We start from the raw sequence: 68,676 nt of genomic DNA, 5'->3' as shown, positions 1-68,676 counted from the left end.
TGGGCTTCCTTCACTCAATGTCATGTTTCCGAGAACCACTCCCATTGAAGCCGGTGTTGGTGCCTCACTGCTTTCTGTGGGCGAATAACACACAGTCCAGGGGGTGGGTTACATTGGTTCCTTTCATCAGTTCCTGTGTAGCACAAGTCCAGTTTGTACCTTTTATTTTTATCTTATTTTATATTATTTTATTTTTGGGATGGAGTCTCGCTCTGTCTCCCAGGCTGGAGTGCAGTGGCATGATCTTGACTCACTGCAAGCTCTGCCTCCTGGGTTCAAGCAACTCTCCTACCTCAGCCTCCCTAGTAGCTGGGATTACAGGTGAGCACCACCACATCTGGCTAATTTTTGTATTTTTAGTACAGACGGGGTTTCACCATGCTGGCCAGGCTGGTCTCAAACTCCTGAGGTCAGGTGATCCGTCTGTCTTGGCCTCCCAGAGTGCTGGGATTACAGGTGTGAGCCACTGCGCCTGGCCTGCACTTTTTATTTATCTGTGTGTTTGTTTTTATTTTTATTTTAATAATAATAAAAAAAAATTTGCTGTGTGCAGTGGCTCATGCTTATAATCCCCAAACTTTGGGAGGCCAAGGAGGGAGAATCACTGAGCCCAGGAGTTCAAGACTAGCCTTGGCAACATAGCAAGACCCCGTCTCTACAACCAAGAAACAGATTAGCTGGACGTGGTGGCACACGCCTGTGGCCCAGCTACTTGGGAGGCTGAGGTGGGAGGATGGTTTAAGCTGAGGAGGTCGAGACTGCAGTGAGCTGTGATTGTGCCACTGCACCCCAGCCTGGGTGACAGAGCTAGACCTTGCCTCAAAGAAAATAAATAAATAAACAGAAAAGAAGATGAGTGAAAATCCTAACCGCCTTTGTCTCTAAAAAACTTTTTTTAGAGACAGTCTCACTCTGCGGCGTGGCTGGAGCTGCCATGTCCACAGCTCACTGCAGCCTCAAACCACGGGTGCTCCTTGTGCGTGGGTGTGTGGGGAGGGTCTGAGCTCGGCACTACCTCCTTGCAGGGGTGTGTGGTGCCGTCCGCTGCATGTTTGCACTCCCCGACCCAGGACAGACTGGTGGTGCCCTCTTGCCGGCCCCTCCATGCAGGGAGATTTGTACCCCAGGAACAGCTCCCAGCCATGGCCAGGGACCACCGGGAGTGGGGAGAACACCCTGCTTCCCCACCTCCCCGATACCTCCGAGGCTTGTTCTATGTGGTCTCCCAGAGGTCTCCATGGGGCCTAGCCCTGCTGCCACTGCCGAAAATCCCTGTAATTTGGCTTCTCCCCTCCCCTGCACCCCTTCCCTCCTTCCCTCCCCGTCTTCCCAGGCTCTCTACCCAAACACACTACTTGTGCTCAAATCCTTGTCTCAGCGGGAGAGTCCAGGGCCCCGGCCTAAGACCTGGCAAGGCCCCAGCTTCCACCCCACTGGCTGTCCTCCCAGCCAGGCCTGACTGGCCCCGGCTTCTCCCAGGGCTTCACCTCGGGGGCCCCTCCCAGCCTTCTCCCCTCTCTGTACCCCCGACCCCCTCTCCCGGGGCTTTACCCCAGGGGCCCCTCCCAGCCTTCTCCCCTCTCTGTATCCCCGACCCCCTCCCTCTCCCAGTGCTTCACCCCAGGGGCCCCTCCCAGCCTTCTCCCCTCTCTGTACCCCCGACCCCCTCCTTCTCCCGGGGCTTCACCCCAGGGGCCCCTCCCAGCCTTCTCCCCTCTCTGTACCCCCGACCCCACAGGCCTCTGGGCTCGGACTTCAGCCCTCACTTTCCCGACGCCACCCTGGTGACTCTCGTCCCCCACGGCCCCATCCTTGGCTGCCACCACAGGCTGTTTGGTTCCCAACATAGCAAATGGCCCGGGTCTCCCCAAATTCCTGTTGCTTGTGTCATATGCAAGAGAACTCAAAATAGCACGTGCAGCGCGCCCTGGCCTGGGAAGTATCTGGTTTTCCCAGGGGTTGGTCCCCAGGGCAGGACAAGGGATTTGCTCACCAACGCCCCGTTTTTGGACCCTGTGCCCGGCTCACACGCTCTCCTTCCCCTCCTGGGCCAGGCTTGGCATTCACTGTGCCCCTCACTTACTGTGTGACCTCAGACAAAGCACACAGCCTCTCTGAGTCTTCATTTTCCAGTGTGCCACAGAGGGGTAAACCCTGGGCTGCTCTGGGCAGTAGTTTCAAGATTGAAGTGTGACAAGGGATGGGAGAATAGTTCGTGAGCTTTTTTTTTTTTTTTAGACAAGATCTCTCTCTGTCACCCAGGCTGGAGTGCAGTGGGCAGTGGTGGGATCATAGCTCACTGCAGCCTCCACCTCCCCAGCCTAAGCGATTCTCCCACCTCAGCCTCCCAAGTAGCTGGGACTACAGGCTTGTGTCGTCACAACCAGCTAATTTTTCTTTTCTTTTTTTTTTTTTTGAGACAGAGTCTCGCTCTGTCACCCAGGCTGGAGTGCAGTGGTGCCATCTTGGCTCACTGCACCTCCCGGGTTCACGCCATTCTCCTGCCTCAGCTTCCTGAGTAGCTAGGGACTACAGGCGCCCGCAACCACGTCTGGCTAAATTTGTATTTTTAGTAGAAATGGGGTTTCACCGTGTTAGTGAGGATGGTCTCCATTTCCTGACCTTGTGATCTGCCCACCTCAGCCTCCCAAAGTGCTGGGATTACAGGCGTGAGCCACGTGTCAGGCCACATCCAGCTAATTTAAAAAATTTTTTGTAGCAATGGGGTCTCCCTATGCTGTTCAGGCTGAGTTTGAACTCCTGGGCACAAGTGATCCTCCTGCCTTGGCCTCCCAAGGGATTGGAGAATACCTGGTGATTTTTAAATAGCATTTTTTTTTTTTTTTTCAGGTCGGGTGCTGTGGCTCACGCCTGTAATCCCAGCACTTTGGGAGGCCAAGGCAGGCGGATCACAAGGTCAGGAGATCGAGACCATCCTGGCTAACAAGGTGAAACCTTGTCTCTACTAAAGATACAAAAAAAATTAGCTGGGCGTGGTGGCGGGCGCCTGTAGTCTCAGCTACTTGGGAGGCTGAGGCAGAAGAATGGCGTGAGCCCGCGAGGCGAAGCTTGCAGTGAGCCGAGATTGTGCCAATGTACTCCAGTCTGGGTGACAGAGCGAGACTCTGCCTCAAAATACATAAATAAATAAATAAATAAATAAATAAATAAATAAAATAGCATTTTTTTTTTTTTTTTGAGACAGAGTCTGGCTCTGTCGCCCAGGCTGGAGTGCAGTGGCCAGATCTCAGCTCACTGCAAGCTCCGCCTCCCGGGTTCACGCCATTCTCCTGCCTCAGCCTCCTGAGTAGCAGGGACTACAGGCGCCTGCCACCTTGCCCGGCTAGTTTTTTGTATTTTTTTAGTAGAGACGGGGTTTCACCGTGTTAGCCAGGATGGTCTCGATCTCCTGACCTAGTGATCCGCCCGTCTCAGCCTCCCAAAGTGCTGGGATTACAGGCTTGAGCCACTGTGCCTGGCCCATTTTTTTTTTCTCCCGGAAAATGGGCATGAAGGGAAGGGGTGGGAGGGCAGAAACCTGGCCTGGGGCCCTACTGCATGTCCCTTCTGTCTGCAGACCTGGGCCCTCACCATCATTATCCCCATTCTACAGATACAGAAACCGAGGTTCGGCGAGATCCTGGGGTTGCCAGAGCTCACGGAGCTGGTGGTGGGTGGGTCAGGGCACAGGCTTTGCTCACATGACCACAGGCTTTGCTCACATGATCACCCGAGGTCAGGAGTTCGAGACCAGCCTGACCAACATGGTGAAACTCTGTCTCTACTAAAAACAAAAATTAGCCAGGAGTGGTGCCAGGTGCCAGGCTGAGACAGGAGAATTGCTTGAACCTGGGAGGCAGAAGTTGCAGTGAGCCAAGATTGTGCCACTGCACTCCATGAGGCTGATGGTTTTTGCTTTCTTCCATGTGATCTTAGCAATCATCAGAGACTGTTACAATGAGCACATTTGGTGTTATTCTGTAGTGCCTAGGACAGTTCATGATTTGTAGTAGGTGCTCAGTAGATGTGTGGGTGAATGACTGAATGAATGAATCAAAACCACAGAGCTCCCCTTAGAAAGACCGATACGGGCACATGCCCCCTGCCGATGCAGCTAAACAGAGGAAATCCAGGTACACGTGGGCAGTTGGCCTGACGCATCCGAGTGGGGGAAGTAAATATGGCCAAAAACATCTGGAGCAGGCCCAGGGTGCTAAACCTCAGACGACGGCCAGTTTCCAGGCTGCGGGGACGCTCCAGTCCCTCTTGGGAGGTTCCTGCAGGGGAGCGGACTTCCTGCCTCCCCAGGCATTCTCCATCTTGGGAGCCATTGATTTCAGTGCAGTGCTGGTGCCTCCACTCATTGCTGGACCTCACAGAAGCCCTGTTAGCCTCCCTGGAAGATACCATTTTTTCCTCCTATAAAATTAAGGGGGAGAGATGATGGGCACTTTGGCGAAAGTAACACAACTGGGGCAGTTTTTGGAAGCCCAGGGAGGTATTTCTGACATTCAAGCCACGTTAGGTGCAACCTCTGGGTGCCTTGGGAGAAAAAGCTCCCAGTTGATGGCACCAGCCATTGGCCCTGGCAGGACATAAGGGACCTCAGGCTGAGCCAACATCACTGCCCCCACCAAGAAGACATCTTTCTCCACTGCTGGTTCCAAAAGACATGCGTGGCAGGCAACAAAAGCCACATTGGAGAGTGCAGCTGTGCTGTGAGGGTCGTTCTTGGTTCATTTATGGGTCAGCAGGGTGGGGGGAAGAGGAGAACAGAGTCCTCTTATGACTCTCCTGGGTTGTTTTCTAGCCTAGGGGGAGGGCAGGGAATGGGGTTTCTGTGCCAGGGACCCCCTTTCTCATCGACCTCACACAACATGGGCTCACACAGCTGGGCTGGTCTCCTTCGCAAGAGGAAGCTGCTGTGTTGGGGACTTGGACGGCAATCCTATTCCTGGAAAAGGGGTCTTTTCCCAGACCCCAAGGGCAGGTTCTTGGATCTCTTGTGGGAAAAAATTCAGGGTGAGTCGCAGAGTATATTAAAGTTGAAACAGTTTATCAGAAACCACTTGGCCGGGCACGGTGGCTCGTGCCTGGGATTCCAGCACTTTGGGAGACTGAGGCGGGCGGATAATGACGTCAGGAGATCGAGACCATCCTGGCTAACATGGTGAAATCCTATCTCTACTAAAAATACAAAAAATTAGCCGGGCGTGGTGGTGGGTGCTTGTAGTCCCAGCTACTCCAGAGGCTGAACCAGGAGAATGCTGTGAACCCGGGAGGCGGAGCTTGCAGTGAGCCAAGATTGCACCACTGCACTCCAGCCTGGGGGACAGAGCAAGACTCCATCTCAGAAAAAAAAAAAAAAAAAAAAAAGGAACCACTCATTGCAGAGTAGGGTGTCCTCAGGAAGCAAGAGGAGGAATGCTTCTACTTTAAACATAGTGCTTGCTTATTCAGGCTGTTAAAAACAGTGTGCTTTATTACAAAGGCTTGTGATCAGCTTGTGACAGACTGTTGGCATTATTTTCCTATGTTACTACTGATTTTAATAAGAATTTGCCAGTGTACTATTATCTTTAAGAAAAACCTCTTCTGGCCAGGCGTGGTGGTTCACGCCTATAATCCCAGCACTTCGGGAGGCCGAGGCAGGTGCATCATGAGTTCAGGAGTTTAAGACCAGCCTGGCCAAGATGGTGAAATCCCTTCTCTACAAAAATTAGCCAGGTGCGGTGCCAGGCGCCTGTTATCCCAGCTACTTGGGAGGCTGAGGCAGGAGAATCGGTTGAACCTGGGTGGCAGAGGTTGCAGCGAGCCGAGATTGAGCCACTGCACTCCATCCTGGGTGATAGGGTGAGACTCTGTCTCAAAAAAAAAAAAAAAAAAGAAAAACCTCTTCTTCTTCTTTTTTTTTTTTTAGACAAATGGTCTCTCTGTAGCCCAGGCTGGAGTGCAGTGGTGCAATATCAGCTCACTGCAACCTCCATCTCCTGGGCTCAAGCAGTCCTCCCAGCTCAGTATCCTGAGTAACTGCAAATATCGGCATGCACCACCACGCCTGGCTAATTTTTAATTTTTTTGCAGAGACAGGGTTTGTCTATGTTCCCCAGGCTGGGCTCGAACTCCTGGGCTCAAGCAATCCACCTGTCTTGGCCTCCCAAAGTGTTGGGATTACAGGAGCAAGCCACATGCCTGGCAAGAAAAACTTATTCTCAACCCAAGAATGCTTTTTGTTCTTGAAAGATTGGGACATTTCCATCAGTTCTGGGTCTTTAGTTAGTTAGCGTCATCAACTCAGTCTCTCAACCTCAACCATAAAAATCATTTTGTGGGCAAGAGAGCCCAACCCCCTGGAATGTAACCCAGTAGGTTTGGCCTTATCTGGCCTTTATTCAAGATGGAGTCACTCTGATTAGGATGCTCTGACAATCCCAGTGAGCTGCTGTGGGTTGACCAGTGTATTAGTCCATGCTCACGTTGCTAATAAAGACATACGTGAGACTGGGTAATTTCTAAAGGAAAGAGGTTTAATTGACTCACAGTTCAGCATGGCCTGGGAGGCCTCAGGAAACTTACAATCATGGTGGAAGGGGAAGCACATATGTCCTTTTTCAGGTGGCAGCAGCAAGGAGAAGTGCCAAGTAAAAGGGGGGAAAAGCCCCTTATAAAGCCATCAGATCTCTTGAGAACTTACAATCACAAGAACAGCAGCATGGGGGTAACTGCCCCCGTGATTCAATTACCTTTCACTGGGTCCCTCCCACAACGTAGGGTTTATGGGAACTATAATTCAAGATGCGATTTGGTTGGGGACACAGCCAGACTATATCAACCGGCCTGGGTCAGCCTCACCGTCCCGACATCATCCTACCCTGGGTGGGTCCTGGCCTCGTGTGAAACAGTGGATGACGTACCAGGGCTGCGTCCAGACACTGTGCCACCAGCCCTCTGGGCGATGCAACATCACAGAGTCTCTCTAGCCTTGACTTTCTCATCTGCCAACTAAGAAGAGTGACAGTGTCCTCGGTTCACAGGCTGGCTGTGAGAACCAGATGGGAAGTGGGGTGTGGGATCTTAGGAGGTATAGGAGCAGGCATGTACCCACAGTCTCGCTTACCACTGTAAACTTCCACACTACATATTGTGGTAGGCAGCCTTCTAAGATGACTCCCAAGGACTCCCACCTCTTGGTGGTCACGGCTTCACTGTTCCCTCCCCTTGCGGGTGGGCTGGACCTGGTGACTTGCTTCTACCTGATAGAATACAGCAAGAGTGATGAGATGTCACTTCCGAGGTTAGGTTGGAAGGACTGTGACTTCCATCTTGTTAGTCTTCTCTTGGGCTCTTCTTGTTTGCTTGCTCTGGTGAAGCCAGCCACTGTGTTGTGAGTTGCCCTGTGAAGAGGCCCATATGGCAGGGAGCTGAGGGAGGCCTTTGGGCAACAGCCTCTGAGAAACCGAGGCCCTCAGTTCAGTAGCCGGTGAAGAGCTCAATCTAGCCCACAGCCACTGAGCAAGCTTGGAAGAGGACCCTTCCCTAGGGCAGCTTTGTGCTGTTGTAATGTAATAAAGAGTATATATCTGGTTTTCATCTAGGGTTCCTGGCATAGAGTTTCTGAAAGCACTGGAATTTCCTAAGTGAAATGGGTGAGAGAAGTGTCTTTTGTTACTCATAATAGCCCCCTTCAACCATACTTGAGTTTATTCTAATGAGGTGACTCATGGAGGCTGGGGGCTGGTAGCCAGAGGAACCAATCACGTGATCGAGGGTTGCAACTTTCAGCCTCACCCCCAACCTCCAGGGAGGAGAGAGGGGCCAGAGATTGAGTTCAATCACCAATGGCCACTGATTCAGTCAATCATGCCTGTGTGATGGAACCTCCATAAAAACATCAGATCTCATGAGAACAACAGAATACAGAGAGCTGGTTTGGTGCACGTATGGAGGCTCTGGGAGGGTTGTGGGCTCAGAGAAAGGCATGGAGCCCCTCTCCCATACCTTGACTATGCATCTCTTCGATTTGGCTTTTCCTGAGTTGTATCCATTACAATAAACTGGTAATGGTATGTAGACTGTTTTCCTGAGTTCTATGAGCCATTCTAGCAAATTATTTAACTTGAGGAGCAGACTGTGGGAACCTTCAATTTATAGCTAGTCTGTCATTAGTGCAGAAGACACTGGACTTTCAGTTGACATCTGAAGTGGGGGCAGTCTTGTGGGATCCCTTAACATGTGGGATCTGCATTAACTCCAGGAAGATAGTGTCAGAATGAAATGGAATTGTAGAACACTCACTTGGTGTCCAGAGAGTTGGCTGATGTGTGGGAAAAAAAATCCCAGACACTTGGTGTCAGAGGTGGGAGTAAAAACAGGTTAGAGACCTTGAGATGATGGCAGCCCTGGCTGACACCTTGATTGCAACCTCTTCGGAGACCCAGAGTCTGAGGCACTCAGCCAAGCTGCATTCAGATTCCTGCCTAAGAAAAACTAGGAGATCATCAGCATTGTTTTAAGCCGCTGGGTTTTGGGGTTGTCGTATGGTCATAGATAACTAATATGCATATTTATTTTACCATCTCTTAGAAATATAGAGCTAACACATCAAATTGAGTTTTAGTGTTTATTACTTACAATGAAACTAAGTACAGAAAATGAATCCATATAAATCAATTTGAAGAGAACCGTAAGATAAATGGAGGTACAGATGGGTGTGGGATGGCAAACAGCAAGGGGTGGAAGGACAATGACTGAAGTTTGGTAAGCACTGAGCTAATTGAGCTGACCATAATTCTAAAGCCATAGTATACATGCTCAGTGTTAGGAATAAGGAAGGGTTACGTCTGTCTGGGTGCAGCAGCCTACAGGGTACAGCCAAGTGCTTCTACTTCCCATGGTGAGTTGTGCCCTGCCGAGGGGACTGTGCATCAAAATCATCTGGGTTCCCACTGCCTGCCACCCAGAGCTCCCTCTTGTCCCTAGCTCCTTCTTGCCTTACCCCCAGCCTCTATGCAGGCAGCACGCCCATCAGGGAAGGAATGACTTTGTGACCTGTTTGCTGTAGCCCTGTGTCCAGTGGCCTGAGGGGACTGGAGATCCAGGAACCCTGGTTCTTTTTTTTTTTGAGACGGAGTCTCACTCTGTCGCCCAGGCTGGAGTGCAGTGGCACAATCTTGGCTCACTGCAAGCACCGCCTCCCAGGTTCACAGCATTCTCCTGTTTCAGCCTCCCCAGTAGCTGGGACTACAGGTGCACACAACCACACCAGGCTAATTTTTTATATTTTTAGTAGAGATGGGGCTTTGCTATGTTGGCCAGGCTGGTCTCGAACTCTTGACCTCAGCTGATCTGCCTGTCTTGGCCTCCCAAAGTCCTGGGATTACAGGTGTGAGTCACCGTGTCTGGCCAGCATCCCTGGTTCTAGGACGGCTTCTTCCATCACCTAAACAGGGACTGTGGAAGGGTTATCTCTCTTCTCTGGGTTGAGGAAGAGGAACAGTGGTGGGTAGGGTGGAAGAGAAAGGAGAGAGAAAGATAAGGGTAGGGGATAGGTGGGAGAGGGTCAAAGGATGTCACTGCCCTGCCTCGAGTCCACTGCAGAACTGCCTCCCAGTCTGGGGCACCTGAAAGACCCATGCATGGGGCAGGCAGGAGGACTGGTGGCTTCACCCAACCTCGGCTGCAGATGAGGGGAGATCTTGGCCAAGCCCTTCTTGTCTCCGGGCTCAGTTTCTCCCTCCCTAAAAGGATTTCGGGGGCCTTTCTGGACTGTATAGCCTTGAAGGGGAGGTGGCCAGAGCCACTGAGTCTGTGCCCCTTCTTCTCTGGGTCTGGGAAATGCTGTCATAGCCTCCTCTTTCTGGGTTCAGTCTCCTCTGCTGGACCAGACAGACAAGGAGCTCTGAGGATGGGGCTGGGCACTCAAACTGTGCCTACTGGAAGGGTGCCCCCTTCACAAGTGCTTTCCATTGGCCCTGCTTCTGACACATGTCATCTTGTTTGAATCCTCACAACAGCCATGTGAGGTGCAATTCTCTCCCCATCTTACAGATGGGGAAACTGAGGCTCAGAGAGGGGATGATACTCCCAGCATCTCACAGCTGGGCCAGTGTAGGCGTGGAAGCAGCAGAGCCAGCAGCAGATCCCCATTTTGCTCTCCCATCTATTGTATCCACAGCACCTAGAAGAGCTCACAGCACATACGAGGCGCTCAGCAAATGCTTGGTGGGCAGGGCTGGCTGGGGGGCAGTTCCTGGTCAACCTCGCAGAGCAACTGGTCCCGAAGGAGCAGCTGGAGCCAGGGTCTGGACCTCAGCCATGGCGGTATGTGTGCCTAGGAAGACCCCCTTCACCCCGCACGGGGGGCTTGGGCTTGTTATGCCCCCACCTCACGGAAGAGGCAACTGAGCAGCCAAAAAGTGCTGTGACTTGCCCGAGGTCCTGCAGAGGCTGGGCTGGTGTCGCTCTAGTTTTTTCTTTTTTGAGATGGAGTCTCCCTCTGTTGCCCAGGCTGGAGTGCAGTGGCATGATCTCGGCTCACTGCAACCTCTGCCCCCTGGGTTCAACCAATTCTCCTGCCTCACTCAGCTTCCTAAGTAGCTGGGATGACAGGCGTGGGCCACCATGCCCAGCTAATTTTTGTAATTTTAATAGAGACGGGGTTTTACCATGTTGGCCAGGCTGGTCTTGAACTCCTGACCCCAAGTGATCCGCCCTCCTCGGCCTCCCAAAGTGCTGGGATTACAGGTGTGAGCTACCGTGCCTGGCTGTGTCTCTCTAGTTTTACTCCCAGGCTAGCACTGCTCCCTGGGTGACCGGTCCCTAAGCCAGGGCCCAGAACACCCACAAACAGGGACTGCCAGGCTGCTGTGAGGATGGTGCTCTCCCTCCCGACACCCGTCAGTACGTGGTGACAGACTCACTGAATGCCCGTGAGGGACACAGCCCAGATGCCATCCGTCTGCGCCCCATTCTGGCTGTGCCAGCGGCAGGACATTGCCATCTCAGTCTCAGCGCCCTCTTGTGGGACCTCGCTGGGCCCTGCCCCCATCGTTTTTTTCTGCCCCTTCTGAGCTGCCCTCCTGCATCACGCTCCACATGGTGTAACTGCTTACCGGGAACCACATTCCACTAAGGCCTCTGGGGCTGTGTACCCAAACATCAAGGGAATTCTTTAGTGGCAATAAAGACAATTCATTGGGATGTGCTGTTTTTGCAGAGAGCTGCATGCATTTATTATTTCCTTTCTTTGAAATAAAAATATCTTATACTTCTTTTCACATTTTAAAATGTATGCTCCTTGTTAAAAAAACAAAAAACAAACAAAAAAACAAACAAAAAACAGACAAAGAGCAAAACTCAAACCTGTGGCCACATCCTGGGATCTCTCTCCACTCCACTCTGTTCCCCAGAGCTGTGCCTTTTTTTTTTTGAGATGGAGTCTTGCTCTGTCGCCCAGGCTGGAGTGCAGTGGCACGATCTCGGCTCACTGCAAGCTCCGCCTCCCGGGTTCACGCCATTCTCCTGCCTCAGCCTCCGAGTAGCTGGGACTACAGGCGCCTGCCACCTCGCCCGGCTAATTTTTTTTGTATTTTTAGTAGAGACGGGGTTTCACCGTGTTAGTAGCCAGGATGGTCTCGATCTCCTGACCTCGTGATCAGCCCGCCTCTCTCTCCCAAAGGGCTGGGATTACAGGCGTGAGCCACTGTGCCCGGCTGTGTCATCTTTTAAACATGTGCTGACTTAGGAGTTCAGTGATTTCATTGTTACTTTAGTTTGCATCTCTTTGTAGCCTAATGAGATGGAGCTTTATTTCAGGCATTCCCCATTGATATTTCCTCTTTCTTGGGAACTTCTGGTTCAAGTCTTTTCCCATATGGGGAACTTAAGGCTGAATTTATGGGATTTTAAAGGCTCTGCAGGAAGCAGAATTTTGGCACCCACGATCTTCACTCCTGGTGTCCTGCCCATGGTTGTGTTAGATGAGATGGCAAAAAGGATTTTGTAGACACAACTGAAGTTGCTAATGAGCTGATCGTAAATTAGGGAGATCATCGTGGATTATCTGATGAGCCCAGTGTGACTGTTCCCAGAGAGAAGTCCTGATCTAGATCCCAAGAGAGGGCTCCTGGATCTCCCGCAAGAAAGAATTCAGGGCAAGTCCACGGTGCAAAGCCAAAACAAGTTTATCGAGAAAGTAAAGTAGGCTAGGTGTGGTGGCTTATGCCTGCAATCTCCGCACTTTGGGAGGCCTAGGCAGGTGGATCACCTGAGGTCAGGAGTTCGAGACCAGCCTGACCAACATGGTGAAACCCCGCCTCTACTAAAAACACAAAAATTAGCTGGGTGTGATGGTGTGTGCCTGTAATTCCAGCTACTTGGGAGGCTGAGGCAAGAGAATCGCTTGAATCCAGGAGACAGAGGTTGCAGTGAGCTGAGATTGCGCCACTGCCCTCCAGCCTGGGCAACAAGAGTGAAACTCGGTCTCAAAAGAAAAAAGAGATCAGGCGCGGTGGCTCAGGCCTGTAATCTCACCACTTTGGGAGGCCGAGGCAGGTGGATCACCTGAGGTCAGGAGTCCGAGACCAGCCTGACAAACATGGTGAAACTCCGTTTCTACTAAAAATGCAAAAATTAGCCAGGCGTGGTGGCAGGGTGCCTGTAATCCCAGCTACTCAGGAGGCTGAGGCAGGAGAATCGCTTGAACCTGGAGGGGGAGGTTGCAGTGAACCGAGATTGCGTCACTGCACTCCAGCCTGGCAACAGAGCGAGACTGTCTCAAAAAAAAAAAAAAAAAAAAAAAAAAAAAAGAGAAAGTAAAGTGGTGACAGAACAGCTGCTCCATAGACAGAGTTAGGATGTTCTGGAAAGTAAGGAGGAACGCATCCACCCTAGGTACAACACTCCTTTATATATATAAGATGATAAAAGATCAAAGATCATGAGGACATGTGTTCTGCTAACAGAGTTTGTGATAAAGAATTTTCTTAATTACTGTATTTTGCAAGGATTGATATTATTCTCTTTAAAGCAAAATCAGGAATGCTTCTGTTCTGAAGATATCAGGATATCAGGACACTCCCAAGTCTAGGTCTATTTAGTAAACATTATCAATCTGTTCCCTTAACTATGAACATCTAGAGGCTGGGAATGCCTCACTTTCTGGGAATGCAGATTAACAAGCCCCAGCCTCATTTTTCCTAGTCCTCACTCAAGATGGAGTCGCAGCAAGTCCCAGCCTCATTTTTCCTAGTCCTCACTCAAGATGGAGTCGCAGCAAGTCCCAGCCTCATTTTTCCTAGTCCTTACTCAAGATGGAGTCGCTCTGGTTTGAATGCCTCTGACATAATCATACCAGCCCTTGGCTCACTGCAACCTCTGCCTCCCAGGTTCCAGCAATTCTCCTGTTTCAGCCTCCTAAGTAGCTGGGATTACAGGCACCCACCACCATGCCCGGCTAATTTTTGCATTTTTAGTAGAGACAGGGTTTCATCATGTTGGTCAGGCTGGTCTCAAACTCCTGACCTCAAGTGATCGGCCTGCCTCGGCCTCCCAAAGTGCTGGGATTACAGATGTGAGCCACCTGGGATTACAGGTGTGAGCACCTGGCCTGAAAGCAGAGGCTTGACGAATTATTTCTACATCCATGTTCACAGCAGCATGGTTCACTACAGTCAAAAGGTGGAAGCAAGTCAGTGCCCATCCATGGATGAATGGATAAGCAAAATGTCACAGATACATACAGTGGGGTATTATTCAACCTTAAAAAGGAAGGAAATTCAGACACATGCTACATGGATAAACCTTGAGGATTTTAGGCTAAATGACATAAGCCAGTCACAAAAGAACAAATACTGCAGGATTCCACTTATATGAGGAACCTAGAGTCCCCAAAATCGTAGGGATAGAAAGGAGAACGGTGGTTTCCAAGGGCTGGGGAAGTGAGGAGTCAGTGCTTAATGGGTCCAGAATTTCAGTTTTGCAAGATGAAAAGAGCTCTGGAACTGGAGGTGATAGTTGTATAGCATCATTAACGTATTTAATATCAATGAGTTGTACACTTAAATATAGTTTCGTGAAGTAAAAATATCTGAGACAGGTCTCAATCTATTTAGTAAGTTTATTTTGCCAAGGTTAAGGAGTGCCTAGGAGGCAGGTCTATGCTTTCCTCGGAGGATGATTTGTAGGACTTCAATCTTTAAAGGGGAAAGAGGCCGGGTGCGGTGGTGGAGGTTGCTGAGTGAGCGGAGATTGCGCCACTGCACCATAGCCTGGGCAGTGAAGCAAGACTCTGTCTCAAAAAAAAAAAAAAAAAAAAGGGAAAGGGTGGATATTGGGAAAGAGGGAAAAATTTTAAAAATATGTGCAGAGATAAGAGAAAAAGGTTGCATTCTTTTGAGTCTTTGATCAGCCTTTCACTGAAATACACAGTTTACAGGTTGCAGGGGTAGAGGAACAGTCACTTATGCCTTAGTCTAGCTCAGTGAATCTGCATTTTTACACCAGAGGAAGCAATCAGGCGAGCAGAGGGATGACTTAAGAGTTCCATCCTGGCCGGGCGCGGTGGCTCACGCCTATAATCCCAGCACTTTGGGAGGCCGAGGCGGGCGGATCAGAAGGTCAGGAGATCGAGACCACAGTGAAACCCTGTCTCTACTAAAAATACAAAAAATTAGCCAGGCGCGGTGGCGGGCACCTGTAGTCCCAGCTACTGGGGAGGCTGAGGCAGGAGAATGGCGTGAACCCGGGAGGCGGAGCTTGCAGTGAGCCGAGATCGTGCCACTGCACTCCAGCCTGGGCGACAGAGCGAGACTCGGTCTCAAAAAAAAAAAAAAAAAAAAAAAAAAAAAAAAAAATTGCAGTAATAAAATTCGGAACCTGTGAAGACCAGCTACCAATTTACATTGTCAGGGCAAAATTCAACAGAACCGTTTTAGGGTAAACTTCTTGGGGCCCACAAAAAATTTCCTGGTGGGCAAGTTGTGAGGGAGGTATGTGGCTTTTTACATCTTTGTAGCTGTTTTATTAAAGAAGAAAAGGCGAGGCAGGTTTGCCCGACGCAGTTCCCAGCTTGACTTTTCCCTTTGGCTTAAGTGACTTTGGGGTCCTCAGATTTATTTTCCTTTCACAGTTATGATGGTACATTTTATGTTATATTTATTTTAAACCCTCTCCCCCCTCCCCAAAAGGTGGGGAGAAAGCAAAGAGATGTAGCAGAAGGGGAAGTCACAGAGATTGGAAGCATCTTGCAGCATCTTTTTTTTTTTTTTTTTTTTGAGAAGGAATCTCGCTCTGTCGCCAGGCTGGAGTGCAGTGGCGCAATCTTGGCTCACTGCAACTTCCGCCTCCCGGGTTCAAGCGATTTCCCTGCCTCAGCCTCCGAGTAGTTGGGACTACAGACATGTGCCACCACGTCTGGCTAATTTTTTTGTATTTCAGTAGAGACAGGGCTTCACCATGTTGGCCAGGGTGGTCTTGATCTCCTGACCTCGTGATCCACCAGCCTTGGTCTCCCAAAGGGCTGGGATTACAGGCATCTTGCTGCATCTTGAAGCGTCTTCAGTGTGCTCTTGCTTGCTGGCTCTGATGATGGAGGTGTTCAAGCCATTGTAGAAGGAATGCAGTGGCCTCTAGGAGCTGAGAATGACACCAGCCAACATCCAGCAAGAAGATGTGGGCTTCAGTCCTAGGCCCATGGACACAATTCTGTTAATATCCTGGATGAGCCTGGAAAGTGGGCTTTCCCAAGTCTGCAGATAAGAGCCCACAGCAGCTGACATTTTGACTTTAGCCTCGTGAGGCGCTGAGACAGCGACCCAGTCGAGCTGCTGGTTTCCTGCCCCGCAGGACTGAAAGATAATGCATGGGAGTTGTTTTATATTTTAAGTTTGTGGTAATTTCTCACTGTAGCAATAGAAAACGAATACAAGGTCTTTAATGCATTCATGTTGAAAACACTTTTTATATATGTTGTAATTGTTTTTTAAGTGTGTCATGTGTTTTTAAACTCTTCCCTTAATTATATTGAATCCTCCTAATTTCACTATCAGAGGGTAAACTCCAGTTCCATTATTGGGGGAGTCCTTTGCAGTGACCCCAGGTACTCAATATTCACATGCATCAGAATCACCCCGAATACTTGTTAAAACACAGATTCCTGGGTCCTGCCCGCAGGGGTGCTGATTCAGTAGGTTTAGAAGGGCCCAATAATTTGCATTTCTAAAATGTTTCCAGGTGATGCTGAAGCTTCTGGACTTACAGACCATCCATTGAGAACGTATTTCCTCCCCAGCCCTGGGCCCTTCAGCCCCAGAGCGCTGCCCCGCCCTGAGTGGAAGGAAGCTGAGCTCCACCCCAGGGGGGCGGGGCCCCTTAAGCTCCGCCCTACGCAGTTGGCCCGGTTATCATTGGCTGGGAGTACAGGGATCCCCTGCGTCACAGTGCCGTGCGCTCCCCGGCCAGAACGCATGGGGAGGGGGTCTCCGCGCCTGCGCAGTGGAGCTGGGCGCTCTTGGGGCTTGAGTTTCTAAGCGTCGGGTCCCGCGTGCGGGCTACCGGATGGCGGAACCCCAGGCGGAGTCGGAGCCCTTGCTGGGCCGGGCCCGCGGCGGTGGCGGCGACTGCCCGGCGGGGCTGACCACTTGCCGCAGCATCCAAGTCGGCCCTGGTGAGCCGCCCGGACCCGGGAAGGGGACTGGCCCGGGAGACCGGGGTCGCGCGTGGGGGTCCCGCTGTCGCAGCTCCCAGCGTCCTGCCGGGCGCACCCCCAACAGGTTCGAGTCCGAGCGGGGCCCGGGCCGCGCCGGGCGCCAGGGGAGCCGGTGTTCTGAGGGCGAGTGGGCTGCGTCCTGCGGACCCGGACCGGGGCGGGGCAGAGCTGGGATCGCTTCCGTGTCGCTTCCTGATCCCGACCAGCCGATCGGAGGGGCCCTCGCCCAGCCGTGGGCAACCCCGAGGGAGCAGGCCCCCTACGGCAGGCAGGCACCTTCCGTGTGCCCAGGCGGGCCCAGACCCCATACTTCCCGAGGGTCGCCTGATTGACTCAGAGAAGACAGCACTTTGATTTTTCCCGTTTCTTCTGGGAAAAGCAGAGGCTCAGAGAGAGGCGTTACCCTACCCAAGGTCACCCAGCCAGTAAGTGGCAGAAGTGGGATTCGAACCAGCTGGGAGCTAGGAGTCCTTTCTTTGTAGGGTGTCTTTCCCGGTCCCACCTCCTGTGGGGCTGGGGTGGGCCCCCTAGACAGTGACGGCTTCCCCACCTTGCTCTCTGCCAGCCCAGAGTCCCCTCCCCACTCCCTCCTGCTGTTCCTGTTTTTTGTCCTGGTCTGAAGATTGCTGAATCCCTCCGAGGGTGGGGTGCATCCGCCCCTCGCTGACACCAGGGGAATTAGGTTCTGGATTGGAGGTGGAAGGACCTTAGCTTCACTTTATAGATGAGGAAACTGAGGCCCAGAGAGGCCCTGAGACCTGCCCAAGGTCACAGCCCTCTGTTCTGGTGCGGCTGCTGCTCAAATCACTCTGAGAATTCACACCTGGCTGCTTCCCTCTCTGGCCTCTCTTTCCTTCTTTCCTCCTGTGTCTGGAAGGAACTGGGTTGGAATACTGGTGCCTCCCACTGTCAGTGGCATATGCCCATCCATGGGGTAATGGGGGGCCAAGGAGGGGACCCTGACAAGAGATGAAAAACCAGAGACTGAGGTGGCCACCCTGTCTGCTCACCTCAGAAGCTGCCTCCAGGAAGTTCTTCAGGTGCTTCCTGGGACCAGTCAGAACGGAGATCTGCAGGGAGCAGCTCTGGCAGGCCCCTTGATGAGACGTCCAGCATATGGCACGTTCAGGGAACACATACTTTGTGTCTAGGGGTCTGGGCGCCTTTCTGGGGCTACCCTGGCTGTGTGGCCTTGGCAGTTGCTTAACCTTTCTGGTCTTTTTTTTTTTTCCGAGACGGAGTAACACTTTGTCACCCAGGCTGGAGTGTAGTGGTGCGGTCTCGGCTCACTGCAGCCTCCACCTGCTGGGTTGAAGCGATTCTCCTGCTTTAGCTTCCCAAGTAGCTGGGACTACAGGCGCCCGCCACCACGCCTGGCTGATTTTTGTATTTTTAGTAGAGATGGGGTTTCACCATGTTGGCCAGGCTGGGCTCAAACTCCTGACCTCAGGTGATCTGCCTGCCTCGGCCTCCCAAAGTGGTGGGATTACAGGCGTGAGCCACCGTGCTTGGCCCTGCTTAACCTTTCTGAATCTCAGTAAAAGGGAGATAATACTAGGGACTGCCTTGTGGGCATTGTGGGGATTCAGAGAGCATCCAGAGTTTGTCCTCAGCACAGGGCCTGATGGACAGGGGTGGAGGCCAGTGGCCATCCTGGGTAAGCACCGTGATCGTTGCAGGTCCTGGCCCTGGCAGGTGAGACCTGCTCTGCTGGGCAGTGTGGCTGACGAGAGGAGGCTCTCAGGGAGCGCTCTTTGTCCCTATGCTGTGGCCTCAGCCAGGGCTTCTGAGAACGTGGACAGGACGCTCTGTGTTCTGAATCTCCTTGGCCAGGGTCCCCAGCAAGACTGGTAGACTATGGAGCCATGGAGACTCCGAAAGGCTCATTCAGTCTCCGTGCCTGGGCCTGTGCCAGACTCTGAAATGAAGGCCCTGTGCTCTGCTTCGCAAGTCCTGTGGTTGGTCTCTTGCCAACGGGTGGTGGGGGGCTGCTGCTGTGGGCGCCCCGAGGACCCCAGTGGACCCTGCTCTCGGGTCCTTTTGACTTAGCCCCACCTGACGGGGCCGGGGTCAAAGGTTGAAGACATTTGTTTTCTGTTGTTTCTGGGTCAGAAAATCACACTTTTACTGATTATCAAAAAAGAGGACAAGGGATTACAATGCTATAGAGGCTTTCAGAGTAACTGAGTGCTTATGAAGGGCTCACTTAGCAAAGTACTCTGGCTATGGTAAGTCATTCAGTCTGTACTTAGCTCCTACTGGGTGGGGGTCCACGAAGACCTGGAGCACTGAGAGGTTAAGGGACTTGCCCAGGGGCACACAGGATGCTGGTCAGGACCCTACACAGGTTGTGCAGCCTGGAGCCTGGAGCAAGAGGGGAGCGGGAGCTCAGACCTGGATGTTGCGGGGCAGAGGCTGGGGTTAGGAAGCCGTGTCAAGGCCTGGTGTGCTGGATGCAGCGTCTCAGCCCCTGTTGTCCTCTGTGCCCTGCAGAACCCTCCAGCCCCGGTTGGGTGATGGTGTGTGGACAGGTGATTGCCTCCAGGGTAATGAGCTCAGGGCGGGGCGAGCTGCCCCAGGGGAGTTCCTGGACCCACACACTAGGGGATGGTGCTCCTGGCAGAAGCAGCCACCTGAGTAAAGGGTTGGAGGCTTTGGAGAGCATGGCCTTGGCAGAGCCAAGTTCAGAATGAGTGGCACAGAGGGTTGAAAGACAGGAGAGAGGCGGGCCGGCAAATGTGGGAACCTGTCGTGCCAGGCCAGGGTGGAGTGTGGGCCTGGAATAGTGAGGACCCAGGGGAAGCTGTGATGTGCTTCTGAGTGTTTGGAGCAAGATTCTCGGGCTGTTGCAGGGTAGAATAGAGGATGGCCAGACTCAGAATTTTATAAGCCAGCAACCAAAAAGCCAGGCGAAATGGAACCACAAGTGCGGGATGGTTCCAGGGGTGCCCACCACTGTTGGCCCGGGATGGCTGGCCTGGGTGGATGTGAGCACTTTCCATGGTCCTGGGGCTGGAGTGAGCCCTGGAACTCGGCAGCTTGTCTCTTGTCTAAGAAACTTGTATCACTAGATCTCTCCTGGTAGAGATTCTATCTTCTCCCAGGGAATTTGGTAAGATGGGGCCTTTCAGATCACCTGCCCCCCAGGCTCCCCTCGGGGCTGTTCATTTATTCATGGGATAAATCAGCTTTGAGTCCTGTGTGCTGGAGTTTTGGGCTCTGCAGATACAGCAGGGAACAAAACAGTGTGGCTTCTGTTCACAGCGATCCCAGGATGTGCTCAGGGGACATAAACAGTAGCCACTTTCAGAGCTTCCCTGGGGAGACATTCGGCTGTCCTCAGGGTGGGTCTCGTGGCTGTGCACGTGGGTACCAAAGCTGCAGGGAGGGAAGGCTCTTGCTTCCGGCAGTGCAGCAGGGCCAAGCAGAGCCAGTGGGGTTCCGGTCTCTTGCTTCTGTCTGGGACCCTCACATCTCTAATCCGTCCGGGGCCCAGCTGCCTCTACTTCATGCCCCCAAGCAGGAGCCCCGAGGACAGGGGCAGCTGCCTCCCTAGGGATGGCCAACAGAGTGGGCGGGTCATGGTCTGGACCTCTGCCCGGGGACCAGGACCTCCCGAGGCCTCTGCTGCTGCCTCCCATGTCACCACATTGTCTTGGTGCAGCTGTGGGTCCCAAGGGGCCAGGTGTAAAAGCCGAGTCTCAACTGAAAAGGCAGCTGCTTCGCCCTCTCCCCGGGCTGGGAAGTGTCAGCCTCTCCGGGTTCCTCAGTTGCTTCGAGTTGAGCGTTCCTTCTCCCTTGGCCTGCTGAGGAGCAGCTCTGCAGCGAGGCCACAGAGGTGGCGTGTGCCTGCGATGCGGGTGGGTGGCCCGGGCCTCCCGCAGTGGCTTGGTGACTGACCAGGTGTGCCCGCTGGCTGCTCCATGGCGGGCGAGAGGCTTATGAGCAGGCCAGGGTGCTGGGCCTTGGCTTCTGTGCCACCTGACTTTTCCTGAAGGCCCCTCCTAGTCAGGAGCCACTGCCGCCTTTGCCCAGGCCTGTCGGGAGGCTCCACCCTGCTTGTGCTGTTGGTAAAGGCGGGCGGCCACCCTTCACCACAGAAGGCACCGGCAGAAGCTGGGGGACTCGGGCGTTCCCAAAGCTCTGACCCTGGGAGTGATTTGGGTGGGCTTGCCTGGGCCCATGGGCCGGGACAGTGAGGGGACGGAACCTGGGTAGCTCTCATGAAGCCTCATGGCGGTGCCTTCGGGTTCTAGATGCCAGTTCTCCCTGTTGGTGTTGAATCTAAGGTCTAGTTTGATGAGGGTGGGTGGGATACTGGGTGCAGTGTCCTGGCTCATGAAGGCTATGCAGGAGCCAGGGTCGGGCCAAGCAGAAGAGGGGTGACAGCAGCCCCGTGTACCGAGTATGCTTGGGGAGTGTGGCAGGGGGCTCTTGCCCTCCTGCGTTGCACCTCCCAGTACCCTCTGGGGAGCCGAGTGGGTGGCTGTGAATAGCCCCACTTGGCAGAGGAGGAGCCAGCCACAGCCTTCCTGCTAGCACGTGGAGGAGCTGGGCTCTGAACCCCGAGTCTGGCACTGGGGCCCTGTAGGACGCGCTGCATCTCACGGGCTTGCTGGGTGTATGTGCTGCAGGCGGAGCCGCTGTGCCCTGGGCCTGCCCTGCATACGTGATGCCGAGGCACTTACCTGCCTGCCCTGGGCAGGCACTTGCAGCCCCACTGCCGGGTGGAGTCATCTCTTTACACATGGCCTTGGGAGGAACTGCAGCCGGCATCTTTCCTCGATCCCGGGTGTCCTGGAGGGTGAGGCCATGTCATCCTGCTCGGTCACCTGATGTCCCCCTCTGCCTGCAGGTGCCGCGGCCAGGTGGGACCTCTGCATTGATCAGGCTGTGGTCTTCATCGAAGATGCTATTCAGGTCGGTGGCACCTGCTCCCTGTGGCCTGACCTGGGGGGTGGCCACCCTCCAACTGGCTCGCCCCTCCAGGGGTGACTGACTGGGGCCAAGGCCTCCGTTGCTGGGCTGTAGGTTAAGAGAACTGAGGGCGGAGCCTCTGGGCACGGCTGTCCGTCAGTCCCCGGAGGACTTGTTTTCTGCATCCTGGACGCATTTGCTGCTTCGATGCACTGTTCCGAGGCCTGTTGGGGACCCCCCATTCTAGGTCCTGGGTGGGTGGGGGTGTCTTGGAGGATGGCAAGTGCACGGGGCGTGGGAGGGTCAGCCTTGCACAGAGAAGAGAGAGCCTCACGGGCAGACACAGGCATGGCCGTGCCCTCAGCAAGTGTTACCTGAGCGTTTGCTCACCCACCCACCCGCCCTGGGTGTGTGGCCTGTGAGGTCTTGTGTGCTGGGCAAACCTCATGGTTTGTGATGGTGTGGGCCTGCTGGGTCAGGGCCAGCCACGTCCACACGCTGAAGCGTCGCTGTGATCCACAGCCTGAGACTTGGGCCTGTCTCATGTGTGGTGTGGGGCTCAGGTGGCGGCCCACCCTGTCATGCCTCATGCGACTTTTTGCTTCCAGTACCGCTCCATCAATCACCGGGTGGATGCCAGCTCGACGTGGCTTTACCGACGATACTACTCGAACGTATGCCAACGGTGAGAACGCACCCATGTGGAACTCAGGGTTCCTGCCGGCTTGCGTGGTGGGGGAGGCTGGCCCCTACCTGGGGATCACCTGGTCTCAGGGTCCAGGCAGGCTCCCCGTTACATAGATCGGGCGGTTACCATCGTCCTCTCTGGAAAGGAGATGGCCTGTGATAGAAAGCTCCTTCGACAACAAGGGTTCCTTTCTGGAATGCTGGGGTTAGCCCTCGGCAATGGAGCTTTGAGCAGGTTCGTGATCTCCCCAGTCACGAGTGTCCACGCTCAGGCAGCGCCAGCTCCCGCGCTTCGGACCGGGGAAGCTCCTGATCAGCCTTTGGGCCCCGAGGGCTGCCGACTCCTGCGTTTTCATGTTTCTGTTCCCTTTCCAGGACTTTGAGCTTCACCATCTTCTTGATCCTGTTTTTGGCTTTTATCGAGACCCCATCCTCGCTCACCAGCACGGCGGATGTGCGCTATCGCGCTGTCCCCTGGGAGCCGCCCTGCGGCCTGACCGAGAGTGTCGAGGTGCTCTGCCTGCTGGTCTTTGCGGCTGACCTCTCTGTGAAGGTGAGGCGGGCGCCAGGCCCTCTACGTCCTGCCCCGGCCTCCCAGCGCCTGGCCGCTGCTGTCCTGGTTTATTGCTGATTCTCTGGAGCGAGCTGCCTTTTCCCCAGACTTTGTACTTTGACCCTGTGAGGAAGGCACACTTTCTTGGACCAGCAAGCGCCTGAGGCAGAGGCTGTGTCAGCTGCCCTCCCTCCCCACCATGCAAACGCAGTGTGCTGTCAGCTCTCCTCCCTCCCCACCATGCAAACTGAGGCCAGTATGCCCTCATGGGTGGCGCAGGCTGGCAGGGCCTCTGAGAACGGTCCACGGTCTGTAGTGCTGCTGTGAGGAGAGGTCCCAGGTGAATAAGTGAGGCTCAGGTGGTCCCTCCTCAAGGCTTACCCTGCCACCCCAAAGAGAAGAGGAGAGGAGGCGGGCGTGGGGCAGAAAGGGGTTTCTTGTGCACACAGCAGCTGCTGCACGTTTGACTCTGGGTTCTGCCTGTGACGCACGTCCTTCTAGAAGCTAGGGGTGGGGCTTTGGTGCTCACCTAAGCTTCTGAGCCTCGTCAGAGCCTTGGTGACTTTCCAGGGAGGTGCCGGCTACGTGTTCTATTTTTGTCAAACAGTGATTCCAATGCCACGGTCTCAGGAGCCCCCACATCGCTGCCCATGGTGTTAGATCAGGCCCTGGCTGCAGCCTTCCTCAGCGCCAGCCCTGCCACTCCTTGGGCTTGGGCTCACGTGGCCTCCCGGTCGCGTGGGGCCTCTGCCCAGCGCTGCCCTGTAGTCCCTTGTGGGCAGGGCGGGCTGAGTGCTGACCAAGGGTTGTGGCTGGATGCTGGGGTGTGTGATTACAGGCCCCGGGCAGTTTCTCATTTCTTCCTTTTTAGCTCCTCATGTGGTTAGCAGGTCTGGGGGTTTTTCAACTGGAACTGAAACTGGCAAGAGGTTGTTAATAGCGGTTTTTGAATGGTTGGTGTGTTTGAGATGTGTCAGAAGGTGAGAGAGGGTACATCAGCAAGCCGTGACCTCTGGGGGCTGTCTTTTATTTAATTTAATTTATTATTTATTTATTTTTTGAAACAGAGTCTCACTCTGTTGCCCAGGCTGGAGTGCAGTGGCGTGATCTTGGCTCACTTCAACCTCCCCCTCCTGGGTTCAGGTGATTCTCCTGCCTCAGCCTCCCCAGCAGTTGGGACTACAGGCGCGTGCCACCACGCCTGGCTTATTTTTTGTATTTTTAGTAGAGACGGGGTTTCACCATGTTAGCCAGGATGGTCTCGATCTCCTGACCTCATGATCTGCCTGCCTCGGCCTCCCAAAGTGTTGGGATTACGGGCGTGAACCACTGCGCCCAGCTGTCTTTTATTTATTTATTTTTGAGACAGAGTCTCGGTCTGTCGCCCAGGCTAGGGTGCTGTGGCATGGTCTCAGCTCACTGCAACCTTTGCCTCCTGGGTTCAAGTGATTCTCCTGCCTCAGCCTCCCAAGTAGCTGGGATTACAGGTGCCTGCCACCATGTGCGGCTGATTTTTCTATTTTTGGTGGAGGCAGGGTTTCACCATGTTGGTCAGGCTGGTCTCAAACTCCTGACCCTAAGTGATCTGCCTGCCTTGGCCTCCCAAAGTGCTGGGATTACAGGCGTGAGCCACCGCCCTCTGGGGACTTTCTTGATGGTGGGAAATGGCAGTTAGGTAAGGGAAGAACAGACCAGACCTCACTTCCCAAACTGCCTTGCTGTAGCGGCGGAGACCTGCCCACTGAGCCGGTCCTCTTCTAGCCTTCTCCAGAATGCATTCCGTGTCTTCTCAGCCTGCACAAGGTGGTTGGTTGCATAGGCAGAACAGGCAGGAGCCTCCTGTTACTGATGAGGACCCCAGGTTAGAGAGCTTCGGTGCTGCTTGAGGCTGCACAGTGAGTCCCTAGCAGGCTTGGGTGGGAGCTCGGGCCTCCTGACTGCTGCTCAGCATCCGGTGGGGACCACACTGTTGTGGGGGCACACCCTGCGCTGGTTGTCTGGTCCCTGCCCTGCGCACCATCATTCTCTGGCTGCAGGGCCAGTGTGTGGGGCTGCTTGCTGCTCACCCGCCCGTCTCTCTTGTAGGGTTACCTGTTTGGGTGGGCCCATTTCCAGAAGAACCTTTGGTTGCTGGGCTACCTCGTGGTGCTGGTGGTGTCTCTGGTGGACTGGACTGTGTCCCTGAGTCTCGTGTGTCATGAGGTAGGTGGTGAGGCGGCCCTGAGACGAGCAGAGAGCTCTGGGGGTGGTGTGGGTGCAAGGCCCACAGGGATGCTGGGATGGAGCCCTGAGCCCGCCAGCCATCCTGCCCACCCTCCCAGCACTGCCCACCTCCTGGGGCACTTCTTCACTCGTTTGCCGGGGAGCCTTGTTCCCGTCTTGCAGATGAAGGTCCGGAGGGCTGGACAGGCACAGGGTTCCTCCTGGCTCACCCTGTTGGTGAGGGCGGACCTGGGAGTGAGCTCCAGGACTCTAGCCTCCCAGCTCTCCACTTCCTAGCGGAAGGCCTCGTCCGCCCAGCGCCCGATGAGAGCGCTACACCAGGGCCTCACCATGCCCTATAGTCATAGGCCCCAAGCTCTAGGAGGCCTGACAGTGAGAAACCCCCTCACCCGGCCACGCTCAGCTCTTTCCACCGCAGCATCTCGGTTTCCCCTCAGAGCACCCAGAAGCCCCGCCTGGGCTTTGGGAGAACAGAGCTGGAAGAGGTGGGTGTGGAGTCAGCAGGATCCACTGGGTCTTGTCGGGAAGCAGAGCCCCGCAGGTGCCCTGTGGAGAGAATGAACAGAGGGCCTTAAATAGGCGCCGAGAAAACAGCAGTGAAAGCAGCCCAGTGGAGCCCAGGACCGCCGGAGCAGCCCCACCCCTGGGCAGGGCACACGGGGGAGAGATGGGGGTTGTTAGCACCTGGAGGCCCAGGGGAGGGGCCCATAGAGCTGGGACCTTGCCCTCTGCCCTCTGGGAGGGGGTGCTGCCTGGTGGGTGCTGGTGCCTCCCAGAAGCTCAATGAGGTTGGTCCCAGCAGTGCTGATGGGGAGGCTGGGAAGCTCTGGGTGCGGCCGATAGGAGCAGCCTAGTGAGTGGTCTCCTGTCTCCGCCTGCCCCAGGGCCCTGCTGGCAGGACCTGGTGGGGAGTAGCCGCTGAAGAGAGCTGGAATGGGCGGCGTCACGGCCACAGCGCGGCAGAGCGGAAGGGTGGCTGGAGGGCAGCCCCGCTGTGCTGCTGTGGGGCCTCCGTGGCCGCCTCCTTCCTGTCTCCCTGACCCGGCAGCTTCCCGAAGCCTCCTCCCTGCACAGGAAGGGCCTCTCTCGTGACTGCCTCAGCAAGGGGAGCGGGGACGGCCCTCCCACCGCCGTTTCTGAGTTACGGTCGTAGCAGCTGTATCATGTTTTGTAACTTACAGGCTAAATTATAAGCCACACCAAGAATCCTTATATGAAATGGATGGGGAAGGAGACAGGAAAAAGAGGCACAGGTCTACTGTTAGAAGCAAGGAAGAAAACAAATAAAGGCCTGTTTTCCTACCTGGCCGTGGGCCCTTCCTGGATCTCTTCTGCCACCTGCTCTGTGCTCCCTTCACCTCTGCCAGCTCCCCAGCTAGCCCAGGCTTTTCACCTGGCACAGGGACTGGACCTTCCTCCCTGAGGGGCCCGAGTCCTTGGTGTTCCTGCCTTTGGAAGGCTGGAGTTCTTTGCTAACTTTTCCTATGGGACATAGGAGTAAGAGGTGCCCCAGAGGACCCCCACCCAGCCCTCCCTGCTGTTCTCAGTGTTAGCGGCCAGCCTGCCCGCTCACCCCGCTGGCACAGCAGCCCTCTTCTCATGAACAAGCTATGGTCCAGACCACTGGCACCAGCGTGTGTCCTGGTGGAAGCATCCCCACGTTGGGAGGGGTTATTTCCAGACCGGGGACCCAGAATGGGCGAGGTGGAAAGTGGAAAGCTGGCCATCCGCCTGTGCCTCTTCACCATGTTCACTCCCATGGCCCTTGCCTGGGCCCCAGTGGGTCCTCACTGGGGAGAGACAGCCCCGTCCAGTTGCCTCTGGTTCAGAGCCTGTGCTGTGCCCTGTGACCCTAAGCCGACAGCGTTGCTGAGTCTTCCTAAGGCTCTGGGACCCTTCCCACAGCCAGCTACTGTGGGGCCGTGCCAGGGCTGCCCCAGCTCTTCCACTGGAAGCGGTATTTGCAGGGCTGTGAGTGGGACATAGTGCCCCACTGTGTTCATTCCCCAAGTTCTGGGATGTGCTGGCAGAGACGTTGGGGGCAGGGCAGGCAGATTCATAACCTGCACACCTGTCTGTCCCAGGAGGATGGATGAGTGCTGGTTGTGGGCAAGGGCCCCTCTGTTGCCGGGGGCTGTCTTGGACTGGTGCCCGGCTCTGCCTCTGGCTGAGCGGCTGTGCTGCTGGCACCAGGCATAGCCTCCGTGTCTGTCGTGGTGGCCGATTTGTGTGTGGTGGAGGGAGTTAGGAGCAGGGTGGCTGAGGGAAGAGGCCCAGCTGCATCCACAGGACGCCTCGTCCTGGCCAGAGAGCCTCCTCTCCGCGGTGCCCATGGTGGGCGTTCATGTGGGGCCTCAGCTCCTCACGCCACGTGCCGTGCAGAGCAGCTTGTTCAGAGCAGCTTGTTCAGAGCAGTCAGTCCACGTGCTTCCTCCCAGACCTCGTCCCCAGTCTTCCACCCTTCTGTTTCCATGCCCCTGTCCTCCACCTGGGAATGTCCCCTTTCCAGTCCACGCAGGGGACCACCCACTGCAGAGCTTTGCCTTCCGCAGCGTCCGTGCAGCGCTTTCTTGATGGAGGCTGAAATGCGCGTGTGCGTTTCTGGCTGGACCGGCCGTCACTCAGCACGTCTGTAAACCAGGCCTGAGGTTTTCCTCTGTGGCCAGTTGTCCAGTCATACAGAACTCCCACAGGCACTGGGCGGCTTGCAGGGAGGACTGGGTGCCCCAGCCTTGTGGCCAGGGGCCTGGATAACACCTGGGCTGCCGGTCACTACCGGGTTTTGCTCATTCTCTTTGTCTTTGCCAGGGCTGTTTGGACGTGGTTTGTCTTCAAAGCCTTGGGTCTGAGAGTCCCAGGGGCTTGACTGGCATTGTGGTTGCTTGTCCTTGAAGGCTGGTCACCTGGATGCACCTTCCCGTCCTCATAGAGGCCTCATGGCCCCAGCTGTCAAGGGAAGGCCCTCAGGGTTGGGCTGTTGCGTCTGGGGAAGCTGTGCTGTGGTCCGTGTCTGACTACAGGTGAGGGTGCAAGTTCCTGGGCAGGGGAAGGGAGCCAGCAGCACCTTCAGTGTCTGCTTGGCCTGTAGAGGGGCTGAGAGAAGCCGCTGTTATTAGGCCCTAAGACCAGAGTTTCCAGCCAGTGGGCAATGAGTGGGTTCCGGGTGAGCTGGGCGCACAGGGCAGGAGCCAGAGCCCTGAGCCGTTCTCTGTTCACCGCTGTTCCCTTGGCCTTCTCAGTCTTGCGCCAGGCCCTGGGGTCCCTTTTGAGGTGATGGTTCACTTGGAGTGAGTGCTGGGGATCAGTCACTTGCAGACGTTCCGGAGGGCCTGCTGTGCTGCTGCTGGGTGGACCGTGGTGAACAGAATGGGCAGGTCTCTTGTCCTCTGAGACCCCCTTCAGAGTGACAGAGAGACTGCCAGCGCACAGAAGTGCCAGGCGCAGAGTATGATTCCCGAGTGTGGTGGGTGCCGTGCTGGAGAGGAGCCCGGCAGCCCTGGCAGAGGTGGAGTTCTGCAGGTTGGCAGGGGGCTGAGCGGGCCGGCTGGGCAGAGACTGGCGGCTGGAGGGCCGTGGCCTCTGAGGCCTGGGAAGGGGCCGGACTGACTGGCTGGGCCTGCTCTGTGGACCCTGGAGGCCATGGGCAGAGCCGTGGGCAGCTGTTGGAGCGTTTTGGTTTTGTGCAAGGAGCTGACAGCTCTGCATTTCTAAAACAAGGCACTGATGAGGATGCGAGACTGCAGCTGAGAGCGTGGATTTGAGATTGACAGGCGCCAAAGTGTAAACGTGATACTCACGGGACTGAATCCAGGTGTGAGGCAGGGAGGAGGTGGGGGCAGGGTGCCCAGCACAGGCGGATCGGGCAGTGCGGGGGGCCCACAGGGCAGCTGGGAGCACCAAGGTAGCTGTGTCTGGTGCCGAGGGCGCCAGGCAGGATGGGAAGGTTATCATGGGGACCCCCAGGTGGGTCCCAGTGGCCATGAGGGGAGGATGGGCTGGGACAGGAGCAGGGGAGGTGGGTGAATAGAAGGGAGGGCAGGGAAGCATGAGGGAAGCTGTGAGAAACTGGTGTGTGGTGGTTGGAGCAGGAGGTGGTGATTGAACCAACACTGAGAAGGCTGGGGTGGGTTGACAGGACTGTGGGTGGGCATGTCTGTCCTCACAGCAGGAAGGCAGGGAAGATGGGGATACCTGTGAGAGTGTGTGTGTGTGGGTGTGCACGTGTGTGTGAGTCTGTTTTGCATGGCCATAAAGCAAGACCTGAGGCTGAGTATTAATAGAGAAGGAGTTTATTTGGCTCACGGCTCTGTAGGCTGCATGGGAAGCATGGTGCTGGCGTCTGCTTCTGGTGAGGCCTCAGGAAGCATCCACTCATGGCAGAAGGAGACGGGGAACAGGTGTGTCACATGGCGAGAGAAGCCTGCAGACTCCTTTTAACAACCAGATCTCTCTCGAGCCCTCACCTGAAGTCATTACCGCAGGGAGGGTGCCAGGCTGTTCACGAGACATCCACCCCATGACCTAGACCCCTCCCGCTAGGTCCCACCTCCAACACGGGAAGTCAAATTCAACATGAGATTTGGAGGGGACGCACGTTCACGCCGTGTGAGGGGTGGGTGTGGGAGCAGTGAGGCTGGAGGGCGCTGTGGAAGTGTGGGGGAGTGTGGAGGTGCGGCTCCTGGGAGCAGCGTCTGTGTCTGGGAGAGGGAAGGCTTGGAGCAGGGGTCACATTGATGCCGTGTGAGGGGTGGGTGTGGGAGCAGTGAGGCTGGAGGGTGCTGTGTGAGTGTGGGGGTGTGGAGGTGCGGCTCCTGGGAGCACGGTCTGTGTCTGGGAGGGGAAGGCTTGGAGCAGGGGTCACACTGATGCCGTGTGAGGGTGGGGGTGGGAGCAGTGAGGCTGGAGGGCGCTGTGGAAGTGTGCGGGGGGTGGAAGTGGGGCTCCTGGGAGCAGGGTCTGTGTCTGGGAGGGGAAGGCTTGGAGGCAGGGGCATGAGGGGAGGCGGGTTGAGGGTTGAGGGGTGAGGAGGCGGGGATGGTACCCTGAGAGGTCAGGTGTGCTGGGCAAGGCAGGAGGGTCCCAAGGGAGGCATGGGGCCACCACCCTTCCACCTGTGTCCTGGGTGGGCAGAGGGGAGGAGGACCTTGGACAGGGATGGGGGCAGGTGTTAGGACTGGGGAGCCTGTGTGTGCAGCGCCCAGGAGTTGGGAGATGGGCAAGGGGGAGGCCTGCGACGGGGAAGGACTGCGGATCATGCAGCCCAGAACAGGTCTCAAGGCCAGCTCTGGAGCCAGGCCCTCCACTCCAAGCTCAGTGACTGTGGAGTGGCCCCCAGGGCACCGGGGTCTCTGAACTGTGTGCCCACCTGGGATGGTCGGTGGGGGTGGAGCTAAGCACTCTACGTGGTTCTCAGCTGCCCGGATCTCTTCCAGCCTCTGCGCATCCGCCGGCTCCTCCGCCCCTTCTTCCTGCTGCAGAACTCCTCTATGATGAAGAAGACCTTGAAGTGCATCCACTGGTCACTGCCGGAAATGGCCAGGTGGGCTCTTAGTGCCCCGGGCTCGTAGGGTTGGGAAGGGGCTCTCTCTGCCCCAGGCCATGTGGTTGCGGGCGGGGCCCATCGGAGTCTCACCTTGGACTGCCTGCTCCGCATCCCTGGCTGGCTGGTGACGGTGTGGGGAGGCCGCTGGGCGGGGGCGTTTGGGGTCTTAGTGGTTCCGACAGTTCCCCAGAGGCCTCCCAGCGGCCTTCGACCTAGGCCCGGGGCTGCAGACACTGTGGCCCCAGCTCAAAGGCTGTGAGTCCCCTGGGCACTCCCTCCGATGAGTCTCCTCTTGTCCTCTCTGTCCCTACTGTGGCTGCGCCTTGCCTCACCCCTCTCCTGTCCCCTTCCACTCACGGTGCCTGCACGTTGCCAGCCTAGACTTCATAAAGCTGAGCTGCTCCTGATGGCACCCCTGCTTGGAAGCCCTCATGGCTCTTGTTGCCACTAGAAGCGTGGGGCTCTCTCCCTGCGCCCCAGGCCTAGCCTCCACCCACCTCGGCTCACCCGGTCCCGATCCCCTGTCACCCTCCGCTCTTGCCAGTGGCAACGCTGCCTGAGTCCCTAGTGGCTCACGTGCCGAACCCTCACCCTCCGGCTCAGGTGGGTGGAAGTGGCCTCCCCTCTGAGAGCCCTGGGCCCTTGGATGCTGTCTCAGCTGGGCCCCCCGGGTTTCATGTGTCACTGTCAAAGAAGGGACCCTGCCAGGGCAGGACCAGGCCTTTCCTCTGGGCCCCATGAGCTGAGCATGAGGCAGGGCCCTCAGGGAGAGGAGGACTCAGCTGCTGCAGACTCCTGGGCGCTTCTGTCACCGAGCCGAGCCCCGTGGGCAGATCAGGTGTCCCTGGGTCCTGCCTGCCTGCCTGCCTGGCCCAGGCTGAGTGCTACGCTCTCCCCCAGCGTCGGGCTGCTGCTGGCCATCCACCTGTGTCTCTTCACCATGTTCGGGATGCTGCTGTTCGCCGGTGGGAAGGTAGGGCACCCGCGGCCAGGGTCTGGGGATGGGGCTGCTGGGGATGGTGTCTATGCTGTGACTAACAGAGGGGCTGGGCCAGTGTCTGCTGACTTGGCTTAACCCATGTGCAAACTCTGTCCAGTAGTTAGCGGTGGCCCATCAGGGGTCCAGGCGCCTGCCTTCGGGTGGCCATAGTGCTCCACCACCCCACTGCCCGGACACCTGTCTGTCCTGGGGTCTCCTGGCCTCAGGGCCACTTGTCCTCTGTCTTGGCTGTCCCTCTCCCACCCTCCCCTGCTCCCTCCCATCCTGACTCAGTTCCCCTACCCTCCTTCCCCCTTCCCTCCCTCCCTCCCTCCCTATCCCCTGTCCTCCTCCCCTCCTACCTTTCTCCCTGTCTCTGTCTCCCCACTGCTCCCCGCCCCTCCCCGCCAGGCCCTTCACTGAGGATGGTTCCTCTGGTTTCTCCTCCAGTCCCGTTCATCCTTCCTGACAACCAAGCTTGCCCTGCATCCTCTCTGACTGCAGCCCCCCAGGCTGTGCTGGCCTATTGGGAGGGCCCTCACCTACCACACCCTCTCCTGCCACTAGTCTCTCCCACCATATCCTCCTCTGTGGCTGCCCGGGGCGCGGCAGCTCGTTGCTGTGTGGAGGTGTCTGCCTGTCTCCCTACCCCGCTGCAGTGTTACGAGTTTATTCTCCTGTCCTGGCCGAGGGCACCATCCTCCTTGGGGCTGGGGCCACGCTGCATCTCTGCGGCTTTGTCGTGGGAGTGGACAGTGCTCAGCCTGTGCTGCTGTTTGTTTGTGGCCGCGTTGGGGTTTGCTGTGTGTTGTCCAGAAAGGGAAGGCTGAAGCCCGGGTTCTCACCCAGGGCGGAAGCAGTCAGTGAGCCCCTGTGTGTGCCCCTGTGTGTGCGTGGTGTCTCTATGTCTGTGTGCGAGTTTGTTGTCTGTGTGCGTGTGTGGTGTCTATGTGTGCATGGCTTGTCTGTATGTCTGTGTGTGTGTGGTGTCTTATGTGGTGTGTGGTGTGTCTGTGCATGCGTGGTGTCTGTATGTCTGTGTGCTTGTGTAGTGTCTGCGTGTGTGCATGGTGTCTGTGTGTGTGTGTGGTGTCTGTATGTGTGCGTGTGTACGTGCGTGCGTGTCTCTGTGTGTATGTGTTTGTGTGCCTGTCAGGAGGGAGAGAGGATAGGGACTCGTGTGGATGCCCCCTTGCCAATGGCTGTGATTCAGGGGCAGCTGGGCTGTGGAGATGGAACCGGCTGACGGAATCGCAGGCCCTCCTCTGTGTGACTGTCCAGTGACCGCTGCGGTGGCGCTGTTTCCCAGGTCCCGTACCAGGTGGATGGCGTCAGTGTGGGTGCTGGAAGTGGCAACAGCCTCGGCCTTGAGGCTGGGGTGTGATCCTCCGCCCTGGAAAAGCCGAGTGTCCTGTCCTGAGGCACCGGGAAGGGCTGGCTCCTCCTCTAGGCGTGGGGTTCTGCCCCATGACGTGGCCCTGGGGGAGCAAGGTGTGCCTTGTGTGAGGGGTCAGAGTGCTTGTCGTGGTCTTGGCAGGAGCCTGGATCCCTGTCCGAGGCAGGACTTGAGAGGAGCATGGGATGGTGGCTGGCCTGTCCCTGCCTTCCTTCCCCGGCCATCGTGCCCTGCCAGCCTGGCCTGGGGCAGTAGCCAGGCTGTGCTTCCGGATGGCCCTGCTGGCATCCCTGGCTCCTGCTGGCTGGGTGCAGTGGCTGCCTTGCTTTAGCTACCTTTGTGAGCACGGTCCAGAGCCAGCCTGCTTGTCCTCTGCTGGCTTTGCTCGTTGTGAAGCTCCAACCTGGATTGATTTCCAAGAACCAGGGTTGGTGCTGGGGTGTGTGGTCTCCTAGCAGCCGTGATGGTACTGTCCCATTTTACAGATGTTTTTCAGGTCGGGGCTGTGGGCTGGCTCAGGTCCATCGTTGCTGGCTGTGGCAGATTGGGCGGGAGCCCAGGGCTCCTCTGTGTCCCTCGAAGAGCTGTGGCTTGGGCTGGGCTGTAGGTACGGGAAGTCACGCCTAGGGTCTGCCCGAGCAGGGGTTGAACAGAGGAGGAGCGTGAGGCCTACTGGGAGGCACAGTGTGGGGTGGGAGAAGGGCCGGGGCAGGGGAGTTCTGTCAGCTCTGTGGACCTCAGCATCTGTTAGGTGGTGTGGGTGCCAGAACCTTCCTCAGCTGACTCTAAGCCTGGCCCTGAACCTTGCTCAGTGGGCGCTCGGTAGGTTGCTTTACGTTTGGGAATGTGGTGGTTTGACTGGGTGGGAGTGGGAGTGGGGAGGCCCAGGAGGCCTGAGCCCAGCGCTCCAGTCCTGCCGTCCCCGGTGACTGCTGGAGGCCAGCCTGCCCTCCAGGCTTCGAAGGCCTCGCTCTGCTCCTCCACTCTGGCTTGGGCTGAGGCCCAGGAGGGGCCCACCTTGCTCTCCCCAGCAGGGGAGCCTGTCCCTACCCATGGCTCTGTGCCTGACAGTGCTCCCTGCCTTCTAACTTCCTCTCAGTGGCCCCTGTGCCCCCTCCCCTTAGCAGACTGTGGCGTCTTCACCATCAATTAGTTCACGTGTCGTTGGGAGCCCCTGACTGGGCAGATGAGGGGACAGGGCCATTTTATAGGTGAGACCTTGCAGGCCTCGGTGCTATTGATATGGCTCTGAGGCTGGAAGGGCGGCCTGTGTGAGAGAGAGTGGCCGTCACAGGCGCCTCTGTGCCAGGGCCTGCTTGTGAGGTCTCCCCTTCGCCAGCAGCTCGGCTTGTGGCTTTGAAACGATCCCTAAGAGTTTGCTTTGTGTGCTTTGTGTGCCAAGTCCTGCTGTGCCACCGGCCCATCCAGTTCACACAACCAGTCTGGTTTGCAGGAACCACCCATCTTCCAGCGGGGCATCTTCCAGCGGGGCATCTTCCAGCGGGGCATCTTCCAGCTGGGGCATCTTCCAGTGGGGCATCTTCCAGCTGGGGCATCTTCCAGCGGGGCATCTTCCAGCGGGGCATCTTCCAGCTGGGGCATCTTCCAGCGGGGCATCTTCCAGCTGGGGCATCTTCCAGCGGGGCATCTTCCAGCGGGGCATCTTCCAGCTGGGGCATCTTCCAGCGGGGCATCTTCCAGCTGGGGCATCTTCCAGCGGGGCATCTTCCAGCGGGGCATCTTCCAGCGGGGGGTCTGGAGGCTTGATCGGCAGAGGGTGCCCACGAGCCTGGCCCCAGTGAGAGCCCCGGGCCCAGAGTCTCGAGTGGGGTTGCTTTCCGAGCAGAAACCCTGCACGTGCCAGCTGTGTTTTGTGGCTGGGACCCCTCTCAGGAGGGAGAGAGGATAGGGATTCTGGTGTGGATGCCCCTTGCCAATGGCTGTGATTCACCACAGCCACGAGCACAGTGCCCCTGGGTCCCGGGGGTGGCCATGGGCCCTGACACACACGCAGCCTCTAGAGTAGGCTTTACGAAGGGTCCAACCTATCCCACCGTGGCAGCCTGGGCCCCTCCTGCCCCTCCTGCCCCTCCTGCCCCTGCCCGCCCCTGCCCTGTAGCCTCACTGCCTGCACAGTGCATGGCAGAATCGGCTGCGAGCAGGCGAGGTGGCCTGAGGGAGGTCACTAGGCTGGCCGAGGGCTTTTTGCTGTGGTTCTGAGCCGTCCTGCTTCCAGGCAGCATGTCCCTGCGGGTGAGCGGTCTCCCTGGGTGCCCACTCTTGCGCCCTGAGATCCTGAGTTTGGTGCTGTCTGGCCATGAGCTCAGCCTGCTGGGAGGCCACAGGGAGATGCAGGCTGGGCAGTGGGTGGATGGTTCCAGCCGGTTGGCTCCGGGGCCCTGGGGCTCAGCCTGTGGGGTGGGGACCCAGTGGCGCTCTGGAGCTGCCGCTTCTGCTCTCAGCAGGATGATGGGCAGGACAGGGAGAGGCTGACCTACTTCCAGAACCTGCCTGAGTCTCTGACTTCCCTCCTGGTGCTGCTGACCACGGCCAACAACCCCGATGGTGCGTGCAGGGCCAGGGAGGGACCCTGGGGGTTGGTGAGCCCAGCATGGGGGGCTGGTGTGGGCCGCTGAGCCTTAGCACCCAGCGGGAGTGTCCGAGGCCTTTTTATCGACAAGTGGAGAAGAAAGGGTGACATTTTCCTTCCTCCCCTTCTTTTCCTTTCTCTTCTTCCTTGTCTTGGTTTTCTTCTCCCTCTCCCTTCTCCCTTCTCTTTCCTTCTTTCCTTTTCTGTCTCATGCCTTTGCTTTCTTACTCCCTCCTCCCTTTTCTCTTCGTCTCCTCTTCCTCCTCGTCATCTCACTCCTCTGAGAAGCTGAAAGTGGCTGGTGTTCTTCATAGGGTGATGATGGCAGTGGTCAGAGGGTCCCCCGGTACCCTCCTACTGGAGGTCAGTGGTCAGAGGGTTCTCCTGGTGCCATCCTGCTGGAGCTCCACACACCCACACTCCTGTGGCTGCTGAGGTTCAGCTGTGGGAGCCACTGGGCAGCAGCACGTGAGAGCCAAGGGTCTTACCAGCCATGATGCTCACCCTGTGTGATGCTGGTGGGGCCTCTGCTGCTCAGGTGCAGGTGTGGCCAGGATGAAGGCCACAGTCCTGGGCTTGGCTGTGGCCCAGCCACCCTGGCTGGTACCTTTCATCTTGCGGACCCTGAGTGCTGTCTCTTGTGTCCTCTGAGTCCCAGCAGGTGACCGCAGGGGGAGCAGGACTGTCTATGGGGAGGGCTGCAGGGAGGCTGTGAGCTCTGCGTGCAGAGGGACATCCTTGATAGGTAGGGAGTTCCCCATCCTGGAGGGTGTGCGAGCAGAGGCGAGAGATCGAATTCAGACAGGAAGGCCTCTCAGTCCTCCCAGGAGACCTCTTTTCTTTTCTCTTTTCTTTTCCTTTCCTTTTCCTTTTCCTTTCCTTTCTTTCAGACGGAGCCACGCTATGTCACCCAGACTGGAGTGCAGTGGCGTGATCTCGGCTCACTGCAACCTCCACCTCCTGGGTTCAAGCGATTCCCCTGCCTCAGCCTCCTGAGTAGCAGGGATTACAGGCATGAGCCACCACGCCTGGCTAATTTTTGTATTTTTAGTAGAGATGGAGTTTCACTATGTTGGCCAGGCTGGTCTTGAATTCCTGACCTCAGGTGATCCACCCGCTTCAGCTTCCCAAAGTGCTGGGATTACAGGTGTGAGCCAACACTCTCGGCAGTGGAGACCTCCTTTCTACAGTGGAGACCTCCTTTCTACAATGGAGGCCTCCTTTCTATTGCAAAAGCAAATAGCGTAGGGTCAGGAAGGGAATGGGATCAGGAACCGAGGCTGTCAATTTCCGTGATTTCTTTTTTCTTTCAGTGATGATTCCTGCATATTCCAAGAACCGGGCCTACGCCATCTTCTTCATAGTCTTCACCGTGATAGGTGAGTGCAGGTAACGTGGCCAGCATTCTGTGATCAGGATCCCGAGAGCTCAGGGACTGGCATGCTCTGCTCTCTCCATGACCTGAAACTTCACATCCGTGTGTTTCACTCCAGAGATCACCCCAGGGATCCCCCGCCAACAGCTTCACCCCAGGGATTCCCCACCCCATGGCTTCACCCCAGGGAGCCCCTACCCCACGCTTTCTGTTCTGTCATCACCGTCGACCTCATCGTCCTCCCACCCGTGACTGCGCTGGCCAGGCCACGTTTCCATTTGATAGGGGCGCCCCCAGCACTGTGCTGTCCTGTGCTGGCCGCCCTGGTGTTGGTTTTGCTGCTGTGCTGGTGGCCTCCTGACTGTGGCTGTCTCCTCTTGAAGGAAGCCTGTTTCTGATGAACCTGCTGACGGCCATCATCTACAGCCAGTTCCGGGGCTACCTGATGGTGAGCGAGCTCCTCTATCCTGGCTCTGCCTGGAGCTGCCAGGAGGCCAAGTGGGGTGTGGCTTGAGCTGAGCAGCTGGGTGACCCTTGCTGGCCAGGCTCCTGGTGGGACGGGAGGGCAGGGTTGCCACCTCCTGTGGATCCGCTGGGGATACACATATGTTGTTGCTCTGGCCACTGCCAGAGATGGCAGCTTCCAGGACAGCGGACCCTAAACCCTCTTGAGGGGGAGCCGGGGGCCCCCCAACACACAGAGAAGAAACATGGCCCAGTGTATTGCACAGCACGCCTGTCAGATACCTTCCTGTGTGGCCTGTTCCGGGAGTCTGTGACCAGTCCTCTCATTCCCCGGGGGGTGAGGGAGTCTGTGACCAGTCCTCTCATTCCCGCGGGGTGACGGAGTCTGTGACCAGTCCTCTCATTCCCCGGCGGGTGAGGGAGTCTGTGACCAGTCCTCTCATTCCCGCGGGGGGAAGGAGTCTGTGACCAGTCCTCTCATTCCCGCGGGGTGAGGGAGTCTGTGACCAGTCCTCTCATTCTCCGGCGGGTGAGGGAGTCTGTGACCAGTCCTCTCATTCTCCGGCGGGTGAGGGAGTCTGTGACCAGTCCTCTCATTCCCGCGGGGTGAGGGAGTCTGTGACCAGTCCTCTCATTCCCGCGGGGTGAGGGAGTCTGTGACCAGTCCTCTCATTCCCCGGGGGGTGAGGGAGTCTGTGACCAGTCCTCTCATTCCCGGGGGGTGAGGGAGTCTGTGACCAGTCCTCTCATTCCCGGGGGGTGAGGGAGTCTGTGACCAGTCCTCTCATTCCCCGGGGGGTGAGGGAGTCTGTGACCAGTCCTCTCATTCCCCGGGGGGTGAGGGAGTCTGTGACCAGTCCTCTCATTCCCCGGGGGGTGAGGGGCTGCCCCCAGGCATGGGGGACTGGGCCCCCTCCAAGGCTGCCCAGATTCCCCCTCTGCCTGTTCCCCAGGGGAGGGACGGGTTGGGGGTTCTGAGCCGGGGGAGGGCTGGTCCTGCCGTTCAGAGCCTTCCTCTTTGCAGAAATCTCTCCAGACCTCGCTGTTTCGGAGGCGGCTGGGCACCCGAGCTGCCTTTGAAGTCCTGTCCTCCATGGCGGGGGAGGGAGGAGCCTTCCCTCAGGCGTGAGTGCTGAGCATGAACCCTCTTCTCTCTGAGGGTGGGCGCTGTGGCTGCTGGGCAGGGGCCGGGTGTTCATTAGGGGCTTCTCGTGCTCGGCCTGTCCCTCGCCCCTGCTGGCTGGCACCCAACTCACAGAAACCACCATGTCCCTGGTGCTCTGTGGTGCCCGGCCTCCTTGCCCTGAGTCCATGCCTTTATCTTCGTGCCCCCCAGGGACCCTGGGCTGGTGAAGGGCCGAGTGGCCTGGCCTTCTCCTTGTCCTCCTTCTGTGCTGACTTAGGCAGCAGAGCCAGAGGTGTGTGGGTCAGGTGTCCACACCACCGTCCTGCTTGGAAATGAGGGCAGAGAGCTTGAGGGACAGTGCGGTGGCAAGTTCTGGTCCTGACTGCTCATAGTGGTGAAGTCAGTTTGTGCCTCCTCGGGGGAACGGCAGTGGCAGGACGCTCCTTACAGGGGCTCTTGTGGCTCAGGCTGCAAAGTGGCTTCACAGCAAAGCTCAAGCCAGATGCCAGGACTGGAGGACTCAGGCCCGGGTTCCGAGGGGGGCTGAGCTGGCTGTGCTGACTGGGCTGTGGGTTTTTCCCTGCAGAGTTGGGGTGAAGCCCCAGAACTTGCTGCAGGTGCTTCAGAAGGTCCAGCTGGACAGCTTTCACAAACAGGCCATGATGGAGGTACCCACCCCTGCTCCCAGCCTGCTCTGGGCTCCTCCCGGGAGGTCACTTGGGCCAGCAGCCCCTTTTCAGGACTGGGTGTGCGGCTTGAGGTCACCTGCAGCGTTCACAGCCCGTCGGGGTGGGGTTGGGGCTGGGGGCACTCGCCTCCGAGGGCGTTCACCTTCCCGGGCGCCGCCGCTGACCTGCGCTCCTTCCTCTGCAGACGCTGCGCTCCTACGGCAGTGTTCCGCTCTCGGCTGACGAGTTTCAGAAACTCTTCAACGAGCTTGACAGAAGTGTGGTTAAAGAGGTAAGTGGGGCCACGGCCGCCCAGGGCGGATGGGGGGCCGTCCAGTTTCCACCAACCTTGATCACCTGGGGAACTCCTTTATTGATGGGCGCCGGGATTCGCCTGCCCGGGGTGCTGGCTCCTAGGATGGGAACTGGGAATGGAGATCTCTTTGGCTCTTGGAGATTGGGGAGATTTTTTTTTTTTTTTTTTTTTTTGAGACGGAGTCTTGCTCTGTCGCCCGGGCTGGAGTGCAGTGGCCGGATCTCAGCTCACTGCAAGCTCCGCCTCCCAGGTTTACACCATTCTCCTGCCTCAGCCTCCCGAGTAGCTGGGACTACAGGCGCCCGCCACTTCGCCCGGCTAGTTTTTTGTGTTTTTAGTAGAGACGGGGTTTCACCGTGTTAGCCAGGATGGTCTCGATCTCCTGACCTCGTGATCCACCCGTCTCGGCCTCCCAAAGTGCTGGGATTACAGGCTTGAGCCACCGCGCCCGGCCTGGGGAGATTTTTATGAAATTCCCCAGACCCCAGGAACTAGCCTGAGCCCAGCCCGACACAGATAAATCTTCCAAATGGTTTTCTCCATTTCCATGACAGACTCTCTTTTTCCTGTCTGTCCTTTCTTAGGAGGTCCGCATGCGGGTCCTCTCCAAGGCCTTTGTCTTTCACCCTTGACACTGGTTTACAGAGTTACCAGGTGGGCCTCAGCATCCGTCTAAGCTCTGTGTCCAGAAGGCCTGGGCCAGGTGGGCGGAGACAATGGGAAACTGCCCAGGTGCTCACAGGCAGTGTGGGGGCAGCATGGGGGCTGCTGTTCCAGCTGCTCAGCCTCAGAGGACTGAGCCGGAGCCTGGAACAGGGATGGGGCATAGAGGCGGAGTCGCAGACGCCTGCCAGTTCTGGGTCACTTTTCTTGTTTGCTCAGGCTCCTGGGATGGCACCACAGACTGGGGCAGGGGTGGGGCTGAAGCAGCAGACATTTGTCATCTCACGGTCCTGGCCGTCAGTCCGAGGCCAAGGTGTCACAGGGCTGGTTCCTCCTGAGGCCCCTCTCAGTGGTTTGTAGGTGCCACCCTTTCCCCATGTCCTCACCTGAGGCCTCTCTCTGTGGCCTGTAGATGCCACCCTCTCCCCGTGTCCTCACCAGAGGCCTCTCTCCGTGGCCTGTAGACATCACCTTCTCCCTGTGTCCTCATGTGGTCATCCCTCTGTGTGTCATCTCCTCTTCTTAAAAGGACCCTATTCAGATTGGATTAGGGCCCATTACTAATGGCCTTGTTTTAACCAAATTACCTTTTAAAAGGCCCTGTCTCCAAATATAGTCACATTCTGAGCTACTGGAGGTTAGAGGTTAAAGATATGAATTCTGAGGGAGGCAAAATTCAGCCCCTAGCAGCTGTCACCTGCCTCAGGGTTCCCTGTCGGTCTCTGTGGCTGCAGGCCCCTGTCAGAGGTGGTTCTCTAAAAAACATGTTTTTCTAAGGTCCTTCCAGACCTCTGGAGTCAGGCTCTGCCCCAGCCTGAGCTTGAGTGCCACGTGCTCGTCCCCATTGTCACTTTGGGCATCCCCTTTAGGGCTGCATTCCTCAGTGTGGCCCCCCCAACCCCTTGGGGCATGGGCGATGAGTGTGGTGAGGATCAACAGGTGGCACTCTGAGTATTCACGCCATCAAACCTCTGCTTGGGACGAGGCTGGGCAATGTGGTATCAACTTAAGGTTGTCTTGAAGATATGAAAGAAATTTGGGTGCAGGTGCAGATTTCCCGGAAACTGTGGAGATGGTCCTCAGATGACAGAAAATTAAGAAGCAGTGTCCTAGATAATGGCGCTTGTCCTAGGGCCAGAGGTGTTTGGGGCTGAGGAAGCAACTCTTAGCGACTGTCGTAGGCTAGTTTGCTGTGATCCGGCCCCTTCCGGGGGCAGGCGGACGCAGGCCGGGAGAAGCCAGTCATCCTAAAGGTTCTGGAAAGATGGTTTTCGTCTCAGGCTTTGCTCCTGGTGTGCTCTGGGCCATCTGGGCTCTCCCTGAACCGTTGTTGCTGTTCGCTCGGGTGCGGCTGAGTCCTGGTTGTCCAGAGCTGACTCTCCCACCCTTTTCCAGTGTCGGGATTTGATGAGACCTGGAAAGGAGTTCCTTGTCCCGTGATGCTGTGGAGGAAGGGCGGATGGAGTGCTTTGGCCGTGACCCAGTAGAGCGGACTCCTGTGTGCACAGGAGTGGGGAAGGCCCAACAGGCTGGCCTGGCCGGATTCCCAGCCCAGCCGTCTCCTTTGAGGTCCCAGCGATGCTCTTCCCGGGGCACCGAGCACCGGGCTTTGAGATGGGAGTGTAGGTTCCACAGGTTTTGGGAGCTGCGAGATCCTTAATCTGGTTTTCTGACACCTTCTTTCCTCAATAATGCTGACTGTAGAGGGGAGGCTATTGCCCCTCGGTATCTGCAGGGATTGCTTCTAGGACTCCATGTGGATACAAAATCCATGGGTGTTTAAGTCTCTTATGTAAGATGATGTAGTGTTTGCATGTAACCTACACACATCCTTCCGTATACTTTAAATCATTTCTAGACTCCTCAGAACATACCTAGCACCTAGGGATGCGGTGGGAGCTTGGGGAATACGGGTAAGCAAGCCTGTACACGCTCCGCACAGATGCCGTTTCCCCGAGTATGTTTTGATCTGCAGTGGCTTCAGTCTGCAGGTGCGGAGCCCGCTGATGCGAAGGGCTGGCTGAGCTTCAGTTTTGGGAGGCAGATGCTTCTGGGATTGCTCAGATTTGGGACAGCCTGTGGTTTTGGAAGCACAAAGAGGTGCTTTCTCGGTAGGCTGATGTCATGGGAGCTCCAGCCTTTTCGAGAGCCCTCCAGTGTGGGGTCACCACCTGGGCGTCAGTCTGGCCGTGGCCAGGCAGTAGTTTGGTGCTTGCTGGCAAGCTTCAGAGAAGGTGCCCTGCCTGCTGCTGACAGAAGTCTCCTCTTCATCTAAGAAGCTTTTGGGGTTAAAAATGTAGTGGTCATTCATTATAGACAACAGAGGAAAGTGGGAAAATCCACCTCACTGGCTTTCTACCGGGAGACAACCACTTTAGTCATATCAGTTACTTCTCAGTTACACAGCTAACGTATGAACACCTGCTCCCTGTAACAATTTAAACACACAGATCATGCTAAAATCTCTCTTGGCCAAGGTCAGTCTGGGTTAAACAGAAAGTGTCGTACATGGAAGTGGCAACTACGATAAAAGAGTAACCATAAGATGTAAGGAAGCCGTGTGGTGTCATCGGGCTGAGGGGAGTGCGTGAGAAAGGATGGACCTGGATGGGGACCCTCCAAAGCCAGGGTTCAGATCTCTTGAGAGAAGGTGTGGTTTCGCCCACAGGAATGCAGAGACGTTCACTGGTCTCCCTGGGCCCCGGTTGGTCTGTGGTCACTGGGTAAGCAGGAGGCGACCCTCCCGGGTGCAGCAGGCTCAGGCGGTGAGCAGGTGGTGGCATTGTCCTGCTGAGAGAATTGCATGCCAGTGCGGGCAGGTGGCCTTTGGGCACTGGTTTCCACCCTGAGGACTGGGAAGCTGGGAAATTTTCAGGAGGTCAGGCTGCGGCTATAGGTCGCCTGGGGACTGTGTCTGGGACAGAGAGCGTCCACATGTGCTTCACACCACACCCCGATCCACCCCGTAGCATCCGGAAACCACAGGGGAGGCTTGCCCTCCTGCGGTGTCCCTCCACTTGCCCTCCTGCGGTGTCCCTCCAGCCCCTCCGCTGAGAAAGCCTCACCTCCCTCTCACTGCGGACGAGACACTGAAAGGGACCCTGCCGTTGTGGCTGAGTGCGTGTCGAGGATATTGGGAGCCGAGAGGAAGTTCGCTGATCACTGGCACTGCCAGTTTGGATCTCACTCAAGAGTAGCCACTCTATTCAACTGAATATTTTGGTGTTTTCCTTCCAGACTTTTCCCCGTGTAATGTCAGGCATTTGTAGGTACCTAAAGAAACAGTTGCTTTGTTCTTCTTTGACGTATACATGAAGCATTGCGATTTTCACTCCGCAGCCTGTCCATGCAGCCGCGTCTTCTCGCCCTCTCCATTTTCATATGGACTTTTTAGGGGGATGAGCTGTAGCGACGTGTCACATGTGGCTGGGGAGTCCTTGACACGTGGCCGTTGCCACTGAATAACTGAGTGTTGAATTTCGTTGCATTGAAATTTTCATGAAATAGCCGCCGGTGGTTAGTGGCCCCTGTGTGGGATGGCAGGTGCAAGTCCCCTTGCTGAGAAACATTTAGGCCGTTCCCGTTGTCGACCTGTGCACACATGGACGTGTCTCAAGGAGGCTGCTGAGCGTGGGAAGTGCTGGGTCTCGCGAGGATCCTGACGGTGGCAGTGGCTGCCCGCCTGCCCCTCACTGCCTTCTGCCACTGCCGGCCCACCGTACAGGAGTCGGTTCTGTGCTAAGTTTCTGTAGCTATGAGCATATCACTTACGTGTGTTTTTTCACACAGCTTTTTTGTTTTTAAATATCAGGGTGACACTTTGCATACATTTAAGGTGACTCTAATATCACAGCATGATTTCTTTACAGCCTCAATGGACATTTCAGTTGCTTCTATTTCTCTTTGGGTGTTACAAAGACCACTGAGATGAACACCTCAATGTATAAAGCGATTTCTGTGTCTGGGATTATTTCCTGTGACTGGATAGATAGAATGGGAGATGAGGCAGGAAAAAATCAAATCCCAGAATAAGAGGGCGTGAGCATTTTTGGGCCGCAACAGCCACGGCTGCTAGACTGTGCTTCTGAGCGTGTGTGTTCCTTACCCAGCACCCGCCGAGGCCCGAGTACCAGTCCCCGTTTCTGCAGAGTGCCCAGTTCCTCTTTGGCCACTACTACTTTGACTACCTGGGGAACCTCATCGCCCTGGCAAACCTGGTGTCCATTTGCGTGAGTGTGGATTTGCCTCAGAGCTGGACTGGAAGTGCCTGTTCCCACCCACCTTGCACAGGAGCCTGCCCTGCCTGCCTTGCCCAGCGCTGTGCTGGGCCAGCCGGTGAGCCCTCTGCTCTGGCTTTGCAGGTGTTCCTGGTGCTGGATGCAGATGTGCTGCCTGCTGAGCGTGATGACTTTGTCCTGGGGGTAAGTTCTGAGCTGCCCACCTGTCAGGGCCAGGGTGAGGCTGGGCAGGGCTGCCAGCCCTGGGGCCCAATGCTGGGTGCCTCTTCTGCCCCTTTAGATTCTCAACTGTGTCTTCATTGTGTACTACCTGTTGGAGATGCTGCTCAAGGTCTTTGCCCTGGGCCTGCGAGGGTACCTGTCCTATCCCAGCAACGTGTTTGATGGGCTCCTCACCATTGTCCTGCTGGTAAAGTAGGCGCGTCCGAGGCCGGCCTTTCCTGGGCGGGTGGGTGAGTGCCACCTGGGCTCTGTGCTGGCCCATCTCAGGCCTCCCCTGAGGACCAGCGGCTGTGGGAAGGTGGGCTTCTGTTCTCACTGGTGAGGGCTGGCTTCCCTTCTGGCCAAGTTGCTCAGTGGGTAGCTGGTGGGGGCTTTAGGAGACTAGGTTTCTACTGCATCTGAGTGTCATGGGGGGCAGGCTGCCACTCCTGACCCCCAGGGGAGGCCCTGAAGGACCCATAGCCCTGGCCAGCGACTCCAGCCCGGGGCACAGCCTCTAATGTCACTGATAGATGGTGTGACCTCAGCATGGTGGAGCGAGGGGCCAGGGGGCTCTCAGGCACCAGGGTGTTCTCGGGAAACGCTTAAACTTCCTTTCCCCAGACCCTGTGGGAGTGAGGGCATGTCACCCTCGGTGTGTGTGTCACAGGCAGCCACATCAGAGTGACGTTTGCTGTAACTGGCAGGCCCCTCGGCACGCGGGTAAAGAGAAACTTGAGAAGGGCCCTGCGGTCTGTCCTTGACTCAGTATCTTTTCTGCCATCCCCGCCCCCCCCAATCTGTGCAGTCCCCTGATTCCTGAGGCCAGGGTGTCTTTCCAGCTGAAGGGAGTCCCAACATCTGCAACCAACCCACGGGGTCCAGGACCAAGCTCTGGTTTCTCCCCAAAAGCCTCTTTTGGGGAGAATGTGTTAGAGATGAGCTTTATATTTCCTTTAAGGGCCGCCCAGATTAGTGTTGCTGTAGCGAAGCCTTCTTTTCTTTTGTAATTAAAGGTTTTGGAGATCTCAACTCTGGCTGTGTACCGATTGCCACGCCCAGGCTGGTATGTGACTGGGCAGAACCAAGGGCGGCTACAGCAAACAGCACCACCACCTAGCACCCCTGGGAGGGTCTCAGTGGTGTCCAGGGAGCCAGGCCTGCCCGCTGGGTCTGCCTTGACTCTAGGGCAGACCCCATGATGGTGGAACGGGTGGGCCGATCCCTCAGCAGAGGCTGTGTCGGGGCAGGGCCTTACCGTTGCTCTGGGCATCCTCTCTCCAGAAGCTGGTGCTTGCAGGCTGTGGAGGGAAGCCGTTGTTCCCCCTCGGAGATGCCCTCCAGGGCGGCAGTGGGCTCCCCTTCCCAGCACACATGCTGGGGGCTGGCAGCAGAGATGCCCCTGGCTCAGGTCTCAGGGGGCCTGTGATCACTGGGGTTGGGCTGAGCCCCTCTGCTGGCGGGAAGGTCCTTGGGAGAGCCCCGACTCACAGTGTGACCTTGAGTCATCACCTCCCACTCTGGATGTCACTTTAGCCCCCTTAAAATAGTGGAGCCAGGGGCCCGGGGCTCGCTGAACTCTGATGCAGTGTGCTGATTCCTCACTGCCAGGGTTCTGGCCATGAAGAGACAACCTGGGCAGGGACTCTGCCCTGGCCGTCAGCCAGGCTGCTCTGCCCTGGCAGTGTGGCTCCGGTGTGCCCGCGATGAGACAGGAAGGGTGGGGCACAGGGCCCAGCGTGCCAGCCTCGGCCCTGTGGTCAGGCCAGGCTCCTTGGGTCTGTGTGTGCTCTGTTATCCACCCCACTGCCTAGGGAGCAGCTGGGAATTGCTTGGAGGGGGTGGGGACAGTGAACAGCAGAGGCTTGCTGTTCCATCACCTCCCTAGGAAGCCCCCCAGGACTTACCTCAGGAAGGCAGGCAGTGCCACCGTGCTGCGCCATGGGGCTGCCGTGGCTTCGTCTTTCACGTGCACTGAGCATGCCGGCTGCACTGTGGTCTAAGTCATTACCTGGGGGTGCTGACACTCTGGATGAGAATGGGTTTGAGTTTCAACAGAAATGAAAGCATGGAAAGACCGTGACCCGCCAAGCGCAGGAAACCAAGGCAGGAGACTTGGCTCAACCAGTTCTGCTGGGGCCTGAGCTGGAGCAAGTTCAGTGTCTGGAGCCTCCGTGCCCTCCCGTGTGGATGGAGGGTCTGTGTAGAAGGAGGGCTGCAGCCTTCCTGCGAGGACTGGGTGGGAAGGTGTTGGGGGAATGGGGGTCGCACCGGGGCTGCAGGTGGAAGCAGAGCAGTGAGTGACCCAGGCCCCGCCCTCTCACCACCCTGCGGAGGCTTTTCTGCTCCGGGTTGGCTGTGGGGTGCACTCTGGTCCGTGCCGTTGCCCTCCCTGCGCCTCTGTCCAGGAGCCCACGCATCTCCTTGTCTCCTGCCCTCCCTGCGCCTCTGTCCAGGAGCCCACGCGTCTCCTTGTCTCCTCCCCGTGGGGCTCCTGGGCCCCTCCCAACCCGCCCCCTCCATGTCTCTCCCCAGGAGGCCGGAGATGCTGGGCTTGCTGTCGCTGTGGGACATGACCCGCATGCTGAACATGCTCATCGTGTTCCGCTTCCTGCGCATCATCCCCAGCATGAAGGTGGGTGCCGGCCCTACCCCCGTGCTCACCCCGCCCTCCTGGTTCCCGCTGCTGCGTGGCTCCAGGGTGGGTGAGCCTGGGGCAGGATGGGCCGGAGGACTGTGCTCGTCACTCTGGGCTCCCTGACTGCACCCTCAGCTCTCTGCCGTGTTCTTGTGATGCTGGGGTAAGGTCATTAGAAGCAGGAGAGCCCAGCACTGCATTTCTGGGAGGAGAGAGCAAGGTGGGCAAGGGTGTGGAGGGTGCAGTGCTTTGGCCAGTCGCAGGAGCTCCTTGGGGCTGGAGCACTGGACACCAGTGCTCCCCCAGGTCTCTCAGGTTTCCAGAAAGGTCTTTGCCATGGCTCCCAGGGTGCTAGTAATGAGGGCAGCAGTATCCCTGGCCAGAGAGCTTGTTTCCAGCATTCCTTAATGCGAGTGCAGGTGGCTCATGACCATCTCTGAGCACTGGTTTCTCTTAATGCACCGATTGGGAGCAGTGGGCACTTTGAAAGTGCGGGCAGGCAGAGGTGGGGGTTCTGGGCCTCACTGCTCCTGGCTCCATGTCCTAAGACCCCTCTTCTAAGTGTCCAGGTCCCTCCTCTGTCCCCGTTCATCCTTCCTCTGAGCTGTGCACCTGTCCCACCGGGCAGTATGTCCCACTTGAAGGCAGCTCAGGGCTCCTGAGCCTTCCTAGGGGGCTGCTGTGCTGGGACCTTCATACACACACACACACACACATGCACACGTGTTCACACATAATTACGACCATACAGGTACACACAATCATACACATATAGAATACAGCCACGCATACGTGATCTCACAACCACACATGTGACCATGCACATGCATACACACACAATCGCAGGCACACATGGTCATACACAGTCACGCTATACACATCATACAATACACATCATGCACATGCACACGTACATTCATATATACACGCACCCCTGCATCACCGTGTGCACAGATAATCGCATGCAGATATCCATGTGAACTTGTGCCCGTGTAAGACACATGATCGCCTGTGCACACATTGCATGCAGACATCCATGTGAACCTGTGCCTGTATAAGACGCATGATCGTGTGTGCACACATTCACAGTAAGGCCTCAGTGCCACCCGCAGGTTCTTGGAAACTGTGACTTTAAGGGAAATGACGCACAGCAGGCCCTGGAATCATGCCGTTTTGCTTGAAGTCACAGTTTCCCAGGGCCTCTCACGTGAGTATGTGCGTGCTCACGATGACACGCCCGTGTGCGCACGTCCATGCCGACTGGTCTCCACTGTGTCGTTTAGCTGTGTTGTGTGATTTGGATTCTTCAGGTGGGTTGATGCTGCTGATTTGAAAGCCTTTCTCCCGGCTACCCTGTGATGAGGAGGAGCGGCTCTTTGGAGCTGGGGCCTCCCTGCTGGTTCTCAGAGGCCCCTTCTCAGACGCAGTTCCTGCGGGTGGTCCTGCCACCTCTAGCTCTGCATTGCTTTGGCGCCTCCAGGCCACAGAGTAGCTGACCCACCTGCAGTGGGTTGGGAGGCAGAGAAGGGCTTCCCACAGGGACTTGAAGTCAGTGCTTGAATGAGGCTGGGCTGGAGGTGTTGGGATGCAGGAGTGGGTGAGTGAGTGCGTGCGGGTGGGCGATGCAAGCGTGTGTGAATACGTGTGGGTAGATGTGGGTGTTGGGGTGCAAGGGTGTGTATGGGTGGATGTGGGGGCCTGTGTGGGTGTGTAGAGGCGTGTGGGGGTGGCTGTGGGTCCAGGTGTGTGTGGGTTGGTGGTCACTGGCCTGCTTCATCTTGCCTTTCCATCAGGGTCAGGGTGGTGGGCCGGGATGGTGTCCCCCCTGCGGGGCCAGGAGGAGTAAGGGCTGGCTCTCTTCCTGTCCTCAGCCGATGGCCGTGGTGGCCAGTACTGTCCTGGGCCTGGTGCAGAACATGCGTGCGTTTGGCGGGATCCTGGTGGTGAGTACCAGGCTGCTGCTGGTGGTGGGATATGCACTGGAGTGGGAGGCTAGGAGGCTGGCGGAAGGCAGTGCCGGGCCGGCTCACTGCTCTGTTGGCAGGAAGTTTCTTGGGTTTGGATGGCAGCAGGTTCCTGAGGCCAGGGGAGTACAGGGTTGGGGTAAGAAGCCAGAGGCGGCCGGGCGCGGTGGCTCAAGCCTGTAATCCCAGCACTTTGGGAGGCCGAGACGGGCGGATCACGAGGTCAGGAGTTTGAGACCATCCTGGCTAACACGGTGAAACCCCGTCTCTACTGAAAAATACAAAAAAAAGCTAGCCGGGCGAGGTGGCTGGCGCCTGTAGTCCCAGCTACTCGGGAGGCTGAGGCAGGAGAACAGAGTAAACCCGGGAGGCGGAGCTTGCAGTGAGCTGAGATCCGGCCACTGCACTCCAGCCCGGGCGACAGAGCAAGACTCTGTCTCAAAAAAAAAAAAAAAAAAAAAAAGAAGCCAGAGGCATCCCCTTCTTCGCAGAGCAGGGAGCTCAGGGTGGTGTGGCTGGTGGCCCTGCATGAGCATGCTTCCCTCCCATGCCAGAGAGTGTTTTGGTAACTTTTGAGTCTCTTGTGTTTTCTGGGTTGTGGATCTTGTTGAGAAACTGACAGAAATTTAAGAGGCACAGGGCTTTGCCTCCAGGACCCCAAAGCCCACACAAGCCCTAGGATGAGGACTTGGTTGAGGCTCCTTTCTTAGAGGGATTCCAGGGACTTGCAGCCACATTTGCTGAACAAGAACTGTGAGACGCCCCGGCCTCTCCCCTTGGCCAGCCTTCCAGCTGAGGAGCCCGTCTGCTCTGCCTGGTGACCGGGCTTGGGCAGGAGAGGGGCCCGTGACTAGGCAGGTCCCAGTGTTGCCTCGGGTGGAGTGACAGGAGGCATCCTGTGCAGGAAGCCCGGCCGCACTTCAGGCAGTTTTGTCATTTTATTCTGACCATGTTGACATAGAGACCACCGGGATGAGAAGGTGTCTCTGGGGCCACGGGGTGCTCTGGGCTGGACCCCAGCTGTGCCTCGTGCCTCTGGAAATAGACGCCGGGAAGAGAATCTTGCCTCAGGCGCTGTCTGCCCAGCCCCCTAACTTGCCTAACAGAGGAAACTGAGGCCCAGAAAGGGGACCAGGTTAGCCCAGGCGTGTACCCCTCCACTCTCTACTGATGCATGTTAGGGATAGGCCTGGGGTGGGCCAGCAGCCTGTCCCCTAATTGTGGCTGCCAGGGTACCTGGGGGCAGGACCCCGATTCCTGTAGGAGCTCCATGACCACCCCTGCCTGTGTGTCTGTGGACCTGCCAGCCCTGGGGGAGGCCAGCTGCATGTGTTTTGAAGTAGCAGCCAGGCTGGAATCCCAGCCCTGGGCAGAGGGTCCTGGCCTCACAGGCATCAGCCTGGCTTTGTGGTTCTGTCTGAGGGCGGGGAGGGGGTGGGGGCAGGTGCACCCATGGGTGGGGCTGACCAGTCCCTGGCTCCTGGCCTCCCAGGTGGTCTACTACGAATTTGCCATCATTGGGATCAACTTGTTTCGAGGTGTCATTGTGGCTCCCCCTGGAAACAGCAGGTGAGGTGGGGTCTGAGGTGCCATAGGGAGTGTCTCAGGGGTGCCAGCGTGGGTGGGAGGCCTTGGCGGTGGCCCTGGTGGACTCAGTGTCTCAGGAGGGGAGGGTGTTCTCCCAGTTCCTTCATCTCCTCCCTCCACCCCGTTTTCCTGATCTCCGATTTCCACCTCCGCTCCTCGCCTCTCCTAGAGCGCTTGCCTGGAGTCTGCTAAACACATTTCTCATGGCCTGCTCAGAGCAGCACTCTCCCTGCCCCCTGACCCTCTGTACCCCAATTTGGACCTTCAGGCCAGGCTGAGCACACCAGCAGAGGAGGGGCTGTAAGGTGTCAGGCCTCAGAATCTGGAGCCCCCGCCCCTGACCCAGGTGTGTTGTGACCCCCAGCCTGGCTTCTGCCAATGGCTCGGCGCCCTGTGGGAGCTTTGAGCAGCTGGAGTACTGGGCCAACAACTTCGATGACTTTGCGGTGAGCCCTGCGCCCTGCCCCAGCGCCCTGCTCCCTGGGCTCCTCCCCTCCCTACCGCCTGGGCCCTCCTGGACTGCTGGTCTCTGCCCCTGCAGGCTGCCCTGGTCACTCTGTGGAACTTGATGGTGGTAAACAACTGGCAGGTGCTCCTGGATGCCTATCGGCGCTACTCGGGCCCGTGAGTCCCCGTCTGGGCAGCAGTGATTCTCCGTGCAGCCTGGGGGTTCCCTTGCGTCCGGGCATCCACCCGGAGCGTGGCTGGGACAGGGACTCGGGCCTTGACAGGGAAGTCAGCCAGCATGGCATCCTGGCCGGCCTGGCCCCTGCCCCCTGCGTAGCCACATCGTGACTCTCAGGATGGTGGCCAGTGACTCTGGGTTTACACCTCCTGGAGGCCATTGGTGTGTTTGGGGCTTCTGAGGAATTCCACGGGGGTGGGGGAGCCCTGGGAAGGCTTAATGAATGAGATAGTTCAGCTCTGAGCTTGAAGAGCTCAGACTGGCCCCAGTGATGGTCCTGGGTTTTAATCCCAGCGCCGCCTCCTGTTGGCTGAGCTACCTCGGCAGCTTGTTGCACATTTTTAGGCCTCGGTTGGGTTGTTTTGAGGTGGAAATAGTCGTGCGCTCTGTATCATGGCGTGCGTGAACCGGATGCCCAGGAACCGTCCTGACCACACAGCAGCGGTGTCTGTATCGAGTGCTCTTGCTTTGCTCGTCGTGGTTCACGGGGTGGGCCTCTGTCTTCCGCAGGTGGTCCAAGATCTATTTTGTATTGTGGTGGCTGGTGTCGTCTGTCATCTGGGTCAACCTGTTTCTGGCCCTGATTCTGGAGGTATCAGAGATCCCCACCCAGGCTGTTCTCCGTGGTCGCTTGTTTCTAATTCACTCTCCATAGGCCTGCCTGGAACTGTGATGGGAGAGCTGTGCTGGGTTAGGCGGGTCCTGAGTGAGGCCGAGTCCTTCCTGTGGGGCTCAGTGCTGCCCGCCCTGGCTGCTGGGGCCTTGGGGGATGCTCCTGACATCTGGGCTGTGGGAATTCTCAGGCTGTCAGGTCAGGCTGAAGGAGGGCCTTGGACATCGGCTCCAGGAGGAGCCAGCAGCCTCGTGGGGCCTGTGCCTGGGTGTCCAGGGTGAACGGCTCAGCCCCCTCAGTGGGTGCCCTGTGGCTGACCCTGGAGGGGCTGGGGATGGGGCAAGGCTGCTTTCACTCGGGGCCCACACTCACTGGCCACTCCCTCCTGCTTGCCAGAACTTCCTTCACAAGTGGGACCCCCACAGCCACCTGCAGCCACTTGCTGGGACCCCAGAGGCCACCTACCAGATGACTGTGGAGCTCCCATTCAGGTGTGTCAGTGGGGAAGGGCTTCTGTGTGGCCCCTGGGGTGTGAAGCCAAGAGCTGGGGGGTGGAGGGGCCAAGGTGGCGGGCAGGCCTGATGGCCCTCCTCCCTCTCCACGCGGTTATCTGGCTTTGGTCCTGTGCGGCATGGGGGAGGCTCAGAGCCGGCGTCGGGGTCTTCCTCTTCCTGCCGCTGGGCGGGGAGGCTCAGAGCCGGGATCGGGGGCTTCCTCTTCCTGCCACTGGGGGGGAGGCTCAGAGCCGGCGTCGGGGGCTTCCTCTTCCTGCCGCTGGGGGGGAAGCTCAGAGCCGGGATCGGGGGCTTCCTCTTCCTGCCGCTGGGGGGGAAGCTCAGAGCCGGGATCGGGGGCTTCTTCTTCCTGCTGCTGGGGTCGCATCCTTTGTCCTGCCCTTCTGCTTGGGCATATGTAAGACACCTTCCTTCAGGGTCCATTGGATTCTGTTGGATGTAAACAGGGGAGCTGAGGAAGCCGCACCCATCTCTTCTCCTGGCAGCTTTGAGATGGTTCCTCTCCTAGTCTGGAAAGGTGACCACCCAGAGGCAGCCTGCTGTGGGGCCGTGCCTTCCACGAGAGGCTGCTGAGTCGCTGCAGCCAAGCCCTGCGGTCCTGCCAGCCAGCGGGAAGATGTGCCCCCTGGGCTTTTGAGAATGCTGTGTAGATATTTCTAGTGGCCGCATCCATCCTGAGGCTCATCTGAGTCCCTGTGTCCCTGTGACACTCACTTTGCATGTGTTGCTAAGCTCTGCTCCCTTGTTCTTGTGAGAGGCCCCTGTGTGCATCTTTCCTCAATTCCACAGGGATATTCTGGAGGAGCCCAGGGAGGACGAGCTCATGGAGAGGCTGAGCCAACACCCGCACCTGCGGCTGTGCAGGTGACATCCGGGCTGCCGTCCCAGCCAGGGGGGCAGGAGAGAGAGGCTGGCCTACACAGGTGCCCATCATGGAAGAGGCAGCCATGCTGTGGCCAGCCGAGCAGGAAGAGACCTTTCCTCTGACAGACCACTAAGCTGGAGACAGGAACCAAGTCCTTCGCGTGCGGCCCAACAGCCATCCACAGAACAGCTGCTGGTGCTTCCGGGAGGCTCCATGCGCTCCGCTTTCTTTTAGAGCTGCTTCAGTGAGAATTCCCTCGCCCACCCCACAGGGACCTTACAGACAAAAAAGCGAGAAGCAACGGCCTCCCCTGTCGCCTGCAGCTTCGGGTGCCTTTGCTGCTGGTGGCCCTTGGGGACCACAGGCCTGACCAGGGCCTGCACAGGTTAACCGGCAGACTTCCGGGGCATTCTGGTGGGGATGCTGGTGGTTTGACATGGAGAGAACCTTGACCGTGTTTTATTATTTTGTGGCTTGCATGAGTGTGACTGGGTGTGTTTCTTTAGGGATCTGATTGCCAATTATTTTCATCAATAAGTCCTGCAAAGAATGGGATTGTCATTCTTAACTTCAGCACAATTCTAGTCCTGCTTCTCCGGAGTGGGGTTGTTGAGTAAAGCTGCTTGGGTTGTGCACTGCACAAGGGCATGTGGCTGTGAGGCGTATCCCGGGGGGAGGGGGGCGCCGTCTACCTGCCGTGAGGGGCACCTTTTCTGTTTTGCTCAAGGGCGTGTATAAGCCAATGGTGACCTTCTTTCCTGTGTCCTCAGGTGTGTGGCAGGGGGCCTGGGGTGGGGAGGTGGGAGCAAGTGAACAGTGTGTGGAAAGCCTTGTTGCCACTTGAAGCACGCCAGGTCCAGACTGACCAGTGGTTTTCTCACCTCAGGTGCCAACCCACGCCCCCTTTCTGCTGTGGTTTGAGTGCCATCTAGTGGTGGGATGGCATTTGGTTGACTATTTTTAAGGCAAGGTGGACCCGGCAACTTCCAGAAACAACTCCAGGGACACCCCTCCCCGTCACACTGCACACCGAGCCTGGTGCCCGGTCTGTGCCTGAGCTCAGCAGGACCAGGAAGGGATGGGCTCTGCCAGGGTTGCCTGTGCACTGTGTGTTTTCGCCTGGGAGGCACAAGTTCTTTCATCTGCTTTTCCTTTAGAGGTGCTGAGCCCACGCTGTAGCCCCTGTGGGGTGGTTGGGGAGGCGGTGACGTGAACAACAGTGTGGTTGGTATTGAGACTGGGGAGAGGAGCAAGTCCAAGGAGAAGGTCATGAGTTCCTTTTTACTCATGTCGAATAATAACAACAATAACAGTATGGAAGCCACCACAAACTTGGGGAGAAGTTGCAAGTAAAGAGAAGCTTCCTTCTGAATCACTTGAGTGGTTGCCGTTCTGGCCCTGCCCCCTCTGTGATTTGGGACGGTGTCCAACCCGCATTTGCGTCAGGAGTGAGTCGCACGTGGCTTTGTGGTCATGGTGACAATCCGCCTGGACGGTGGCTCCGTCTCCCTGGGCTTGGACGCCCTTGGCAGTTCTGGAGATAAGTCCGTGGCTCCCAGCTTGTTCATGTGAGGTTTCCTCGTGGTAGGTTCTGGGTCTGCGTTTCATCTACGAGTGTCACAGGATGGACGCTGCCTCCTGGCAGGGGCTGCCCGAATGCAGTTAGCCTCCTGCTGGTGTTCTCTCTTGTTGCTTGGTGACGGTGGCCCCGGTCAGCTTCTCCACTGCCCAGTAACGACCCTTTGTAATGAATGAGTGGGGAGGTCGTGTGAAGCGATGCCGATATCCCATCCCCGTCAAACTGCCTTTACTTTTTCCTTCCTTCCTTGCTCCCACCTGTGTGGATCCTGGCCCCTGCTTGTATTCAGGGCTGTGATCTGTTATGATGTTTACTCTCAGGCTCAAGTCCTGCTTGTTTTGCCTGTGAGAGCTCCTTCTTCTGCCTTTTGTGTTTTTTTGTTATGTACCTACAGTTCTTGAGCTGTTTCTTCACTTTCTGGTGCAAAAAGATGTTCCAGCCTTATCTTATACCTGGCTGGCCCTTTCCCTTTCATTTACTGGAGTGAGCCCCGGCTCTAAGGAGCCCTGTTCCTTTGAGTGGAGAGCAGCACCAGGAAGCAGGCTGTAGGTGCGAGGGGTGCTCCTGGCTGTTGCGGATTGCTGCGCGCGGGAGCTCTTAGTGGACAGAGCTAGAGGATATGTGCACGTACTTCCATCTCTCTCATCTATTAACAGCTGGGAATGACACTAGCACCTCCGATTTCAGCCCCGCACCGCAGGGTATGTTCCAGCTTTCTCTCTTTCCATAGTTCTAAGGCCCTTTCTGGGAATGGTTCTTATTCTCCTTAATCCATTATTGGGTCAGTTTCCCTGCATGTCACCAGCCTCCCATCACTGCCACCCACTCCCCACAGAGAGGCCCTGCTCATCTGACTGGGGCTTTGACTCCCACACTGCGTACCCCTCTTGTGTGGACGGCCTCCTGCCAAAACCTGCAGCAAACAGCTTTCCAAATGGAAGTTGTCACTGTCAGGGCCTTTACAATCAGGAACAGCAAAATCTACGTGCTGCTGAGGGTCCTGGCTCATTAAGATGCAATAAATATGCAAGTACATAAAAACAGCAGTAGAAGAAATGTAATGCTTTATTCTCAAATATGTCTACATACAAAAGCCAAAATTATTAAGAATGGTAAGAATTCAACACCGTTGTTTTCTATGAGATTTTAAAAGTTTTTACTTTATTACCTATTCATGTATTTATTTTAGGGTCTTGCTCTGTTACCCAGGCTGCAGTACAGTGGTGTGATCATGGCTCACTGCAGCCTCCAACTCGTGGGCTCAAGCAGTCCTCCTACCTCGGCCTCCTGAGTAGCTGTACCTACAGGCACGTGCCATCAGGTCTGGCTAATTGTTTCATTTCTTGTAGAGATGGGGTATCTCTGTGTTGCCCGGGCTGTTCTTGAATTCCTAGGCTCAAGTGATCCTCCCACCTTGGCCTCCCAAAGTGCTGAGATGACAGGTGTGAGTCACCGCACCTGGCCTGCCATGAGATCATATACTGGAATCAATTGCTTTTCTAGATACTAGCAGTACACTTGTAAATTATATTCAAGAATTCAGTTATATTCATTTTTTAAAGGATATTTAAGATTAAAAGTTCTTAAGGTTTCTAAAAATAAATGGAAGGAAAGATATTCAAAGCCTATATACAGAAAACTATAAAACTTCATTAAAGCCCGTGACTGTCGATACAAGTAAATAGAGACTATGGTAGTTTTCCGTTGCTGTGTAACAAGTCCCCACATACTTGGTAGCTTATCACAACCTCATTTCTTAGCTCCAAGCTGCAGGTCAGACATCCAGGCCCGGCTTGGTAGGTCCTCCGCTCAGGGTGTCACACAGCAGAAATTGGGGTGTCAGTGGGCTGGGTTCCTTCTGGGAGCTCTGGGGGAGTCTGCTCCCATACTCACTTGGGTTGTTGGCCAGATGCAGTTGCTTGCAGGTGTAGGGCTGATGTCCCTGTTTCCTGCTGGCTGTCAGCCGGGGGCTGCTCTTAGGGACTAGAGGCCACCCACATTCCTTGCCATAGGGTCCCCTCCATCTTCAAAGTCAGCCACAAAGAAGCCGCCTCACATTGACTCCTACTCACCCTTTGAATCTCTTTAGGAAAAGCCTGTGTCATTTACGGTTTCACCTGATTAGGTCAGACCCACCAGGACAGCTGTCCATCCTTAAAGTCCTGTGTGCCGCCTAACACAGCCCAAGCCCGGGAGTGACGTGTTCACGGGAGGAGACTGTGTAAGGGTCAGGATCACTGGAGTCATCTTGGAATTCTGGCCACCACAGTTTTTCTATTTTCGTGATCAAAAAGAAGTGATATTGTAAAAATGTCAGTTTCATCCATCCGTTCATTACAATTCTAAACATAGTGCCATTTTTTTCCACAAAATTTGATAAGTTGATTGAAAAATTAACATGAAAGTACAAAAACAAGAAGAGCAAAGTCCTTTCTGTGGAAGAATCCAGTTGAGGAACTATTGCTGGGACAGCAGCCACAGCAGCGTGGTCCTGGCGCAGGGGCGAATCGGCTGAGGGGAGAGAGCCCGGAAGCCCCACACAAATGCGGAACTGCGACGGATGGCAGCAAAGCCGTGGGGAAGGGGTGGTCATTTGGTAAATGCTGCTAGCAATTCCAGCCAAGGTGGGGAAAGAATGAAGTAAGTTCCCTGTTTCACACCTAACACAAAAAGTACATACCGACTGGAGGCGGGCTTAAGTGTGAAAAGCAAGTTTTAGAACATTTAGAAGATGAATTCAATATATTGAAATTAAGAACTTCTTTCTTTAAAAAAGGCCATAAAATAGGCAAGCTGATACAGCTAAGAACTTACATGCAGACCACATAAAAACTACCTACAAATTAGGAAGAGAAAGACAAAGCAATAGAAAGTTGGGCTTTTCCCAGAAAAGCAAACACCAGGTTCCATAGCTATGTCAAAAGGTGCTCCATCTTACTAGTTATTAGAAATATGCAACATGAAACTGAAACACGACATTTCACTCACTCCATGGTCAAAGTGGAAGAGGTTGGACCATCTTAATTGTTGGTACTTACATGTTTACCCTTGGAGACAAACGAAGCTGAAACAACCTCTTTGGAAAATCGTTTGGTGTCATTTGTTGCAATTGAATAGGACATATCTTAGTAATTCTCTGCTAGATACACTGACAAGAGAAACTGCTGCCCGTGTGCACTGGAAGACAGTTGGCAGAGTGATCCTGTATCAGTACTAGCAACACACCTGCCAGCCGAAACGTCCTCAACAGAATGACAGGTACACTGCAGCTTGGTGACAGTGGAATATTACACGGCCATGAACATGAATGAACTCCAGCTGCAAACAGCTGCCTGGAAACATCTTAGAAACATAATGTGGGGTAAACAAGTTCTGGAAGTCTCCACACCGCACAGTATTATTCATGTAATCTTCAAAAACAAGGTTTAAACAACATACCGTGCAGGCACGCATACGTCAGTGATGAGATTACTTGAAGGCTGGAAGCCTATGGGGAAATGGGGATGGGATGGGAAGGAACTGACTGGCATGAGCAAGTTCTGGGGGAAGTTCTTGTCCTGGTGGGACTGGGCAGGGCTCATGGTCATGGTATTAACCTTTGCAACATACACATGTACATGTGTCCTTTTGCATGTGCCAAATATTAAAAGGAGAATGAGAGGAGAGGCATTGAAGACAGTGAGGATGGACGGCTCCCCCAGGGAATCTTGCTGCAAAGAGGAGGTGGGGTCAAGAGGATATTGTGGTCTTCACGTGGGAGGATCTTGTGTGGACTGATGGGGAAGACCTGGGGTGCAGCCAGAAAAGTAACAAAGCAGGAATGAGAAGGCCGGGCAGGGGTCAGCTATGGGGACGTTGCTGGGCAGTGGCAGGACATGCAGTGCCAGGGGCAGCAGTGGGGCAGAGGCAGGGTGGGGCTGGGTTGGACTGGCAGGTCCTCTGCCCCCAGGGCTCAACCACAGGGCTGACCAGAGCCGTGGTTCTGCCGGCCCCACAGGCCTGGTGTCTCCAGTGGGAGTACTCAGTGGCCATCAGGGTTCTCTCCCAGTTTCCCTCCCACGTGCTGTCCCCAGTGCAGGTGGCTGGATGGGGTCCAAGATCCATGCCCAGTCTGTTGCTGGGGCCTGGGATCAGGGTCTTAGCAAGCAGACTGGGGCCTTTCATGTGGTCTCTGTCCCGCTCGGCACAGCAGGGGGAATCTTCTCTACTGCCAGAATGGCTTGGATTGGGTTTCCTGCCTGAGATAATTAGTGGTTCTTAGGAAAAGGTTAGAACAGTTGTTGCTTAAAAACCACCGAATGGGACTGGGCACACTGCACTGCTCCTAAAAATCAAAGAGGAGGCGTGGAGCCCAGACAACACTCCTCACATCAAAGTGGCCAGCAGACGGCCCAGGGCAGCGGGCACAGCCTCCTGTGCGCCTCTCCCCAGCCCTCGAATCACGTGTCAGGGTGTGTGTGTGGGGCAGCTATTCTTCTGAGTAATTCAATTGGAGCCTCACAGGGTGGTGGGACCCACACCTGTGGGGGGGTCTGTGTCGGCCTGGGTGCCTCCCTGGTTCCGACCACAGTTGGCTAATCCACACCTGGGCCTAGGCCCCAGCAGCACCTGTTGCCAGGTGAGCCTGCCTGCCCGCCTGCCTCCCAGGCCCTGCGTGTTGTGGCCTTTTTAAGTGCAGCTGACGGGCACACTCACTTGTGAGGTGGGTGGGGGCCCGATAACACAAGTCCATGGTGAACATTCTAGAGTGGTTCTTATTTCCAAAGCTGAGACCTACGCAGTGCTGGGTGTTTGCCAGCCCCTCTCTGACTTGAGTATGCGTCAGAACTCCCAGGGGAATATTGACAACACAGATTCCCAGCCTCTGCCCCAGAGTTTCTGATTGAGATGTCCAGGCTTGAGGATGCACACGTGTGAAAAGTTCCAGGTGCTGCTGCTGCTGGCAGGGGCCACATGTGGAGGACAGTGGCCAGGAGCTCCAGCTTCCCTCCCTCCTTGCCTTGTTTTCTTTCAGTAAATTGTAAGGAGCAGCCAGAGCTGCTAGGGACCAGTTTGAAACCAGCAGTGCTTTGGGAGGAGCAACTGCAGAAAGGCCCCTTCTCTGGGTGGTTGGAATGAACCCAGCGTCTCTGGGTGGGGGAATCGGAAAAGCGCTGGCTGCTCAGTGCTGCAGTGTCTCTGGCCACACTGGTGGACGTGTGGCTTGGCCGGCAGGAGCCAGGCAGGACATTGGCCCATCTGCCTTGGCTCTGGAGTGTGTGCAGGGTGCATGGCTGGATGTGGAGAGCCTGACCGGACCCTGCCACTCCCAGGGGCACAGACACCAGCAAGAGCCCCTGGGCATGGAGAGAGCAGAAATGGGGTCCCGGCCCCTGTGGGGTCTGGTAGTTCCCAGCTGATGCCTCCAATCCTGCAGCTCCATGCTCCTGGGCTTTTGAGCCCCTCCACTCCTGCTGCGAGGCCCTGTGGTGTGGAGAAATCTGTAGATATTCGTGCCATCGAATGCCAGAAAGAACAGAAGGTGGCTTACATCTGGTGCTGTAGCATGCAGTCAGTGTTTGGGGCTGCTGTGAGCCAGGCCTGGGGCGCTCACGTTCTCACCTGGACGTACCAGGGGGACGACAGAGAAAAGGCTGGGACCAGGAGGAGGAGGAAGAGGCTGGATATGAAGCCTGAAGACCCACTGTTACTCCAAGCCAGCTTGGAGCTTCCTAAGGGCCTTTGGGAGAAGGGAAAAGGGTTCTGCCTGAAGAGGCACAGGTCTTCTTGTCGGTCAGCCCGGCCCTTCCTGGCAGAGACGGGCCTGGGTGGGCCAGGCCTGGAGGAGGCCACCACCCGGCATTGGTGACCCCAGCACCATGTTGGGAAACATTGGGATGTGAGCCAGGACCCACAGAAGCCTCGGTTTGGTCGTCTGCATGTTTCGAAGGCTCATGGCGGGAGGCCCAGGTGTGAAGGGTGTGAAGGCACTTTCTAGTCTTGGAGGCAAGGAACACATGTCCATTGTGTTTTAGTTCCCTTGAAAGGAATCTCAGGAGAGTAATAATCGTGATTATCGGTTGGGAGTGACAGAAGTCACGTTGCTGGGGGCCTGCTGGCCTCTAGGTGCTTTCCGGAGCCCTTTACCTGCCGGCCGGCGGATGGAGGTGTTTAATCCTACAGAGTCACCCACTGACAGATGGGGAAACTGAGGCTCAGAGAAGGTGGATACCCTGCCGAGACTGCACGGCTGGCGAATGGTGCTGCTGCTGCTTCTCCCGGCCCCAGCCTTCTCTGCTTTTGACCCCCTGGTACCTCTGGGTGGAAACGTGAGCTCTGTGTGCCTGGCTTCTCCTAGCCCTGGATAAACACTCACTGAATCAACGCTGCAGCATCAGATGCAACGCCCAGGACGGCCCTGCGCCCCACCACGGCAGGGTGGCCAGTCCCAGTGGCTCTGTGTGTCACCGTGAAAGGTAGCAGGTGACACTCGGCCTAGAGTCTGAGGCTTGGCCTGGGTTCTGCCTGCTACTGGCTGTGGTCTTGGACTTGAAATCGGCTTTCCCTGGCACCTATCCTTTCTTTTGGAAAATGAGGTGAGTGGGCTTGTTGGGAGAATGACAGTGAGGAAGCCGAGCCAGCGACCTGGGCTATGAGCTTCAACCACCGGCTTTGACCCTCGGAGCTCCTTGCATGTGGGGTCATTGTCCCTGTTTTGCAGGTGAGGAGACTGAGGCACAAGGTGATTCAGGGGCCCACGCAGACAGGTGGCAAGGTGGAGCGTGAGCCCAGGGCCCCTCTGCCTACAGCCCCAAGCCGTGGCCACGGACTTCCCGTGGGTGGCTCCTGGGTTTCCAGGCCTGGGCTCAGCCATAGTGACTGCGGTCTGGGTGGACCACCAGCCTCTCTATACTCAAGTCCTTAGCAATCAGTGTTCAGGATGGCGGGGGGCATATGATGCCTCTCGTTTCCCATGTCCCATGGTACTGACCTTGATAAGTGCAGAGTGGAGTGAAGAGTGAGGGAGGGAGAAGCAGTGTGGGGTGCAGCAGGCGGAGCTTCCGGTAGCAGTGCTCCAGGCGAGGAACCTTTCAGGCTGTGGTTGCTGCCCGCTTGCAGGACCCATCCCCCGTGCAGCCAGGCCCTCCCATTGCCAGGTGAGGGGCGCCAGGCATGTCAGGAAGGAGGGGGATGTGGGTCAGCCGTGGAACTCGTGGGAACTCTGTTGGAACAGGAGTCCTGGGATCCGGCCACTTCCTTCCTCTTTCCTGGCACCTCTTCCTTCCAGGTTTGCCAATCGAGGCACTGGCAGGAGAGATCAGAGGCAAGGGGCCTTTCTTTCCTGGGTCGATGGAGGTGGGCTCTGACGTCAGTTGATGCGGGTGGCCTCCAGCTGAATCGGACTCCCTGGGTTCCTGTCAGCTCCTCTGCTGGGCCCTTCATTGGCCCAGCACCTCAGGCACTGGGGACCCTGGTCCTCCTATGGGTCCTTAAGCCAGTCTTCAAATAGTTCATGCCAGGGTCCTCTGCCCCTCCTGTGTGGTCCCCACCTGGATCCCGGCAGCCTCAGTTATTCTTGGGCCCACTGGCTGGAGGCTAGAGGTGCCCTCCCTGGCCCACCCCCACATGGCCGGGCTGCTGTGGTGTCAGGCACCATCTCCATGTGGGGGCACCAGGGGCCCTGAGCCCTGTCACCAGGCTGGGCGTTGGCTGGTGGAGTGGCCACACCCTTTGCACTAACCCCACTTTCTGGGTCCCTCTGGGTGTTCTCTCATCTCTAGTGGATGAAAGGTGAAGAGGCCTGCAAGTCAGGAGCTGGTTTTTATTCCTTTCCTCTGTAAATTCTTTTTTTTTTTTTTTTTTGAGACGGAGTCTTGCTCTATCGCCCAGGCTGGAGTGCAGTGGCCAGATCTCAGCTCACTGCAAGCTCCACCTCCCGGGTTCACGCCATTCTCCTGCCTCAGCCTCCCGAGTAGCTGGGACTACAGGCACCCGTCACCTCGCCCGGCTAGTTTTTTGTATTTTTTAGTAGAGACGGGGTTTCACCGTGTTAGCCAGGATGGTCTCGACCTCCTGACCTTGTGATTCGCCCTCCTTGGCCTCCCAAAGTGCTGGGATTACAGGCTTGAGCCACCGCGCCCGGCCTCCTCTGTAAATTCTTATGTCCAGAGGCCTCCTGCCTTGGGATGTCACATCCCAAGTTTTCGGGTGGAAATGCGCATTTTAAATCCCGTTACAGGTGTGTTTGCAGAGCAGCAACACTGCATACATATGAACGCGTCCCGTGGATGGTGGGTCAGTGGGGGCATTTGCTCCTTTTATTGTCCTTTTTAGTATTTTATTATTTTTTGAGATGGAGTTTCACTCTTGTCACCCAGGCTGGAGTGCAATGGCGCAATCTCGGCTCACCACAGCTTCCGCGTCCCGGGATCAAGCGATTCTCCTGCCTCAGCCTCCTGAGTAGCTGGGATTTCAGGTGTGCACCACCACGCCCCCCCTTTTTTTTTTTTTTGTATTTTTAGTAGAGATGGGGTTTCACTGTGTTGGCCAGGCCAGTCTTGAACTCTTGGCCTCAAAGGATCCAGCTGTCTTGGCCTCCCAAAGCGCCACGCCGCCGCGCCCGGCCTCACATAATGTATTTAAATCAGCCCCAAATCCACGGAGACACAAGGAAAATGATTACATCGAGCGGCAGTTAACAGAATGTCCCAGACCCCAAGGTGTGACAGAGCAAGGCCTGTGCAGCTGCAGCGCAGCGCTGAGCAGGAAGGACGCGTGGAGATGCCGTCTGCGGCGGCCGCGTGATTTGAAGGGAGCTGTGACTTCTGCTCGGGGTGGGGCAGAGGCCTCAGGAACACAACTGCGGTCTGTGGCGTGCTCATATCGGAGGGAGTGGAAGTTTCCAGGCCCGGGATGGGCCAGCCTTCTGTTGGTCTATCCAGGGCTCCTGCCTGTCTTTTGTGAGTGTAATGTCGGAGGTAGCTTAGTTCTGATTTCAAGCTCAGCTGCACCTCAGCTCCAGTGTAGTTCAGTGGCTTAGCCTCGACAGGGAGTGGATGGGGCCGGCCCAGCCACCTGCCCACGAGGCCTTTCCTGATCTCCCCATCAGAGCAACGCCCTCTCAGCTCCTACCACGTGTTCTGTCTGTCCCAACATCAACCTTGCCCTCCTGTCTCACAGCTGGCTGTGGGCCTGTGAGTGCTCCTGGATGGAACGTCCTGGATGCCCTGGTCCCAATAAATGAGCTGATAGCATGGCACCCGATCCACCCAAAGCTGACACCATATGGAAAGCGGGGTGGTGGGGGAGCTTTCCAGCATTGTTCCAGTGGTTTCCAAACATTAGTGTCCGTCGGGATTCCTGGAGGGCTCATGGAAGAGGCCACTGCGCCCCTCACCCGGGTTCCGATTTGTGAGGCCTGGGAAGGACCTGGGAATTCTGCTCCTGACCAGCTCCCTGGTGATGCTGATGCTGCTGGCTGAGGGTCACACTCTGAGAACCACCTCTCAGCATTAGCATCACTGTAGTGGGCTGAGCAGGGATCCCCCAAAGTATGACCAGGTCCTAACCCTTGGTACCTCGAATGAGACCTTATTTGGGTAAGCGGCCCAGGGGTGCTTCTGGAACACATCTAGGCCTGAGCCCCTGGGTTCCGGGAGCCTCTGGAGGGCTTGCAGCCTGGGGCTGTCCCCAGGGCCCCTCTCTCTCGCAGTTTTGTTTGGAGCGGTGGCCTCGAATGCTGCCCAAGCCTCGGTTGGGGGTACCAGCTGGGCAGAGGGATGCCCTGTGACCTCTCGGGGCTGTAGCACTTGGGAACAACCTTTCTTGGGCCCAGGGTGGGGGGTCCATGGGACAGGCGTGGCGGGGTGGTGCTGGTGCAAAACCGCCTGCCCAGGTGGGGAGTGCTCCAACGGCATGGGGCATCAGTCACCTTGGGTATTGCTCCAGGAGCAGGCAGTCTAGGAGACCTCAGAGGAGGCCTGCCGGCTGGTCCGCTGGTTTGTCAATCACTGGCAGGCCAGAGAGTGATGAGCTGGGCTTGGAGGGGACACAGTTTTGGATATCTTGGATATGAGCCCAGCTCTGTGGGCATGGGCACTTTGGCCCCTTCTCTCCACTGGCCTCAGGTTGCTGGTGTGTGAGATGGGGTGGAAGTGAGGGGAAGGGGCTCCTGGCAGGGCTGCGAGCCTCCTCCCTCTGGGTCCCACATAGGTGCTGGGTCCCAATGCCCACCTTGTCTCAGGGGTGACGTCATCACCTTTTGGAGGAGCCCCAGGTGGTGTTAAATAGCGATCCCCACCCCAGGTGTGCACCAGGGAAGCAGTATCTGCATTGTAGACGTAGCAGTCGAGGGCAGGCATGACTGAGCCCATTCCAGCTGGGCCTGGGGCAGGAGGCTGGTGACGCTGGCACCTTGTAACCCACAAGATGCCCTCAGAGCATAATTTGCATACAGGTGAGGGCCTGCGACAGAGGCCCTGGATGTCCAGAGGCAGGGCCAGGTAGAGACACACCTGGAGATGCTACCCTGAGTACACGCAGTTCCTGGCTAAGCCAGCGGAGGGCAGCAGAGCCTAGTGGCAGGCAACCTGGTGCCCAGGCCCTGGTACCCTCCTTGCCCCGCTCAGCACCAGGCCTGGGAGGGCAGGGGGAGTCCCCTCCCGGCAGGAACTCCTCCTCCTCCTGGCAGCCTTCCTGGGCCTGTGCTGGGAACCTTGCAGTCCTTGCCTAAGGGACTCTAGGGGAATCCGCGTGGTGGCAGTGACAACCAACACTTGTTAGATTCTAGCCAGGAGGGAGGGCGGCTTGCTTTTAGTGGGGAGAAGGTGTGATGAGGTGGGCGGCTGGCTCCCATCACCAGGCCAGCCGGCCACCTGGAGTGCAGGGTGCTGATGGAGCCCTCTCTGGCTGTGGGGTTCCCTCTGGGTGGGGCTGGAGCAGCCCCTGGGTCTGTCCACCTGCCAGCCACTGTGGGGACACTCAGACTCCCTTCTCCCCGGGTGGGGCACGTCAGTCCCACCAGGCATGTGAGTTGCTCAAAAGACCTTGCGATTCTGTGGGTATGTGACTCATTCCACCGCAATGGGCCACCAGTTAAGGGGGTCGCGCTTTGCAGACAGGGCCAAAGTCCCAGGAGGGGGAATAGGTTGGGAGCTGTCAGAGGTCGAGTTGGACAGCTGCTCCTTTCCCCCTGAACTCCACAGCCCCTCCTCCTGGAAGTGGACAGGGAAGGGAGGACTGAGAGGGGAAACTGAGGCCCAGACATGCCAGGCAATAGCTGAGGTCACCCCAGTGTCTGTTCCTTGAGTGCAGCAGCAGCTTGGGCCCCAGGTGCCCTGCCCATCTGTCAGCTCCGCCCCCACCCCTCCCTGATTTTTCTCCTTGATATAGCCCACCCAGCCTCTGGCACAGCCCTGGAAAAATCGTCAAAGAAAACTCTGGGTGCTGGGCCAGCATCAGAGCAGAGCCTGGGGGACTCTGGACCTCCGCCGGTGGCCGCAGCGGGAACACTCTGCGTGGAAGTGTGTTGTGCACACTCACGCATTCTCCCTTCTGACTTACAGAGGAGGGAGCTGGGGCTCAAAACATCCTGGAACACGCTCACCCCTGAGCACACCTGGGCTGGCTACCTCCAGACACCAGGGTGGTGTTGGCCACTCTGATGGGCAAAAGAGATTGCATTTGTTTTGGGGACTGTCTGAGGTTAGGAGTCACCCGGTTAGGACAGGAGAACATGGGTGGGGGATATTGTCTCAGTCTGAGTGCCCGAAGGTGGCGGTGTTAGCTCAGCTGTGGGGACAGGCGGTGCACAGCCTGTGCTCTGGCCAGGAGGAAGGGACGCATCAGGGGCTCTGTGGCTGGAGACAAGGAGACCTCTCAGTAGTGCTGGGAAGGGGGCGTGGGGGCCCTGCTCCCGTGAGAAGTGGCAGGTGGGCAACAATGGCCATGGCTGGGCTGGAGGAAAGCTGCTGACCCACACCACTCAAGCGGGACATGGGACCGGCCCAGGCAGAAGGGCCCGAGACTCCAGGGCCCTCATCAAACGTTCGCTGGCTCCTTGGGGTCTGATGAAGGGTTCGCACGCCCAGCAGCGTGCCCCCTCTGGGAGGCAATCTTGCCCAGCTCCTCCACCGCTGGCATTTGTTTCGGTTGCCAAGAATGTGTTTGGGGGTGCCGGGGCCGATGGTCCCGCTTTCCACCTGGCAAGTAGTCCTGTCACATAACTGAAAGTCAGTGACTCCACGTGACCACGGGGCAGGCAGGATGGCGAGCTCTGCTCCAACCTGCAAGGGGGCAGCGGCCCCAGGAGGCGGACTCTGGGCTGGACAGGAGAAATGGGGGAAAAGTGAATCTGGTAGAGGTTACAGAGGGGCCACCCACTTGACTGGTGCAAGCAGGAATGCTCCCAAGAGAGGCCACCCTTCCAGGCTCTGGGGACCTGTGCACTGGGGTAGAGAATTCTGGCATTTATTATTATTATTTGTTCCAAAACAAAATTCACTCCCATCCTCAGTTGGCCAATAATGTGGTAGGAATAGGTGGGAGCTGAGCCCCATGGCTCAGTTGCAGGGCGCTGGGTTCTGTACTGATTTTCTGGGGCTGCTGTGCAAAGTACTACAGCCTGAGTGGCTTTAGACAATGGAAATGTGCTGTCTTGCAGTTCTGGAGGCTGGAAGTCCCAGGTGCAGGTGCTGGCAGGACCGTGTGCCCTCTGAAGGCCCTAGGGAAGCGTCTCTCCTTGCTGCTCCTGGCTTCTTGCGGCTCTGGCGTTCCTTGGCTTGTGGCTGCATCGTTCCAGTCTCTGTCTCTCCGCTTCACGTGTCTTCTCCCCTGTGTGTCTCTGTCCACATTTCTCTCTACTTATAAGGACACCCATTATATTGGATTCAGGGCCTCCCCTGCTCCAATATAACCTCAACTTAATTACATCTGCAGGAACCCTATTTCCAAATAAAGTCACATCTGAGATTGCAAGTGGATGTGAATTTTGGGGGCACACGATTCCACCTTTCCAGGTGTTTTCTGTCTCACAAGCATTCATGAGCAGGCAGCTTTTTGATTTTTACGGTGAGGGACGGAACCCAGCATTGCTTTGAATGGCCGCATGCTAGCCACTGGGAGGGGTGAAGGCCAGAGAGTGGGGTGCAGGTATCAGAAATGAAGGGATGAGGGCCGGGGAGGCTCTAGCATCCAGTCTGCCTTCTGATCCCAGCCTTGCCATTTTCAGCTGTTTGGTGTTTGGGCAAATTATTGAACCTGCCTGAACTTTAGTTTCCCTATCTGTAAAATGGGCCCATTAGTTCTCTGTGCTGCACTGGCCATCAATTGCTGATTCTCTGAAGCCAATGGAGACAACAGAGTCAGTTTGTACGGGGCCAGGAATGGTATCCTCAGAAATATTCCGGGGCAACCACAGTTCCGCCTCCACCCACTGGCTGCGCAGACTCCTTGTGCCTCGAGTGCCTCATCTGCAGAACGGGAATAACCACAGTCCCTGCCCTGTTGGTTTAAGGCGAGAACAGGTGGGAGATGGGCCCAAAGCCCTCCCAGGTGCCTGGCCTGGGGCCAGCCTTCGATGCTGATCTGCCTCCGTGCAAGTCGGCTCT

At 56.6% G+C, this 68,676-nt stretch overlaps 1 protein-coding gene across 21 annotated transcripts; it reads left to right on the top strand.

Annotated features, from left to right (window-relative positions):
* The first annotated feature begins 16,442 nt into the window (after nucleotides 1-16,442).
* On the top strand, nucleotides 16,443-54,883 carry TPCN2 (two pore segment channel 2). 21 transcript variants are annotated; one of them, XM_030918058.1, is made up of 25 exons: nucleotides 16,443-16,663; nucleotides 21,561-21,625; nucleotides 22,231-22,307; nucleotides 22,685-22,862; nucleotides 24,948-25,064; nucleotides 30,518-30,624; nucleotides 31,528-31,600; nucleotides 35,468-35,567; nucleotides 36,906-36,971; nucleotides 37,351-37,415; nucleotides 38,457-38,557; nucleotides 39,145-39,226; nucleotides 39,432-39,518; nucleotides 44,315-44,434; nucleotides 44,567-44,626; nucleotides 44,724-44,852; nucleotides 45,661-45,710; nucleotides 47,180-47,279; nucleotides 49,154-49,225; nucleotides 50,739-50,815; nucleotides 51,198-51,279; nucleotides 51,375-51,457; nucleotides 52,029-52,110; nucleotides 52,528-52,622; nucleotides 53,436-54,883. In XM_030918058.1, the coding sequence occupies exons 1-25, from the start codon at nucleotides 16,555-16,557 to the stop codon at nucleotides 53,512-53,514; spliced, it is 2,256 nt and encodes a 751-aa protein (XP_030773918.1). In that variant the 5' UTR covers nucleotides 16,443-16,554; the 3' UTR covers nucleotides 53,515-54,883. The 21 variants fall into 21 exon arrangements, 13 of the variants coding, with proteins under 13 accessions (XP_030773918.1, XP_010356737.2, XP_030773921.1 ...); XM_010358435.2 differs by having other exon boundaries at nucleotides 35,465-35,567; XM_030918061.1 differs by lacking the exon at nucleotides 24,948-25,064 and having other exon boundaries at nucleotides 35,465-35,567.
* Nucleotides 54,884-68,676: the final 13,793 nt, after the last annotated feature.

This window comes from Rhinopithecus roxellana, chromosome 15 (genome assembly GCF_007565055.1).
Source record: "Rhinopithecus roxellana isolate Shanxi Qingling chromosome 15, ASM756505v1, whole genome shotgun sequence".
Classification (NCBI taxonomy): domain Eukaryota; kingdom Metazoa; phylum Chordata; class Mammalia; order Primates; family Cercopithecidae; genus Rhinopithecus; species Rhinopithecus roxellana.
This window is presented reverse-complemented; position numbering and strand designations above follow the sequence as displayed.

Coding starts and splice junctions, on each gene's coding strand:
- TPCN2 (XM_010358435.2), top strand. CDS start 16,555: ATGGCGGAACCCCAGGCGGAGTCGGAGCCCTTGCTGGGCCGGGCCCGC. Junction 47,280..49,153: donor GCATCATCCCCAGCATGAAG/GTGGGTGCCGGC, acceptor TCCTGTCCTCAG/CCGATGGCCGTGGTGGCCAG. Junction 52,623..53,435: donor ACTGTGGAGCTCCCATTCAG/GTGTGTCAGTGG, acceptor TCAATTCCACAG/GGATATTCTGGAGGAGCCCA.